The 64,529-nt window shown below is 45.9% G+C and overlaps 1 protein-coding gene across 1 annotated transcript; it reads left to right on the top strand.

The window, feature by feature from the left end:
• Positions 1-6,900: 6,900 nt before the first annotated feature.
• On the top strand, positions 6,901-41,801 carry LOC115318283 (chymotrypsin-C-like). The gene is made up of 6 exons (XM_040212050.2): positions 6,901-7,001; positions 19,939-20,068; positions 22,102-22,237; positions 25,555-25,668; positions 27,709-27,905; positions 41,580-41,801. The coding sequence occupies exons 1-6, from the start codon at positions 6,916-6,918 to the stop codon at positions 41,799-41,801; spliced, it is 885 nt and encodes a 294-aa protein (XP_040067984.2). The 5' UTR covers positions 6,901-6,915.
• The last annotated feature ends 22,728 nt before the right edge of the window (positions 41,802-64,529 follow it).

Genomic DNA, 64,529 nt, shown 5'->3' on the forward strand with positions numbered 1-64,529 from the left:
GCCTAGAAACTTCAGTTCACCGTAGGCAAACCGGCACCTCGTCGGGTTGAGGGTGAGTCCGGCGGTCCAGACTTCTTGAAGAACGGCTCGAAGGCGCCGGAAGTGCTCGTGGAAGTTAACCGAGAATACCACTACGTCGACGAGGTGATAGAGAGAACCCTCGCCTTTGAGGTCTGCCAGTACGGTGTTCCGGACGTTCCGGATATTGTCAACGTGTCCTACAACGGCACATTTCGTGAGGTGCTGTGCCTCCTGTCGGAGGTACGTCACGAGGACTACAGTGCGTTCATCTTGCAGCTCTGTTACGCCCCTTGCAACGCCTATTCCTCTGCCGAGAGGCAGTTGGATGTCTTCCAGCAGACGTTTTCCGCAGTCGACAGCATCGGTCACGACGGGTACAAGAACACTCGACCGCGGCACCCAGTTCACGTGGTCCGCAGTGACTCAGACGGCAGCTGGCGTGGTTTTGGATCCCCTTGAACGTAGGAATTGTTTTCGCAGCTTCAACTTGTTTCCTGCGAGGTAAATCACGGCACAATACTCACACAAGAAATCCACGACAAGAAATACGTCTCTCGCACCGTCCTGAAGAAGGACGAACTTGACTGGACAGGTTTTTATTAATTTTGACGCTAGCAGTGCACCTCCCAAAGGGAGTGATGAGGTGTCCTCCGCCGGTGCGTATTTGCCTGCCGTTCAACGGTATCGTGACTTTCTGAAGGCGGCGAGAGAGCTTCCCACTGAAAACTGTGTTACCTGCTCCGGTGTCCACGACTGCCGACGCGTCGTTGCCGTCGATAGCAACGGTAAGGCTGTTACGCACCGTTGCAGAATCGTCGTTTCGACGCTTGTCGACCCTAGATTAATGACCCTCCGACGTTCATTAATGATCTTACCGCCGGAGGTCTTTGGCAACCCCATCTCAAGGGGTTGCCGCGATTAACTTCCCCGGCGAGGCATAGTTGGCAGGCTTTCCCGGCAGGACCTAAGAAAAGGCGATGCAGGGCTTCGCGGTGAAGGCGAGCGATATATTCGGCGAGGAGACAGCTCAAGAGATGTCAAGCGGCGTAGGTAGTTGTCGATGTCCCGAGGTCTCTCCCCGTAGCGTGGTCGAAGGTCACTGTGCGCAAACCATCATAGACCCGGCTGGTGGTAGGGGCATATTCCGTAACGTCGTCGGCTTCCGCGCAATGGTAACAAAGCGGGCGTCGGTCGGCCGTTCGCCACACGTCGGCTTTTCTCGGCGAGGGTTGCTATGGGCGGACGCGCTGGACTTGTTTTTGGCGTCGAGGTTACTGCGGCGTTGGATTGTCCCGTCAAGATGGTATCTGGTTTTAACGGGGAGAAGGCGGCGGTCATCGGGTCACGGCGGCGTAGGTCGGCGTCGGCTTCCCTTGCCCCACCATGGTGACGGGAACCTCTGGTCGGAGCGACCGGTCAATTTCTTCGCGAAAAGCCTCAGCAACGGAGAGGGATGCCGGAGGACCGGCCGCAGGCAGCAACTTCCGAAGCTGCTTCCGGACGTCGGGGATAACCTCACGGATGCCCCGGGTACTGGCACCGATGTCGTCGCTAAGCAGCGTGGAGGAAATGACGCCTGCATGTCGTTGAGTAGTAGGAGGCGTGTGCTTGGAGGGCGCGCTTTGTGTTCATTGCCTCCGTGACAAAAGCTACGACTGTTGCAGGCGGGTTCGCGGACGAGGCCTCCAAAGATGTCGTCCCTCACCCCGCACATAAGGACGCGCAGATTCTTGTTGTCTGTGGCTTTTCGGTCGGCAAGTGCGCTCAGTCGCAGGCCATCTCGAACGAAGCTGGTGACGCTTTCGTTGGGGCCTTGTGTCCTCGTTCGAAGAAGGTCCTCGGCGCTCTCCATCGCTGCTGACTGACGAAAGCCCGTTTAAGCTCTCCTTTCACCTGGTACCATGAGGTAATCGAGGTTCCATGACTCCGAAACCAGTGTTGCACCGTGCCCTCTATGGTAAACCACACGTTCTGCAGGCACTGCTCCCATTATGCCGGCCACTCGCTCGTACTGGTTGATCCAGTCCTTGATGTCTTCGTAGAGGTTGAAGTGAAAGGGCGTCGGAGTACAAGGGGCTTTGGCGTACGAGGGGTGTCGGTGTACGAGGGGGGACGGGCAGGTAAACGACGCGTTAGGCAAAAACGGGAGTCTTCGTTTGCAGGCCCAGTGGGCTCATTGATGGTTTCGTCGACTTATTCTTCTGTAATAAGTTCACGAATTTGCTAGACGTCCAAATTCTGGGCGGGTTGACCTATGGTGTGGCTGCTTGCTCAGGACTTTGTAGTCTGCAAGGGCGGTCTTCCTGAGTCCGGGAGTCGGCTTGCGCAGCGAGACCTCAGAGGGGCGTCCTTCATGGGATTCGGTACCCCGCACCTCCACCAGAAATGTCACGATGTAATGCGAAGGATTAATAATTAATTATGTTCCTCGCGTCTTGTTTTTTTTTTTGACAAAACAAGTTTTTCATCAGCTGCAATTTTGTAGTGATCTATGCAGAATATCAATGACTAAGAATAGTACTCGCTACAGATTTCAAAGAGTTTCCAAAGTTCCATTTCTAAAAGTAGGAAAAAAGCGTTCTACTTTACAAATAACTCATAGACTGTAGTAGGATAGATAAATGGGCTAGTTGGCACATCACTGAATGGAAAGTGCCGAATAAAAAAGGACGAAGAAGGGGACAGAGACGAGGCGCACTTTCAACTGTAGGTTTATTAAAACAAACATTGACTGTTAATACCGTCTATCTGGGTGTTGGCTCAAAAAGAAAAACTCTTTATCTGTTAAGTGCAGTGACTGCGCACTAAAACACAGACCCTCCCCTTGCTCTCTTATACGGAATGCCTCATGCATTTCTCGCGCTCATTTGTTAGCGTATTTGCCCAGATTTGTTTTTTTCTTTTTCAATTTCGCGCCACATGGGCACCTATCACAAAGCACCGCAAGATTGCCCGACAGGGACTGTTTCACTGGCCAGGCATGTTCCGTGGCCCTCTCATTTCCACAACGCCCCGTTTGGCCCACATACGATTTCCCAGAACTGATTGGTATGTTATATACACCTGACGTTGCGCACTTCACGTATTGCTTAGCATGTTTCTTTTGACTCACTTTACCCTCTCCCTTTTCGTTATTTATTCTTGAACATAGATGAGACAGCTTGTATGGCGCTGAAAATACCACCGGTACTTCAAAATGAGCCGCCACTTTTTTAGATTGTGAGATAGATTGTGTATGCAAGGAATCACCGCCGGTCGTGTTAGTTGTCTGGAAGGAATATGATCGTCATCTTTTTTCTTCATCTTGCAAACAAGGTTATCCGCTAGTTCCCCTAGAAGCGATTGGGTACCCTCCGGGTTTTAGATGATTCACCAGCGTGAGGGATCTTTCATCCGCGACATGGTGGCATGATTTTGACAGCGAGGCTCTCAATAGGTACGATGCTGTCCCCTTTTAACTAGTATGGATTGCGCAGAATTCAAGGGCAGAACCGCAGTGTTCTTTAGTGTGGAGAGCCACAAAGTAAACTGCCCGTTTACAGCGATCGTAATTGAAAGAGATACGTGGCAAAAAGAAGTCGGGAGGCTTCCTTAGTAGGCGGTTGGCCGGCCATGAATTGAGTCAGCCATTCCTGGTGCGAAACTCGGAGGCTGTCAAAGAATCTTTGCCGAATTGCGACCAGTCCTACAGCGGAGGCTTTTGTATTGACGTGGAGGACCTTTTCTATTCCATTCCGCATGACATGCTTTCCCCAGCGGTAAAAAAGTGCATTGAAGGAAACGATGAATAAGCTTTAGGTATTCGAGCGGAGTAAGTGTGGCATCTTTTAGAGTTACTAGAATGCTACCTTAGCTCAACTTTTGTGTCCTTTGGCAATGGTGTTTACGTTCAAAAGCGAGGCATATATATCGGCTCTCGTGTTGCGCCAGTGGTCCGCGATATGTGTTTGGCTGAATCTTGAATGTGATGAGGGAATACGTAAGGATATCGAAAGATAGCGGGAATTCACAATATGTCGGTATGTGGATGATTTCTTGGTGCTTGCCCCGAAGTCCATTATTGTTAGCATGGACTTAATAAAAAATGTGCTGGATTGTCTTAACTCGAATTCACGTGGATTGACGTTCACCCATGAAACAATGACGAAGGGAAGGCTGCATTTTTTTTAGATTTGAGCCTCAACTTCGAAGGTGACCATGTTTGTTGGAAACATGAGCCACGAACTAACAAAGGAGTTCTGCCCTTCAATTTTGCGCAATCCAAACTCGTTAAAAGGGGAACAGCATCGTGCCTAATGCGAGCCTCGCTGGCAAAATCATGCCAACATGTTGCGGATGAAAGCTCCCTCACGCCGGTGAATCGTCTAAAATTCGGAGGGTACCCCGATCGCTTCTTGGAGGAAGTAGGGGATACCCTTGTGTCCAAGATGAAGAAAAAAGATGACGATAATATTCCTTCCAGACAATTAACAAGAACGGCGGTGATTCCTTGCATTCACAATCTATCTCACAATCTAAAAAACTGGAGGCTTATTTTGAACTACCAGTGGTGATTTCAGCGCCAGACAAGCTGTCTCATCTATGTTTAAAACTAAACAACGAAAAGGGAGAGGGTATAGTGCAGGGGTGGCCAGGCCGACCCGGCCTAAGAGCCGCAAGCGGAACCACGAAACTTCCAAGAGCCGTGGGGGGGGGGGGGGGGGGGCAAATTTAAATTTTGTTTAGAGTCTGACTGTACGTATGAGTGCACAAGGCTGTGCAAATGTACGTATGGAGGTACAAGGCTGCCAAACCGCGAGCCGTACTTTATTCTGCCTGAAATCCCTTCTTTTTTTTCCTGGGACGCAGAAAAAGGGGGGGGGGGGGGGGTCCATTTACGAGGGATCCGCGAGCCGCACTTGGACCAGCAGAGAGCTGCATGCGGCTCGCGAGCCGCGGTTTGGCCACCCCTGGTATAGTGTGTCAAAAGGTCAAAACAAATACGCTAAAAATACGTAAAGTGTGCAACGTCAGGGGTATATAACATACCAATGAGTTGCGGGAAATCGTATGTGGGCCAAACGGGGCGTTGCATAAATGAGAGGGCCAGGGAACATGCCTGGTCAGTCAAACAGTCCCTGTCGGGAAATCTTCCGGTGCTTTGTGATAGGTGCCCATGTGGCCCGGAATTGGGAAAAAAACAGTTCTGGGCAGATACGCTAACAAAACAGCGCGAGAAATACATGAGGCATTCCGCACAAAAAAGAAAGGGGAGAGTCTGCGTATTAGTGCGCCGTCACTGCACTTAACAGATAATGAGTTTTTCTTTTTGAGCCAACACCCAGATAGACGGTATTAATAGTCAATATTTGTGTCAAGAAGCCTTCAGTTGAGAGTGCGCTTCGTCTCTGTCCCCTTCTTTATCCTTGTTTATTCGACGCTTTCCATTCAGTCACTCATAGACTGGCTGTGAAACGCATAGTCTGAGGTAACTTGCCGCTGCAACAAAATATGGTGATACATTTTTGCAGAATCAGCTCCTCCTGCGGCTTGCTGCATATGCTCACATTATTCTTGGTTCACTAAATTCCGTCGAAGCGGCCGTTGCAATCGGTGCGTGTTTACAAATTTTCCCATTTACACAGGCAAGACATTAGACGTTGCCACGCGCGCAGTTGAGCGACGACGTGCGTGGCCACATGGTTACCCCGCTTAACTGTCGCGTGTAAATCTGGGTTTCATTCCAGGTAGCGGAATGTTCTTTTATTTATTCTTTCTACTTGTCGTTCTCGCATGTTCGAGAACTTTCTCGTCTCATCGTGTTACGAATGTTCTAAAGCGCCGAACGTTCTAGGCCGAATGTTCCAGAAACCCACGCCGATACAAAAGGTGCTCCGCGTGGCGAGCTAGGGTCTGTCTCGCCCAGTGTTCCATCCTGCTGTTACGCCGACTTCGACACCCGCGACGCTCTGTTGTTATCATCTACTCCCTTTTTGTTTTGGGCACAAGTTCGCCCCATTAAACGTTTATTTATTTCTGTTTATTAATTGTTTGTTTGGTTTTGTCACCACCCGTGACATTCTGGTGGAGGAGCTCGGTAGCAAGCGTCCCAGTTCCGGGTGTTGGCCTTGGGTGGCGGCAACTTAATCGGGTCTTGGTAGTGCCTTTGTTTGGTCGTCATGGGCTTGCTGCCGAACTTGCCCTGCGGGCCCTCGGAGGGGTACGCTGCAGGGAAGCCCGGTACCCCGCACCTCCTACAGAATAACACGGGTCGTGACCAAAAGAACAAAAAATAAACAGGAATTAATAAACGTTTAATGGGGTGAGCTTGGGGTGAACAATTGCGATCAAAAGTTTGTCTCTTCATTCAAATTGGTTTACAAAGACATTGTAGTTATATACTTCACTTAATAAAGTTAAAACAAAAGTGCAGGCGAGCTGTTTAAAAACTGACATTTTAATACAGGAGAGTGGGAAGAGTGTTGTCCCGTCCTGTTTTCCTGCTCTGGTTAAAAAAGGTGAACTTGCTTTCTATTCTGTTTATGTACTAAGGCTTTGGCTAATCATTGTAGTCACAGCGTACTGACTGCATCTCGTCTATGTTCTGACGCTACAATTCCAAGTAAGTAGTTCGTGCTACTAACTTTAGTTCTCCGTGAAGAGTCAAACACTCTCATCTAAAAACCACTCTGCTAACTCTCTGTTTTATATCGCGGATCTCAATTAAATGCATCGCTCGGCTATTTTCTTTCTATTAAGCATGACCTTTTACTAATTCCACGTAACCATTACCAATAAGACGTTTCTAATCTGTTTCGTTCAGAGAACTGTGGACTTGTTACAACAACGCCAGCCTCTGTGATAAGCGAACGCATTTTGAACGGCACAAACGCAACTCTTGGAGCTTGGCCATGGATGGTTGAAATTTTAGATGACAGACACCGTTGCGGTGGAGCCCTGATTACCTCCCGACATGTGCTAACGAGTGCTCACTGTCTAACGTAAGCAATTTTAGATCTATTATTCTGTAAGTTTCACACTGAATAAATCCCGAAGCAGCCTAAAACAGTCCCTTTAGGTATAAAAATAAGTTACATTTTCACAAAACTCGAGAAAAACAAATTGTCGGCGATCCTTTCCTTGAATGTGTTTTCACATTTTCCGGACTGTGGTGAGCACGCGGCTCATAGTTCACACCTCGTACTTAGTAGATGACGTCATTTGCGAGTATAAAGTATAAACTGCATGTAAGCCACTTGGCGAGCGACAAGGCAAGCGACGGAAACCCACTTCGCTGTTGCTCGGTCAGTCGACCGACGAGGCAAACCGCAAGGAAGCGACGGGAGCAAGTGACCAAGGCGATGAGCGACGTTTGCTAGAAATCCAAAAACCGAGCGACGCGACGAGCGACACGGAGAAATCCTTGCTGCTCGTCGCTGACATCGCTTAATCGTTTACATGCGATTCAAGCTTAAACGTCAGTTGTGAGTTAAGCGTCAGTTGTAAGTGCAGCACTTGTACTCTACGTATCTCGCTTGTCCTTAGCGTTCCAGTATATATTACCTCTATACTTACAGAAACAGTTCTCCTAACAGCAGGCCTTTAAAAATGCCTGCTTCATTAGCTTACAGATAAGATTGTATCGTACATAAATTGGTAACCAATTCTGTCATTCACAAAATGTATCATGTCTCGTCAGAAGGACCGATCTAGTAAAAACGAATCCTTGTATTGTACACCGATCCTGGAAATAGTCCGACCGCGTAAATCTTCAACATTTTGAATGTTTACAGTACGCGGACTATAGTTCGGGGTGCACGGTATATGACACGCGACGCGTTATTTAAAAAGTGAACGTCTAAATTTATTTGGAAATCCATTAACCTGTCGCTTCCGGGGTGATGAAAAAGAGTTTTTCTTAATTTCACTATGCTCCCCTGCAACATCACCATACACTACGGAGAGCATAAGCATATCGTAATAGACCCTTTTCGAAAGTCCGCGCTATCGCCTCTCCGCCATACCTCGCTCACATACTTTGAGCATGTATTGGACACAAAAACTGCGTCATCGTTCGGCGAGCACACGGATCCAATCACGCACTTCGTGTCCCAGCAATGGCGACCGCCAATGTTGCAGGCGGAACTTCTGAAAAGTGCCTATTGTGGGCGGACCGTTGTCGATGCACGTCGGAAGTCGTTCAGCTGACACGGAAGTAGAGCATAGGATGGTGTTGGGCAAACATGTATGGCTACGATTTCTGGTGGAAATGAATATCTGCTTCATTAATTCTTTCTTTTTCTGAATATTGTTTTGCTTCTGCAGCCATGGTAACCAAACCGGTTTTTCTGTCATTTGCTGACTCGGGGCGTGTGAGATATATAGGGTGTCCCAAGTCGAACAACCTATATCTAAGGGTTTCTGAAAGCTTTCGCAGAAGCACGCTATATATATATATATATATATATATACTCTATGTGAGGACATGCAGCACGGCGAACGCAGCGACACGATTGCGCAGAAAAGTTCTGCTTGCGCGCGTCCGAGTGACTTCAGCCAACAGCGGTTCCGCCGTCCATATGGCGCAACTAAGGAAGGAAGAAAGTGAGACAATTTGTCTCGTTCCCAATGCACCTGGGCACGCGCTCTTCCCGCACATAGTGTCTGCAATGATCTTGACGAACTCTGTCTCGAACGAGAGGTCAAGCAATGTCTAAGGAACACGCATAGCCCAAGTTGCAAGTTCTACGTGCCGTGGCGCACCCGGAAAACGACTTTAAGAACAAGTGTGCCTCCCACAAAGAACCATAGGAGACCAGGTTCGCGACGGGCTACCATTAGCTTTCATTAGCCGCATATCGAAGAGTTATCTGACGGCGCCGCACGCAACCAAGACGAGCAGAGGGCTTCATCTGGCAGCTTCGGCGCGCGCGGTGTCCACACCATATATAGGGCGTTCCAAGTCACCAGGCTTGATCTAAATTGAACCGTAAAAATCGACGCCTGCACGTAGCAATCTAAACTTTTCGTCAAAGGTGTATTTCACAGGTCGGTTTTTCCTTGTAAAATTACAAAGCATAGCTCTCTCTCTGTAAACAGTAGGGCCAAGAAACTCGCCAGGGTTAACGGCGGGCGGCGACGCAGACGACCAAGTGCGGAGGTGCATCTCGCTTGGCGCTCGTATCGATAGATGACGCTACCTCTTCATCGAGACCGCTCGCGACCACCGCGGTTTATTAAAATTAACCTAATCTTTTTGTATATATTTATTTGCAACCGCCATTGCAACCAGGATGAAGAACTAAGAAATCAACACAATTTCATAAAGTGAAGGGCGACATATCGTACGGGTATTGATCACACAACGCGCGAACAAACGTGATAGGTAAATAAAACTTGACAACCTACTTGCGATATAAACACCAAAGTCCAAATGCGGGCGACGCAGAGCCCAATCCCAAGAAAACCCTTTGGAATTAAAGTTGATACACTACGGCCCATGCCGCTGCTCCCGAGTCTCGAAATAGACGTCTGCCAGAGACTCCCGCAAACGACAGCCAAAAAGCTGGAGTAATTCACAGTCTGTAGGCAGCTGGCCCTGCGACCACCTCCAATCTTGGCCCTGCTCTCCGGGTCAGCCGGATTACCACTTCGTCGTCCTCGTCACACGTCGCTCCCTCAGGCCACGTTCATCGCTGCCTCATCTGCCTCGGGAGGACTGCCTTTTCCCCCTGTAACCAGGTGCCCGCGTGATAAACATCCGCTTGAACCCCAACTGCTGCTGCGAACCAGTAAAGGCCGCGTAACCAGTTAAGGCCGGAAAAACCAGCCCAGCGGCCCCGCAGTTAGGTCCGGTTCGTTTAAACGAGACGTCTTGCGCTTAACGTCGTATCGGCGCGGCAACGGAAAAGGATCTCGCGACCCTGGCTGATTTCCTCGAACACACATGATTCTTGGTTGAACTGTAATCGAATCACAACACATCGACGCGAAAAAAGGTTCACCACATTTCCTACGCACCCCTGGAGCCCGTTTTCCGCTGTGTCCACTTTTCCCTCCCAGTGGTCAAAACGGTCAAAACCGTTGGCGCGACAAAAGCAGACAGGATGAGGTGGGCGAGAGGCGGCGTCAAGGCTGAGCGGCTTTGGCTCAGCCCCTCCCCTTCTCAATGATCTGGCATGGCCGTCCACCAGGCGAAAATGAGCCGCCCCGCCCCCCCCCCCCCCCCCTGGCTGCCGCCATGTTGTAAAAATTTGACCACTAGACACGTGACCGCACCAAATCCCGAGGCTTTTACGCAAAACTGAGCTGAGATGTGTTTTTCGATCGCTGTAAAGAACATGATCAGCTTTTTTCAATACTGTTAGCCCCAGAGATCAGTGTCTAGCTTGGGGGAATTCCCTTGCTGCTACCCATCTTGGGGAATGACACAGCACACCGGTTCAACAACATGTAGACATCTGATGACTGTTTTCTCCGCGCTGCGTCCCCGCAAGCCCCCCCCCCCCCCCCCCCTCCGCAATACGCTGCCGCGGCCCCTTATCAGCGGCGGAACGCCGCTCGCGTGGCCAGTTCCCCTTGGCCCACTCGCGGGGCAAGTGACCACTGACGATTTTTCAAAGGGGCAACCTGGGCAGACGCTATGAATCCCCAGGTTGCCCACACAGCTCCCCCCTTCCAGAAACAAAATAAGGGACGTCTGAGAAGGTCTTGGGGGCCTTCCTTTTGGGTCCGCAAGGTGTCCGCTGATGGGCGAGCACGGGTTCGACATCAGTACTTCCGATCAGTACCAATGCGGCTGTGGAGGGTCTGGTGATGGGAGATGCGTTGCCGCCGCTACGTGTCTGGCACGAGGAACTAGAAATTAACGTAAATGGCCGCGCCCACGAACCACGCCTGCCCAACTGCGCATACTGGAGCACGGCTACTTTGTCTTCTCCCTCCAAAAAAACCGAAGAGGACATAAATATAAGGAACTTTCAGCTCGCGCTACTTTTCGTCGCCTTCACCTAACTCTCAAGTTGTATCGCGGCAGAGACGGTGTGGAATCTTCAGAGCGGTGGTGCGGATCGTCGCCATCTTGAACTTGCGACACATCTATCTCCTCGGGTTTGTAGAGAGGTTTCAAATACGCAACATGAATAGACCCGCACACTTTACCAGATTCGCAATGCACCAGTTCATAAGACAGGTTGAAGAGCTTCTTACTGACATGGTAAGGGCCCTCTCATGTCTTTGCTAAAGAGGCAGTGAAGCCTCTAGCAGTATCACTCAGCGGATGACTTCGCCTCAGTTCCAGATCTCCTAACTTGAACTGTAAATCTCTCCCACCCCCCTTGTTGTACTGGTTTGCCTGCTGCGTGGTAGGGCGCGGCATGCTTGCAGGATCTGTGCAAAAAGGCCGTTTTCCAGGGGAAACACGAGCTCTTTCCCAAAGTGAGAATTGAGCCGGAGTAAAACCCGTGGGCCGGTTAATTTTTGTGCCGCTAGCGAATACCATTTCTGCCAATTTTGCGTGCCAGTCTTTGTGTCACTTTGTATGCGCTACAAGTATCAGCTTCAGGTTAAGGTTGACACTTTTCATGATAATCGCGTGTGGATGGTACGGCGAAGTTCGTTTGTGCAGTATGCCTGGCGCCTTACACGCATCCCCGAACACCTTGCTAACAAAATAAGAAACGTTGTCTGTAATATGCGTTGCGGCAACGCCAAAGCGCGCGACCGTCTCGAGAAAACAGACCCAGATTTTTCTAGAGTCCAGTTTGCGCATAGGAAACATTTCAAAACACTTCGTGAAATGGTCGATCGCTACCAGCAAATATTGATTGCCGCGTGGACAACGAGGGAAGGAACGACAACGTCACAGGCAACACATCCACAGGGGTACTTGCTTTAACCGACTGTATTAAACCTGATGGTTGGCCACGTCGGGGTCTCGCTTTCTGACAAACCGTGCAGCTACGTGTGTACCCCATTACATCCTGCCTCTTGCCTAGCCACGTTGCAATTTGGGATATCTCTTTGTAAGTTTTGCTCTCACTGCTGTGGCCTGCCATTGCGGATCATGCATATATCTTATAAATGACTTACGCAGTTGACGTGGCATTACAGTCCGGAATGGCGTGCCGCTGGACCATCGTCCACCTGGGGATGTATCGCAGCAGGATGCCGTCGTTGCTCAGCAGATATGAGTCCAAGTCTCTGGGATTCTTAGCGTCGGCTACGTCTTCTTCTGCCAGCTGGTACATCACCTTCTGACATAGCCCATCAAACAGTTCGGCCGCCCGGAGCTCCTCACTACTCACCAGGGTACCCCACCGGGAATCTGGTGTGATGGGCGCCGCATTGCCTCGTGCCACCAAGTCGGAATCTACCTGCATATCCTACCCAAGAAGTGGAGCACAGTACAATGCATCTGCAAGGTGGTTAGCCACTCCACACTTGTGCTCGATTGTGCACTAGTAGCGCTGGAGCAAAAAAGCACTTCAAACGAATCGTCCTGCACGGTTTTGAAGCCCTTTGAGCCACGAGAGAGCCATGTGGTCAGTTTGAATGCAAAACGAAGCGCCGTCAAGGTACATGTCAAACTTCTTAGGCATGAAAATAATCTTCAGGCACTCTTTTTGAGTTGTTGAGTAGTTTCGCTTCGCTCCGTTAGCGTATGACTAGCGAAAGCTACGGGACGAAAAACGCTGTCATGTTCCTGCAGAAGAACTGCTCCTAGTCCGTAATCGCTTGCGTCGGTCTGCAAGATGAAGAGACGATTCAAGTCGGGCAGATTTAGACCAGCATTTTCAGTCTCAGCCCTTGAAAGGCACGCCAATTGGGTTTGCTTCTGTTGCCCCCAACACCACTTCGTTTTTTTTCTGCGAAGCAATGGACCTTTTCCAAAAAGCGTTCTGCGCACGCGCGAGCGCTCGATGCCAAGTGGCGGAAGTCGGCACGAAAAATCGAGGAAATTCGGAAGGAGGCTGTGTATCAGCGAGTAGAACACGTAATTGCAGTATATATACTTTTGTTACATAAAAAAAGAAAGTGGATGGATAGAAAAACACGACGTTCGGGTGGACGCCACGGGTGCCCCCCTTTAAAGTTGCGTTGGGCACGCGTCAAAGCTCAGAGAGCGAAGACACCGATACCGTAGCTCCCGTTATCGATGGGTAGCGCAGGTAGGTCACTTCCTCGAGTTTTAGTTCGTGCAGCCATCGCCTGGTGCCGTCGGTATGTGGAAAAGGTCCATTGGTTCAGAGGTTCCGTTATCTAAGCACATTGGGGAATGAAATCTCTATAAAACAGAATTATCCCGAGATACCTCTGTAGGCTTTTGACGTCATGAGGGGGTGGGTACTCCATTATTGCGCGCAACTTATCTTCATTCGGGCGCATCCTGCTGTCATATACAACAAAGCCAAGAATGTTGATTTCAGGCGAGGCCAATTGAACTTTATCTGGACGAATCGTAAGGCCGGCCTGATGCATTCGTTCGAGTGTGATGCGAAGGCGCACGAGATGCTCCTCGAATGATCTTGAAAGCATCACTACGTCATCCATGTACGCCATCGCAAACTCGTACTTCGAGTCACCGAGAACAACGTCCATTAAACAGAGGAAACATGAGCGATGGAAACGGCCGCCGCACGGCAGTATTATAGCAACCGATGCTTGCTTCCCTACGTCACTTCCGCGTGGCGCGGCGTCGCTCGGATCTGATAGATACAGATAAAGCCGCGCGGTGCACCTGTCGCGCCGCAGTAGTTGAGACGCGCAACACACTTGCGGCCAACTTCCCTCCACCCTACGAGGGAGGCGAAGGGGTGACTTCGCGTAGCGGCTGTATCGTTCCGCACTCTGTTCACAAGTCAGACCGACGCAGCCAGCTCCGATGATCAAAAAGCCTTTAGTCATTTTATTGTCACTGCTTATATAGCCGTTTACACACATATAAGAGAGGGGGCGGTGCTGACGGCATGGGGGCGGCACTGCCGGCATGACAGGACAGGGCAGCATGAGTTGGCACGATACATCTCCCTTTGTTTAGGGAAACAAGAAATCATAAAAACAAGAACACCCAGTTTTAACTAATTTGCTCAAAGTTTCTGTTGTACTCCAAACGTCTGGGAGCAACAGTTTCTCGCGTGGATCTCCTGGGCACTGGAGTTATGTTAGATGTTCCTGGCGACCTTGGATGAAGCTGTATTTCCGCTTTGGCGTCCCCCGAGTCATCATCATCGCTGTCACCTGATGACTCGTGGCTGGTTTTTTCCGACGTAGCCAGGAGATGTTGACGATTCCGCCTCAGAATCTTTCCATTTTCTGTTGCCACTTGGTACGACCTGGGCGCGACAGCTCCCATCACCCTAGCCTTTCGAGACCAGACCTGGCCTCTGACTCTTACGACCTGTCCCTGTTGGAGATGGTCAAGCCGTCGTCCTGCTGTTTCCGGCTGGCGATGCTTTTTGACGGGAGATCTCGGCTGTTGGCTGAAGTCCGGGAGCCGCGTACGCAGGCGCCTTCCCTGCAGCAGTTCTCCTGCAGCACGGCCATCTTCTAAGGGTGAGGAGCGGTAATTCAGTAAACCCAACCAAAAATCTTCGTGTGCATCCCTTGTTTTAGAGCGCAGCTCTTAGGGGCCCGTTCCCGGCTTGAGCGGCGTCGCCGTCGCCGTCGCCGTCGCCGTCGGCGTCGCCGTCGGCGTAACCAAGGTCATCCCAAGGTCACGTGACCCCTCCAGGTCACGTGACCCCTCCCAAGGTCATCTCAAGGTCACGTGACCCCACGTGACTCCCAAGGTCACGTGACCCCTCGAGGTCACGTGACCCCTCCCAAGGTCATCTCAAGGTCACGTGACCCCAAGACCCCACGTGACCCCTCTGAGGTCACGTGACCCCTCTGAGGTCACGTGACCCCCGAGATCACGTGGTCTCCTCCCCAAGGTCACGTGACCCCCAAGGTCACGTGACCCCTCCCAAGGTCATCTCAAGGTCACGTGACCCCAAGGTGACCCCCACGTGACCCCCAGGTCACGTGACCCCTCTGAGGTCACGTGACCCCTCTGAGGTCACGTGACCCCCCGAGGTCACGTGACCTCAGAGGAGTCACGTGACCTCGGGGTTTGGGGAGGGGGTCACGTGACCCCCCGAGGTCACGTGACCCCCCTCCCCAAAGTCACGTGACACCCCCCCCCCCCCCCCCCGAGGTCACGTGACCGCCCCCCCGGAGCATATTAAAGAATGAGGGGAGGAGGAGGGGTCTACCCTCCCCTCAGTACCCTTCACTCCTCCTCCTCAAGAGCTGCGCTCCAATTCGGCGTTACAGGGATTTGTAAACGGCTTTCATTTTTTTAAGAGCCTCTTAATGATTTGCACGCCCTTTTCTACGAGGCCATTAGAACGCGGAAACTCCGGGCTAGAAGTGATGTGCTTAAACTCGTACTGTTTGGCGAATGCCGCGAAGTCACGGGACGAGAATTGCGGCCCGTTGTCGGAGCAGACTTCTACTGGTATCCCATATCTTGCGAAAATGGCCCCCAGTTTGTCGATTACGTTTCTTGCAGACGTATCGGTCAGCTTTTCCACCTCTGGGAAATTTGAGTGCGAGTCAAATACGGCGAGATAAGTACTTCCGCATATTGAAAGAGATCCATTCCTACCCTGTACCAAGGTTGATCTGGGGTTTTTAGCATCAGAAGAGGTTCACTCGGCTGCCTGTATGCATACTTTTTGCAAATTCCGCATTTGCTTACGATAGCTTCAATGTCCGCATTTAAACCCGGCCAGAAAACCAAACGCCTTGCCCTAGCCTTGCATCTGTTGACACCGAAATGCCCTTCGTGAATACGCCGCAGTGTTTCCGGACGTAGTTTCTTCGGAACAACTACTTTGCATCCTTTCAGCAAAATTCTTTCTACAACAGAAAGCTCAGAAGTAAACGGTTTCAGTTCCCCTTCGATGTTTTTGTTAAGAGATATGTTTTCCACAACTGCTTGCAACTCAGGGTCGTTGTTTGTTTCCCGCGCAAAAAGCAGTTTTGTTTAATCACTCACTAGTGATGCCAGAATGCCGACCGCATGGACCTGCACGTCGGTGAAACCGGCCGTGTCCCCCGACGCAGCAGATGTCGCCCTTGAGAGCATGTCAGCCAGAACCAGGTCTTTACCTGGAATGAACTGTAGTACATAATCGTAGGTCAGAAGCCGAAGAAAAAAACGCTGTAGTCTTGGTGGCATTGAACCGATGTCCTTTGTTGAAATGGCAATCAATGGTTTGTGATCAGTTTCTATTAAAACCTGCCGTCCATAGACAAAGTGATGGAATTTTTCACAGCCATACGTAATTCCCATGGCCTCTTTTTCAATCTGTGAATAACGCTTTTCTGCGTCGGTCATTACCCTTGAAGCGTATGCGACCGGGCGCCAGTCACTGCCATGACGCGGCAGCAGCGCGGATCCCAGACCATCTCGTGAGGCATCTGATGTTATTTTTGTTTCCTTGGCAGGGTCGAAAATTGCCTGTAAGGGTTGGCTTCCGAGGGCTTCGCAGATTGTGTTCCATTCTTGCGCATGATTTTCCGTCCACTCGAACACAGTGTTTTTCCGAATGAGGTCTCGAAGAAGCTTTGTTCTCTCCCTCAACGCGGGCAAATATTTCCCAAAATAGTTCACGACACCGAGCACGCGTTGTACCGTGAGCTTATCGGCAGGTACTGGCATGTCGCGTAAACAGGTTACTAATGTGGGAATGGGACGGATTCCATTTTCGCTAATGACATCGCCCAAGAAAGTTATCTCTTGTACACCGAACTTGCACTTTTTCAAGTTGAATGTTAAGCCGGCACGTTGAGCTTCGTACAGCGTGGCTTTAAGGCGCTCATCATGTTCTCGTTTAGACAATCCCCATACCAAAATATCGTCTACGTAAACCCTTACACCTGGCAAGGTATCAAATATTTCGCTCAATGTTTTCTGAAAGACTTCCGATGCTGAGGAAATACCAAAGGGAAGACGAAGGAAACGGTAGCGACCGAACGGGGTGCCAAACGTGCATATCTTTGAAGTCGCTTCGTCTAACGGAATCTGGTGAAATCCCGAGTTGGCGTCCAGTCTACTAAAGAACACAGCTCCAGAAAGTTCGGCCTCGATCTCCTCGCGTTGCGGCATTTGGTAGTGTTCACGCTTCAGGGATGCGTTAACATTTCTCGGGTCCATGCATATCCTGAGGCTGCCGTCACTTTTCTTTACCAGAACAAGAGGGCTTACCCAGTCTGTGGGCTCATCCACTTTCCGGATGATGCCCGATGCCTCCATGCGCCGTAGTTCGTTCCGTAGAGGCTCCCGTAGCGTCAAGGGCACCCGACGAGCAGGCTGGACCACTGGGATCGCGTCGTCACGTAGCACCATCCGGTACTCTCGTTTCACACACCCCGTGCCTTGAAATAGTTGGCGGAATTCCTCTAGAATGGGCGCAACGTTCTCTTCCGTTACAGCGTCCACCGCTCGCGATACTAGTCCCAGACACTCGCTCGCTTGCAGCCCAAGAATGGCCTGGCTTCGTTTGACGACGAAGAAGTCGATTTGGCAGTGACGCTTGTTGATGATCACCTCCTTCGTTACGACACCGATGTGGTTAATGACATTTCCGCTGTATGAACAAAGAACGGCGTTGCTTGGCATTACGACGGGCTTTGTCCGGAATCTGTTATACACAGAGAGAGGGAGTAGATTGGCTTGTGACCCCGTGTCTACTTTCAGCGAAACTTGTTCGGACACTTGGGCCTTGACAATCCAATCCCGTTCTTTCTTGATGCCGCAAACGCTCACGTCCAAGATGTCGAAATCCTCGTCATCATGCTGCACCTCACCGACATCACGTTTCCTGCAACAGGCTGCGAAGTGGTTCCTTCCTTGACAGGCGCGGCAAATTTTTCCGAACGCGGGACATTTCCGCGGTTCATGTTTCCTGTTGAACTTGGGGCACTGATTGGTGGCTCTCAAACCCTCCGCATGGCGCCGGTAGCTTCTTGTGGTGGAGTCCACTGTTTGTTCGGGAGCGTGCCACGCTTCATTTTGTTTGTTGGCGACTTCTGCGGCCTTGCAAATTTGTTCTGCTTTTTGAAGCGTCAAATCTCTCTTCCGCAGCATTTTCTCGCGCAGCTTCTTGTTGCTGGTGCCAAATACCACTTGGTCACGAATCATGGAATCTGAGAATTCACTAAAGTTGCAATACCTTACTTGTTTTCTCAGGTCACGGATGAACTGCTCCACCGGCTCCGCTTCGCCCTGCATTCTTTTACGGAAGACGTATCTTTCATACACCTCATTTTGCTGGTCGGAACAGTAGTCCTCGAACTTCTTCACCACAGCCTCGTAGTTAGTCTTGCCTTCTTCCTCGGCAAACGTGAAGTTGTTGTACACTTCCAGGGCGTCGTCTCCATCGATGAGCAGCAGCGTTGCGGTCTTGGCAGCGTCCGTCCTTGTTTTTTCTGGCGCCGTGGCTTGAATATACAATTCAAACTTCTGCTTGAAGAGCGTCCAGTTTTTGGTAGCGCTTCCAGACAGGAGCAGAGGGTCGGGCGGTTTCAGCGGTTCCATGGCCGCCTGTCTAGATTGTGGCTGCGTGAGCCACTGCTGACACCATGTATCGTTCCGCACTCTGTTCACAAGTCAGACCGACGCAGCCAGCTCCGATGATCAAAAAGCCTTTGGTCATTTTATTGTCACTGCTTATATAGCCGTTTACACACAGATAAGAGAGGGGGTGGTGCTGACGGCATGGGGGCGGCACTGCCGGCATGACAGGACAGGGCAGCATGAGTTGGCACGATACAGCGGCCACCGGGGACCATGACCGCGGGTGCCAAGATGTGTTCCAATAAGAACGCGAAACCTAGAAACACGTCCGAATTGAGCGTTTTTTCAGAACGCCGTAAAATGCCGCACTTGTCTTATATTGTCCTAACAAGAGTTAATATAGTGGGTTTTGATGATGCTTAGCAAGTTTCTAATTGGAGACTGTGACAAGTATGTAGCGCCCCCTCCAGTCCACCCGTCTGTGGCCGCCAGGTTCGGCGGGCAACATAGGTCGCCGCGCCAGTAAACACCGTGGAGCGCACGCCGCCCCGATCAGACATCGTCCTCGTTCACGTTCTCGAAGAATCGTGACATATACATATCTCTATTGTCACTAATCAAAAGGCTCATTATTAAATTATACATGATTAGATGACTGACCGTTAGGATTATCCTCCTATTTTATGTTTCCTGGCCGTATAACTCACCTGCACAAACGTCGTAAGTTTACCTTTCACGGATTTTTTTTTAAACGTATCTGTAAAGCTTAAAATAAACACCCCGTATATCATTTTAGACAAAAACCCCAGACTGGGGGCAAAAAAGGACAACACAACGCAAAGTCCCAAACACAGCTGAAATTTATTGGACAGAGTATCGTGGTTTTATAGGGTACAGGTGCCCCAAAAACCGTAAGGAAGAAAAAGGGAGAGGAGGAACTTCTTTTTCCCAAACCCGCGAGAGAGGGAGGGTAAAGACCAATTGCACATGGGTACTGTTCTAACTCAAACAAAAGAAGGGAGGGTGAAGATCTCTTAACCGACTTCGGTGAGCCCTAACTTTTGCGCCCTAACTTTCTTACTATATATATATATTACACAGTAATGTGGCTACACACACCGACAGACAAATGTCTAAAAGTAGGACTGCACTTTCGGCGTCATCCCAGGTACGAAACAAGTATAACTATATGCAACGCGTAAGTCTTCGGCAGAGCACTTTGTAGTATTGTTCAAACCTTTGGGCTGAATCTCCGTTTAGCGAATAACATCAAACAGGAGGACGCACTAGGTCTCAGGTCGTGTTCATAAATCGTTCCTTCAAAATGCAAAGTAAGCACAAAAATAGTAATGCCACGTATAATCGAATTGCAGCCACGTACCCAAGAAATCATTTACAGTTTTGCTCGGGAGCTATTCAAGGAACGAAACAGAGAAAGAAGAAAGGAAGCGAAAAATTGAAACCATCTGTATGTACTCTCAATTTATAGACGGCAAACATGAGGTAAGTAACCGAATGAACTCTAAAAGAAATATTGTTACCTTACCAGGATGTTGTGAATAAAATTAGTATTAATCAAGCTTGATTAAATTAACTGTACTACTCAGGTAATATTTCTTTATAAAACTAAAAAATAACTTTAAAATAAATATCTAAATGATCTGCCCCTGCAGCATTTACTATATATTTGTCGCAATCTCGTTTTATTTTTTCCTTGTTAACACTGCCTACATAGTGCACTTTCTGGAAGGTCAATGTGCTCACAGTATATAATATTATGAAATGCTTTTGAGCTGTTACAGCTAAAGGGAAGACTAAAAATTCCGGTTTTCTAACAATTAAAAGATTCTCCCAAAGGGTAGAACAGTAGAGTTAAAACCTGTATGGACATTTGAATGCCTCATTTGGAGGAGTATTATATAAGCGAGTTCGGTTGCTTATAAAATGAAGCATTTCATATATGTGCTGCAACGGGCGACGTTGCCAGTTCTATGAGCAACCTGCATTAGCCAGGTGGCGCTGGAAGCAGGAAATAAAGTTTTGGGGGGTGTTCTGACACCGCAAAAACCCTCCTGGCTGCGCGCCTGCTGATGTCAGCAATCGCGTAACCCTGAACCATTTAAAATGTTCGTACATGTCCTTTTCTTATGCATTTTTTCCACCATGGTCTTAAGAAACCTTTAGTAATGTGATTAACGACCATTTCTGATATATAGAAGTTAAGTGAGTTTTGAAACGTATTTATTTAACGACCTAGGAAGTCGGCACCACATACGCCCTGGTGTTTGGTCAATGATACACAGAAGAAACAATTGATATCGAAAATATTGCAGAACCTTCACACTAGTTCAATGCAGTTTTTGTGCTACCTCATAGATGGCGCAGAGTACGAGGCAGAGTGTTATCTCGTCACAAGAGGGCCCAAGTCTGTACAACGCCCTTGGTTGCGAAAAACGCAAAGGTGTGAACCAGGCTTCTAACGAAACTTCAGTCAGGGCGCCGACCATCGCACTTACCACCAAAGTGTTACTGGGCCCGTTATACTTTGAGGATATCGCCCCTTCCAATTAAAGCCAGCAGCCTTCCGGTTTAATAAAAAGCTAATATTACTACCTAATTCGTTGTGTAAAAAGTGTAAAAAACGTTTTAATGACTAAAATATTATGATATTGGACCAAATGCACATGAGACTTACCTAATTACGTGAGTTGAGAACTTATTAGACTAACCTATCGAGTAATCCATCCATGCACTTAACAACAAAAGCGCACAAACAATTATTCTGTCAAACGAAGTTTGGTAAAGGGTTTGGCAAACCTTATCTAGGCTTGCCAAACTCAACATCAATAGATTCATTACTGGCAAGAATTCTTTTCTTCCGGAACAAAGGGTGTTCAACGCACCACGACTCCTTGTTGCCGAAAGCAAATAATGTATTTTGTTTCCGCAGCTTGCGAAATAAGAGACAATCTAACAATTAATATTATGAGTGTATGTACTAAAATGTATTGCCTTCATGATAAAAACCTGCAAACTACAATGTGTTATGACCGTTTTAATATTTTCTGTGAAACTTTATTTCGTACTTCACACTTCTCAATTACTCAAATACTGTTTGCTAGCCGTCAACTAGACGAAACTAAGTAGTACGAATTTTTTTTTATCCTCTACTTCCGCCATCATCCCAAGGGATTTGAATAAAGAGGTACCAAATAATAAATAAGATTAGGTTTGTTTCATAAATCGCATGCGGTTCTTTTATCTTTAGGGCTATATATGAATTTCGGAAAACGTCTGCATATTATTCCATTTATACATTCACGATATTTATGTTTTATCGTCTTCCAGTATACACCAATTAACGCTACTAATAATTTGAACATCACAGATCAGTTCATGCACAGGGTTAGCAATTTAATTTTACTTTTTTTTAAGTATCGTACGATACTAATCTGAAAGAGCATAATATTGTTTTCACTCAATTTAGAATTATATCAAACCGCTCTACCTTACCTTTTTTCTGTTTTTTTTTTTAGTATGACATTGCCATCATAACACTGGAAAAGCCAGTGAAATGTTTAAAAACCATTACATCTGTTTGTCTGCCCGACATCAATGACAATCCAGATTCTGACGTTCCCACGTATGTTGCTGGATGGGGATTCACTGAACGTAAGAGCAACTAATAAAGTTGTCATTAAAAACACCCAGGGCTAATATTATAAAAAACAGAAGTATATTTTAAACTGTTCTGTCTGTCAACATCGAATCAAGCTGCTTGCGTGTATTTATAATTAACGCAAGAAAAATTGCAAACAGTTGATGCCACCCTAGGTAATTGTACTGGGGTTGCCATTTTACTCTTGAAAAAAACATAAACCTTTATTTTTGGGACTTTTGTTGTTTTTAATCCTTATTAATGAACCCCTAAATTATGTATTTTCCTACTTCCGGCTATATAGTAATGACTGTGTGGCTTACTAAAATGTTGACGCTCATTCAGAATACATTATTATACAAGATAACCCTAATTGCATTTTCAGATGGCGTATAAACTGTAAAATAGCGGTGGACCTTTGAAAATGCCACCATGTGCGGTTTAGGAGATAGAACTTTCCACCTCTTTGCCTTTAAACTAAAAATATCGAACTTGTCGCACTAGGTGACCAAGTGTAGTCCTTTGGCGTATATTACACTGAAACTCCTTCTTAAGGAACGTACCTAGGAGTGACACAGTGCTCAGAAAAGCTCCACGATTTTTTTTTTTAATATACGGCTACTACGAGAGCATCAGCACCTTTTACTTAAGTCAGGCTATTTTTGTCAAAACTGCCTTTGGTTAATACTCTTGTACAACATACACTCAAACAAAACAAAAATTGATCAGTGTAAATTTGGTACTATACTCCGCCTCACCCTGCAGTGAACTAGGGCCCGAAGGCCGTCGGGCGAAGCACTACCTCAGAAAATCGCGCATCCGCATTGCAAAAGTGTGCGCGATAGAAATTCCGATGCGCAGAGTACAAAGAGCACTAATTTTACGCAAATGGTTCTCTGCTTTGACAGGGCGGAATTTTATATTGGTGAAGTAAAGGTACACGGTATTCAGTCTTATAAACATTCATGCCATATTTCGTAAACATGTGAACTGTTTGGGCAAGTTCGAGGGTGCGCAGGCGACACTGATATAAAGTCGATTAGCCAATCCAATCTTCCTGTTCGTACACGGAACCGTATCTCGCTTCCGCACGTTGTCGTACATACGCTCCCGTGTCGAAGACTCGTTCCGACTCATCTCCATTTCTTAATGGCCACTGGTTCTGATCCCGTCTTTTCTTCACCACATCGCACCCAGCATGGTCTTTAGTCCCACCAGTAGTCTTCAGTAGTAGTAAGCAGACGGAGCCGCCGCCAGGGCTCGATAATTAGACGATAAACTCGCCTCCGCTTTAGGCGCCTTGGCGCTCTGATGGGTCGACTTCGGAAATATATTACGTGGCTTTTAACAAGCTCGACGTTAGACCCGGCGGCATGTAGTACTGGGCTTTAGTCCATCGTAAGATGAGACGGAGTTTAGTCATACATTATTTCGCAAATGTCCGATCAAGATTGCAAAGTTAAAAATGTGAACGTTGTACATGATCAGTGATTCAAATAATCCTTCATTCCACCAATAATTCAAGAATGAAATGAGATGCACAGTAGCATAGCGTCAATAATTTGTAATAATGTGTTTGCTTTACCTGTTAAACAAACGCAAATACTAGTTGCTTTCCTATGTGCTGCAATATAACATACGGTTTGCCTTTCCCTAATACTCGAGTTTATTCATGCTTATGTGTTCGTGTGTTTGTGCCGAAGGCATTTTTTGCAAATTCTAATATATTTTAACGACTTTTGCGATGATGCCTTGCGGCGCTGCAGTATTCGCGATTCCAGAGAACTATAGGGGGCGCCTTGGTCAGGCAAAATGGCGGACGAAAGAAGGTCGTTTTCGTCGTTCGCAAAGTTCGTAGGAAACTACATTATAAAATAACTTCTTGGGAATGATACCAGACAATAGATTTAGTAAATATGACCTGTTCGCGTCAGCTGCCGTAGTGTGAAAAAACAAAATCAAAGATTTTGTTTTTTCACACTACGGCAGCTTTCACACTTTCACACAAAATCAAAGTTGAGGCAGCTGAATTCCTGTCAAAGTAATTTATGGTTTTATTATTCATATAAGCAGATAAATAAAAACACTGTATTTTATCAGAAAGCGCAAGGCAGTTATTTTGGGAGAATGATTTCGGCATGCGCGTGAAAGCGTAGAAGTTATCCCATTTTGTCAAATATATACAAAGCAAACGACACTTAATCTTAAGTTTTTCTTGCTCACTGGTAAAATTGGTATGACATTATGAAGCGCAGTTGTGATGGGAAGGCATTAAGTTAAAAACAAGTGAACTCTCGCTTGCTGCTCTCATTAAAATTTATTCGTGTCACTCCATACTGGGCAACGTCTCGATGCAAGAACCAAATTTGCAAAACTGTTCTAAAGAAATTAAAGCCGTTTACAGCTCCCTGTAACGCCGAATTAGAGCGCAGCTCTTGAGGAGGAGGAGGGAAGGGTACTGGGGGTGGGTCAGGTGACCTCGGGGGGGGGGGGGGGGGGGGAGTCACGTGACCCCGGGGGGTCACGTGACCTTGGGGTGTCGCGTGACGTCGGGGGGTCACGTGACGACGATGATGACGTCATCAGTGACGATGACGATGCGGATACCGGTGGCGTCATCAGTGATGATGGCGATGACAATGGGGATGCCGGTGACGTCATCAGTGACGTCACTGATGACGTCATCAGTGATGACGACGATGCGGATTTCGGTGACGTCATCAGTGACTATGACGTCATCGAGGGTTTGGGTCACGTGACCTCGAGAGGGGGTCACGTGACCTCAGGGGAGTCATGTGACTTTGGGGGTCACGTGACCTCCCTAGGTCACGTGACCCCCCAAAGGTCACGTGACCCCCGGGGGGCTCGCGGTGCATTATGGGACATTTCCCATAATACACCGCGCGGTTACGCCGACGGCGACGGCGACGGCGACGCCGCTCAAGTCGGAAACGGGCCCCTAAGAGCTGCGCTCTAAAAACTTCTGCATTGGTTCAAAAAACGCATAAATACATTGTCGTTATAATGTGTACTCTAAAGTCCTCACCGTGAGTATCATACCTCAAGATAGGAATTGTGATGTATGGTGCCAAACTGAAATAAAATCGTCTTCTCTCCGTATACGTCCACGGCACACTGTTTTGCCAGTGCCTTGATGAATTCTATAACATTATAGTTAATAATTATGCATATATATTACCTGGGGCTACACTCACAACAATTTGCTGTTATCACTTGACGATGTTCATGCACTCCAAAACGTTAGCACCTACAGAATACAGCTACCTTAATCAATCTCTCTTTTTTTTTTGCTTTCCACTCCTTTTTGCAGCGGTCATGTGGAATAACCTGTCTTTGTCTGAAGATGGAGACTGGTTTGATGTTGAAGAAGATTCGATCGCAGTAAACTCCAGCTCCGAAATAAAATCACAAGAAGAATCTGAAGGTGGGGTATACCTTTGCGCTGAGATGTGTTTAAAGGGGGGCACTAACAAGTAAAAATAAGATTTTAGTCCGAAACGATTGAAAACGATGGCTGGATATTATCTTCAAACTTCGAAACTTAGGAACTCCCCAGTATTTCTGAAGTAAAAATACAATTTTCCAGAGCCGAATTTGAAGTTCCCACGCGATCCGCGCTAGTGCATTGACGTCAAATATTGACTCGTCCTACAACTCGAGTTTCTGTCACGCCTGCGAACCATCCCGACCCGAAGTGTCGTGTTCACCCGTGTCATGCGATCAAACGCTCTTCTCCCTGCCCGCCGCCTGATGCTGTGAGCAGACGACGCTTCACTTTGAAGTTATTCCAGGGCTCTTCAGCGATCTCGAATTTTTAGAAACAGTGCGAGGCTGAAGAGAACGCGCCGTGGACTTTTGTCAGCGACCTGAGGGGCCACGTCGCGCCGTTTCTGCTTGAAAGGCTGCCCCGGCGGAGTCAGAACAGAAACTACGGTAAAAACATAACAAACCCAGTTTGTTTTTGTTTTTTTTCTTACCGCTTGGCGATTGCCTTTTCAAAGTCTAAAAGGTCATCGGGCACCTAAAAATGAGAACTTCGTCCGATTCGCCTCTCACCGATCATCCTCAGTGCTATATGTGCCGTGCGCCGCCAGCGCCGCCATGTTTTCCGAGGGAGGATAAAAAGCCAGGAGTCGGCGTCACTCCGGGCTCCAATTTTCGGTATTGCAAAACAAGGGCCGTATTACGTTCGCAATTGCTTTAGAAAACATGTTTTACGGATGTCGTTATTAAATATTATAAAAATGTCGTTACAAAGCTTCTAAATGTCATAATTTTTGGCATAACAAACAAGAAGCTAAGAGGAGCTGAAAAAAGAAAGAGAGAGGCGCCAAAAAAAAAAAAAAGCGCGCTTGTGGGAAGATGTTTTTTTTTTTGCGTTGTGGTATTTTTTTTTGTCTATCACTACAACTTTTATAGTTTCAAACAACAACAAAAAAATAAGACATTTTGGGTGTCAGGTCTTTTTAAGAATGTTGCTGCGGTATTAGCTTGCTATAAAAGCGCCTTACAGCTTAGGTTCCCGTATCCATTTGGATCAATGCTTCTGGGACATAAACACTTCAAATATCTTATACAATTATAATTTTATCTTGTCTAGCTCTTCCTCTCTTTCAATACTGGCATTTTTGGTATCAATACGAGTCTGATTCCGCGATACCCTTGGTGCTAACAAATAACTGTAGATATAGGGATACACTGCCTGAAGCAGTATAATGCTAACAATATAGCTCACTAGTACAACTTTAATTTGAAAACTCAAAAGCACGGCTAGAATGGTTAAACTCGCCTTCAACACGTTGCGAATAGTGTTCCAGCATTGGAACTCTCATAATCTCATCATTTAATATCCAGGGGTTTAAATCGGGGAACCCTATTTTCAGCGACGTCCAAGAAGTATGTTCTTGAACAAACCAAAAAAAAAATTTTTTTGATGATAATGTAATTAATGTAAAGGTGCAAGCGAGCTGGACAAGAATAACGATAATAATACCTTCTCTGATTCTCCAAACACAGCTACTGGTACACGACTGCAAACATTCCCTTTGTCCTTGTATCGAACCAGGCACGTCTCCATTTCCAGTGCAGCGCTCTACCAACCATGACAAGGTGAATTTTTTAGTCGCGGATTTGTCCCTTAGCTGTGTTTGGAGAGTTATGTATGCCCTTTGTCCTACTTGCTTTCTTCTCCAGGGACTTATTATCGCTAAAATTCTCTCATACCATAAATGTTAAACTATTTTAGCTGGAGAGAAAATACTGCTATACTGAGCTCAATTTCGCATTAAAAACGTCCTTGCACATTTTAATTTTTTACTGAAATTCTACTCAAATCACAAAGATCAATCTAGCAAGATTGAGCTTATTTAGACATTTTTTCACGGTTTCCAAATTCAGTTCGAATTACAAAGAATGTATTATGGTCAGCTTAATCATTCGGCCTCCATCTGATTTTATATTTCAGACACAACCGATTATTACGAACACTACTATGACCCTGAAGCGACACCAGGGTCCCTGGCCAAAAATATAATTCCTGATATGCTCCAACAAGCCCGAGTTCAGTTAATCCCAAATGACAAATGCGAAGGGATGTATAACGAGTCGTCACTTCATTCAAACATCCTTTGCGCTATGCACGACTTTGGATCTACATGCATGGTGAGGACAAACATTTTTTAGTAACATATGCACACGTAAGTTACAATAAGGGAAGTATGAAAAATAAAAAAAAACGATCTTCTTTCCGGACGCATTTAAAAACATTCCGATTCAAAAGTCTCTGCAGGCAATCTCAATATATTACTTAAGTGTTCGCATGCACTGAACGGCCCTAAAAAACATCTGGCAGCCCAAGGAGTGCAGGTTGTCCCGGTAATATTACTACTGGGAAAACTCCGAATGCAACATTTTCTAACGACAGCAACTAAATGGGCTCTGCAAGTATTTTTTACTGGTTTTTAATTTGCACCCAACCTGAGCGTACTGAACGTAGTAACTTAGTGAAACTTCTTTGCTCAAAATTCGCTTTATTTTAAAAGTTATAGGCAAAGTAAAATTACAAAAACAAGTAAAAAAATAACCTTCCTCATGACGTGCTTGGTTGCTTGAGTGGCCGTGAACTAAAGGAGGGATAGTGAGCTCAAATACCGTTGAAAATAATACCGGAAACTCCGGGGTAAAATGGGAGACGGGAGTGGAAAGCGATCCTGGCGGTATGGAGTGGACAACTCGCCACTCTCCCCGGAAATGAATCAAATGGGTCTGACTCACTAGAGAAATTGATAGCCTGTGAAATACTCCCATTTTTTGATGGAGCATAGGGAGCATAAACTCGTGATATTGGACCTTTTGGTATTTTGATGTCAAAATGCAGTGTGTTGTATAGACCAGTTAGGATTTGTATAGCGATTTTGTACAATCTAAATAATTATTAACCTTCTCTGAGCTTGTTGATTTATTTGTTTATTGCCTTCCGAAAAATGTCTTTTTAGATGCCCTTGGCTCCAAGTGACCATAATTGGCAATAGGCATCAATTTTTTATGAGACCGACTTGAAACGACTTCGAGTTACAAGAAGTAATTATTATTGTTGATAATTGTGATTATTTTGTTTGCTTACTCTTATAAACGGCTTCAAGTAGCTTTTGTTGGCTATTAGCATCTTTGACCAGATTGACCTTAAATGGCTGACAATGGCTATTGGTGAGACAACTGACAGTTATCTATTTCGGCGTTGGTGAATGCATGTGGTTTCAACTGGCTATTATTGGCTATCAGCCTCCACTTTTACATATATTTGATAGATATGGATGCAAATATTAATAATGAATAATGAAAACTGAGCTATTTTTGTTTATAAACTAGAATGACTTCAGGACTCAGGTGGCTATTGTTGGCTATTAGAAGATATTTCTGACCAGATTGGCTCAATGGCTACTAATGGCTGTTAGTCAGTATAATAGCAATTATCTGCTCTCTGAGTGTTTATTAATGAGAATAGCTTCAAGTAGCTATTATTTGCTATAAGCACCTATTTTCGAGTAGATTGGCTGCAAATAGCTACAAGCCGCTATTCGTAGATAACTATTGCTTGAGCTATTCTTATATTTAAGAAATGAAAAGGCTTCAAGTGGATAATGTTGGCTATTTGTATTTATTTTTCACCAGATTGAATTGAAATGGCTGCTGATGGATATTGATGAGATCATTAAACAATTATGTGCTATTTCAGTGCTTAAAAATGAGTATGGCTTCAAGCGGCAATTATTGGCTTATGCATCAAATTTTAGAAAAATTCGATTGAAATGGGCTACAAAGGGCTATTAGTGACTAATGTTGATATTTATGGGCGTTTTAGTGTTTACTAACTGGAATGACTTTAAGTGGCTATTGTTGGCTATTAGCGTCTATTTCTGACCAGATTGGCATCAAATGGCTAGCAATGGCTATTAGCGAGTATAATGGAAAATTATGTACTGTTTCAGTGTTTATGGATGAAAATGGCCACAAGTGGCTGTAACTGGCTATAATCATTCATTTTTATTACAATGGCAAGCTTTGGCTACAAATGGCTATTAGTGGCTAGTGTTGATAGTTATGAGCGATTATTGTGTTTACCAACTGGAATGGCTTTAAGTGGCTATTGTTGACTATTAGCATATATTTCTGACCAGATTGGCTTGAAATGGCTAGGAATGGCTATTAGTGAGTATAATTGACAATTATGTGCTATTTCAGTGTTTTTAGATGAAACTGGCTACAAGTGGCTATTACTGGCTATAAGCATTTAGATTGGCTTAAGATTGCTGGAAATGGATAGTAGTGACTAGTGTTGATATTTATTTATGAGCAGGCTTTATGTTTACTCACCGGAATGGCTTTTAGTGGCTATTGTTGGCTATTAGCATCTATTTCTGGCTAGATTCGCCTCAAATGGCTTTTAGTGGCTATCAGTGAGTATAATTGACAATTATGTGCTATTTCAGTGTTTTTGGATGAAATTGGCTACAAGTGGATATTACTGGCTATAAGCATTTAGCTTGGCTTAAAATTGCTACAACTGGCTAGTAGTGACTAGTGTAGATATATATAAGCAGGTTTTATGTTTACTAACTGGAATGGTTTTTCGTGGCTATTGTTGGCTACTAGATTCTATTTCTAACCAGATTCGCCTGAAATGGCTTGCAATGACTATTAGTGAGCATAATTAACAATTATGTGGTATTTCACTGTTTATGGGCGAAACTGGCTTGAAGTGGTTATTATTGACTTTAAGCATTTATTCTTTATTAAATTGGCTTGAAATAGCTACAAATAACTATTAGTGGCTACTCTCGATAGTTATGAGCAATTTTAGTGCTTACTAACCGGACTGGCTTTTAGTAGCTGTTGTTGGCTATTATCATTCATTGTTAACGGGGACGAAGAGAGCTTCGTGACGAAAAGAATGTTGGAGAGCGCGATCACGGGATGCATGGAGAGGATGCTGACCATGTTGCAGAGCCGCTGCTCGAGACTGGCACAAGGCACGTCGAACCCGTTCGACACCTGGCCGCACTACACCAGAGTCACGGGGAACATCACACGACCAGATACTGAGACTATGATCAGCGAAGATGGATCGGAGCCGTAGGAAGTACGTCATCTGGCAGTGGAACTGCCGCGGTTTCCGTAGGAAGTGGGGGAATCTGCAGCAGTACGTTAGGACCAAAGAAGAAGAGAGCACACCCGACGTTGTCGCCGTGCAGGAGACATGGGGCATGCCCAAGGTCTCCGGCTACAGGGCATACGGTAAGGATGCCAAGGAGAAAACGCGGGTCACGTCGTTAGTCAGAAGGGACCTACCCGTCATCGAGCACGACACCGGGATCTCGACGGTGGAACACGTGTTGATCAAGATCATATCCAACACGAAGAGGGACGGGCGCAGCGTCTTTGTGCTTAACGTCTACAGCAGCCCCGCCAAGCGTCACAGGTTCGCCGCACTTTTCCGGGCGACCCTGGAGATCGCAAAGCAACAGGCCCTCGTGGTGGTCGGCGACTTCAACGCGCCGCACCCGGACTGGGGTACCTGACGGAGACCGTGAAAGGCAGGAACCTCTGGCATGTCGCCCATGACGGAGGACTGACTCTGATTACTAACCCGGATCAACCCACTAGGAGGGGAGATGCAAGACACAGGGACACCACGCCGGACCTAGCATTCGTCCGGAACGTGAAAGGAGCGGAGTGGATCAACACCTGGGAAGATCTGGGCAGCGACCATTTCGTGGTGGCGGCGACGGTCACAGCCGGTCCGGGGAAACTGAAGGGCAGAAGGATTAGGATTACAGAGTGGGACGCCTTCAGAGGGTTTTTAGAGGAGTGTGAGGAAGATGACATTGAGAACATCGAGGAGTGGACGGAAAAACTGAGGGCCTGCGCCGAGCACGCGACCAAGACCGTGCCAGAGGAGGCGAACATGCTGACTGCAGACAGTAAGCTCCTGCACATGTGGGAGGCCAAGTCCAGCATGCAGAGGAGGTTGAGGATCCAGAGACATAACCGCAACCTTCGGCGTAAGATCGCCAAGTTAAGTAAGGAGATTGAATCACATGCCAGCAAGATCACGCGACAGCAGTGGCAAGATTCCTGCGACGGCTTCGACCACCAGCTTGGCGCTCCGAAGACCTGGAACATCCTTCGGCACCTGCTCGATCCAGACGGCACCAAGACGGCCCAGAAGAACAAGATGAGCGAGATCCTGCGTCGCCATGAGGGGAGCGAGAACGACCTCATGAAGGAGATCCGCAAGAGGTACCTAGGGGACAGCCCACCCCGAGATCCTACTGAGTACGACGGCGAGAGGAACGAGGCGTTGGACGTGCCCATCACCGAAGCGGAAGTGAGGGAGATCCTGCTCAGACTCAAGACCAAGTCTGCCCCGGGTCCCGACGGAGTGACGAACAAGATGGCATGCAATCTGGGGGACGCAGCCGTTACCCGCATAACGCGATACATGAACGCGTGCTGGGAGCGGGGCTTTATCCCCCAGCAGTGGAAGACCGCCAAGGTGGTAATGATCCCCAAGCCGGGCAAGAGGCCGCAGCTGGACTCCCTTAGACCCATTTCGTTGACTTCCTGCGCGGGCAAGCTCATGGAGCACGTCGTCCTCGGGAGGCTGAACAGATACATGGAGGAGAGAGAGCTCTTTCCGCACACCATGGTAGGCTTCAGGCCGCATCTGTCCACTCAGGACGTGATGCTCCGCCTTAAGCATCAGATAGTGCATGAAACGGGGAGCTCCCCCCTCGACACCAAAGCGATCCTGGGCCTGGACTTGACGAAGGCTTTCGATAACATTATACACGATGCAGTCCTCGACAACCTCAGGGCTTTGGCCGTGGGCAAGCGAACATATGAATACATCCAGAACTTCCTGAGCGGGAGGAAGGCGAGATTGGCGGTCGGCGGGGTCGAGTCCGAAGACATCTGCCTTGGGGGAAAAGGAACGCCACAGGGATCGGGGCTGTCCCCGTACCTCTTCAACGTGGCGATGATCTGCCTGCCCGCGAAACTTGAAAAGATAGCCGGACCGCAGCATAGCATCTACGCGGATGACATCACGCTGTGGGTGACTGGCGGCAGCGACGGTTTCATAGAGGAAGTACTGCAGGAGGCAATCCGGGTGGTAGAAGAGTACGTAGCTCCCAGGGGACTGGCGTGCTCTCCGCAGAAGTCCGAGCTTTTGCTGCTAAGACCCAAACGCAGCAGGAAGGAGAAATCGAACATCGAACTCTTCGTGCAAGGGCACCGCATCCCCCAGGTCGAGAGCATCAGGGTGCTAGGCCTGCGCATACAGGCAGATGGAAAGAACAGGGAGATGATACAGGCCCTAAAAGGGACGGCCTATCAGGTCGCCCGGCTCATCGCCAGGATCTCCAACAGGAACTGTGGGATGAAGGAAAGCAACCTCATGCGCCTAGTACAAGCTTTTGTGATGAGTCGGCTGGCGTATGTGGTTCCCTTCATGAGACTCGGAGTGGCCGAAAAGTCCAAGCTGGAATGTATAGTGCGGAAAGCATACAAGCGAGCCCAAGGGCTGCCGGACTCGACGTCAAACGAGAAGCTGGCGGCCCTCGGGGTACACAATACCATCGACGAGCTCATCGAGGCTCAAAGAACCGCCCAGTTGGAACGGCTCACGAGGAGAGCGACTGGCAGGCACATTCTCAAGAGCCTCGGCCTCCGGTATGAGACACAGAGAGGCGAGAAAGTGGACGTTCCCCTACACATCAGAGAGATGCTGCAGATTTCCCCCATCCCAAAGCACATGCATCCTGTACACGACGCCAAGAGAAGGGAGGCGAGGGCCAAAGCCTTGGGAAGGACGCTAAAACAAGAGGAGGGGGTCGCGTATGTCGACGCGGCCGAGTACAAGGGAAGAGGAGCCATGGCAGCGGTGGTGGTGAACGGTGACGGACACCTCGTCGCGAGCTGCAGCGTGAAGACCGACGACCCGGAGGCGGCGGAAGAGGTGGCGGTAGCGCTCGCGCTAAGCATGCCCGGCGTCAGGACAATCGTGTGCGACTCGCAGAGCGCGGTTCGCAACTTCGCCAAAGGGAGAGTGTCGCCGAAGACTCTGGGGGTCCTCAAGGGTGAGACGTGCTTCGGTGGGAGAGAAAGAATGAGACTCGTGTGGGCACCAGCACACGCGTCGCTTCCTGGCAACGAGGAGGCTCACGACGCGGCCCGAGGACTTACCGTCCGGGCCGGCACAACGTCTGGGGTCCCCGTCGCGTCGTCCGGGAGAGACAGGCTGGTTACATTTAGAGAAATTCTCGACCACTACACGAACGGGAGGAGGAGTTTTCCCCCCGCGCACCACTCGCTGAACAAGACAGTCCACGGTGTGGAGACGTCTGCAAACGAACACCTATCCGTGTCCGGCTTTACTAAATCGGTGGTACCCGGACAGGTACACGGGCGCGTGCAAACTCTGTGGGCAGAGGGCGAACTTGAAACACATGGTGTGGGAGTGTAGTAACATAAACAGGGGCGCTTGCGCGAATAAATTATTCACGCAGCTCAGAGATGAAGAGAGCTGGGAGACCACTCTGCTCAGCTCGAACCCTCGGGTCCAAGAAGGCTTAGTCCGACTGGCCGAAGACGCCGCCAGGGTCCAGGGGATCCTGGCCGTCGTCTGAGGGGGGGTGGGGGGAACATTAGTGGGCTCCTCACCGCTTCCTAATTCCTTTTTCGGGCACCAATAAAGTTGTACTGACTGTACTGACTGACTGACCAGATTGACTTCAATGGGCTAGTAATGGCTATAGCAAGTATAATTGGGGATATTCATGAATAACCATTCATAGCCATTCAATGAATATTCATGAAAAGCCATTCATACTCATTCAATGAATATTCATGAATAGCCATTTTTAGCCATTTGAAGCCAGTCTGGTAAAAATAGATGGTAATAGCCAATACTAGTCACGTTAAGCCATTTGTAGCCAATTTAAGCCACCCAAGTTAGGAACAGATGATTATAGCCAATAATAGCCAACCCAAGCCAACCAAGTCAAGAATAGATGCATATAGTCAATATTATTCAGTTGAAGTCATTCAAATCCATACACACTCCAATTGTATAAATTGCCAATAATAGTCGCTGATAGACATGCATAGCCATTTCAAGCCGATTTGGCCAAGAACTGCCCATATCCAATAATAGTAGACACTTGAATCCATTCATATTCAAAACATCATGAATACTATGCCACTAATTGTCACTAATATACATTCTGAAGCAATTTAAGGTTATATTGTTAAGATGATATGCTATTGCTAACAATAGCCACTTGAAGCCATTTTCATTCATAAGTATAGAATAGCAGAATATTGCAATCAATAAGAACTAATTGCCTTTTTTTTTTGCAATTCGAGCCAACTGGTCAGTAACAGACGCCTCTAACCAATAATAACAATTGGAAGCCAACTCAGCCTGCACAAAATCAAATAAGTCAAAATAGTGACTGATCGTCATTGATAGTCACTAGAAGTCATTTGGACCCCAAATCTGCCATATAATTTATAAACATGATAATATCGCCAATAATAGCCATACGAAGCCAAATCAGTCTGCACACAATCAGGTAGTCGAAATAGTGACTCATGGCCATTGATAGTCACTAGAAGTCATTTGGACCCCGAATCTGCCATATAAATAAAAAATATCATTGTATAGCCAATATTAGCCATTGGGAGCCAACTCAGCCCGCACACAATTAAATAACCCAAAATTGTGATTAATAGCCATTAATAGTCAGTATAAGTCATTTGAACTCCTAATCTGCCATATAATTTATAAATATAATTATATCGCCGATAATAGCCATATGAAGCCAACTCGGTCTTCACACAATCAAATAACTTGAAATAGGGACTGATAATTATGGAGAATCATTAGAAGTAATTTGGACCCTAAACCTGCCATGTAATTATAAATATGAATGTACAGCCAATAGTAGCCATTGGAAGCCAACTCAGTCTGCACACAGCAAATGAGTCGAAAGAGTGACTGATAGCGATTGATAGTCACGAAAGTCATTTGGACCCCAAATGTGCCATATAATTTATAAACATGATCACATAGCCAATATTAGCTATATGAAGCCAACTCAGTCTGCACACAATCAAATAACTCAAAATAGTGGCCAAAAGTCATTAAAAGTAACTAGAAGTCATTTGAACTACATATCTGCCATGTCAAATTTTGATCAAAAAGCGAAAATTAGCCATTGAAAGCCAACTCAGTCCGCGTGCAATCAAATAACTCAAAAATGTTACAAACAGTCATTGATTGTCATTAGAAGTAATTTGGAACCAAAATCCGCCATATAATTAGGAAATAAAAACAAACATCAAATAATAGTCATTCAAAAGCAATCTCAGACATAACATTACAAATATCACGAAATGGTCACTAATGGTCATTAAAGTCTATCACAACTTCACAAGTGGAACTACCTAATAAACAGCTGCTTGGTCTATATCCCCAGAAATAGCTTAGAATATTGACCGAGAGCCATTAATAGCCCTTGGAAGGCAATATTCTTTATACTTGTCCAAATAACTCAGAAGTATGTAAAATCCAATAGTCGTTGCAGTCATTAGAGGCAAACCAGGTCCCAAAAACGACAGGTAATACTGAACCGGACACTATTTCTACTTCCTTATAAATACTGGCTCTTCGTTAAACAGCCAGTGTAGCATTTACAGGCTGTAATTACTACGTCGTGTAGCATTTCCAGCCTCATTAAAGTGAATCTCAAATAATTTAAAATAATGACCCATGGAGCAATTGCATATTTGAATTGCTCTGCTTTATTTCTAACTGCAAAGACCCAGTCACTACAGCTAGTAACAGACATAGCCTTTCGAGTGGTCCATAAACTGTCAATTTACTAAAAAATCACTAATTGCCAGTAAGTCATTTGTACCAGGTGTAATACATAGGTCGATATAATCTAAATGCTTAGTGCTAATATGAAGCGCACCTCATTATTAGAAATACCGTGTATCAGCTCTTGCTCAATTGAAATCGGCACACCGATTTGCCATATACTGTATTTACAATTCCTGAGAGTGTGAAGAGAAAAAATAGTGCAGTGAATGACTGTTATCCTTTTAATTGCGAGCTCATAGTTTACCATCCCACACCGAGAGACGGCAGCACTTCTGTGTCTCCCGACAACCCCACGTATTTTGGCTCCAGTTTCCAGTATTGGTAGTCAATGGTATTCGGTGAGCTCATCGAGCGCTCCCGTCTGCCACGCTGCTTGTTGATGGCGCAAGAGGGCGCCACTAAAGCATGGTCCAGATAGGCTGCATGCAGCGGGCTGCCAGAGCGGCTCTCATTGCATTTGCTGCGCGATTAAACACTAACCCGGCATGACACTTCATTGGCCACAAACGACAGCAAACACGGGGTAAATATCGGTTCAGAATGGGAGCCACTTCGGGCTACCATACCGCGAAACGGCCAAACCGCAAGACAAAGCTTCTTGCCGAAGGCCTTCGGAACGCTCGGAGCCGGTCGGATCCTCCTGTCCATACGACCGCAGCGCCGCCGCGTACATCCGGGACCCTTCCCTTTCGTAGGCTGATCCCACTACTCCTTTCTCGTGTAGCCGCCTTTTCCACCGCTTAGTGGCGGGTATGCCGACGGTCATTTCTTGTCTTTGCACTTTATAAACTGCACTCGTTTCTTTTCTGATCTAAGATACTGAACAAAAACTACTTTTATAACTAATTGAAACGGTTCGCGCCACTTATATATTCTATTTCGACTAAAACGAAGCTTTTAGCAGTTGTGACCAGTAGTAAGCCCAGGACCAAAGACGTCACATTTTGCGTGCTTTCGGTACCGCGGGTCGCCTCCGTCGGTGGAGGAGGTTTCCGCGTCGTCCGGTTAAGATATGACGTACTGATATTTAGTTACTCTCTCCGTGCCCGCTGGCTTGCCCGAACCCCAAGAGACCTGGAAACCGCAAAAAAGGTACACGCTCAAATAGGATTGCAGGGCCCCTTTAAGAACGCTGTCAATTGTGCTTCTTGACAGAATGAGAGTAAGAGGGAGTGTCTTCAAACGCCCAACCGCCAGCAAGCGTGCTATGCCTTCCACCGTGCTTCGGCAGCGCACGCGCTTTTGAGCGCACGAGTTGCCAAAGTGTCGTCACAGGTCGGAAGCTCGTGCTGGAGGCGAGACAACTAAAACTACTTCCTGCAATCATCCTGCACCTGCATCCCTATATTTCATTTTAAATCGAAAGTCACGTGACTTGTCTGTTATTGTCTTTTCTTTTATTTATTTCGTCATGATAGACTGCCTGGATAGAACAGCACGGATAGAGAGTCACACTCACATTCACACAAGAAGGAAACAGACTCGGAGCGCCGGCTTACAACTCAGTCCTATATTTCTTCTTCCTCAAATCTTCAACTTCTTCACCTCCGCCGTTAATGAGAACAGTTTAAATTTTTACACACCAGAGACCAAATACCCAATAAGCAATAATAAATAACTAATAAATAAATAAATAAAAGAAAACAAAAGAAATGAAAATAAAACATATTAAAAAATTAAATTAAAACTTTAATCTAATTTTTTAATATTTTTTTTATTTTTATTTCTTTTGTTTTTTTTATTTATTTATTTATTAGTTATTTATCATTGCTTATTGGGTATTTGGTCTCTGGTGTGTAAAATTGTGTAATTTTAAAAATTACAAACTTTTCTCATCACTATTCGTGCTTTGATGATATCTCTGATAATCCAATTCTTTCTTTGATAAAGCTAAGGATGATACACTAACAGATTGTTTGTCCAACCTGGACAAACAATCTGTTAGTCCTCTCGATATTCAAGAACGTTTTGGATCCTTTGGACATAACCCATGAACTTCCGGTTGAAGAGTCCCCAAGGTCCTTAGACCTCAGACTGTTTTTTCTTTCACATCGTACTTGTTGGTCATACGCTCCGAGGGGGAAAAATCCACTCCTCCATTATCAATCGGCATACTCCAAATTAGCTAAGAGGGGTGGAGTCAACCTATGCCTTAAAAATGCCATCAAAAAGTCATGCCCGCATACTGTAAAAACCAGCTGTGACGCGCAGATAGCTAGGCTTCTATCGGGGGGGTACCCTAATCATGTATTAATATCTGTCGCAGAAAAACTCCTTCAGAAAACCAAAAATCCCAATTTAATCCAATGTAAGAAGAGGGACAGAAACCAAAGGCCAGCGGTTGTGCCTTATATTCACCATATTGATTAAAATAAGAACACCGACTTCACATAACAAGAAAAACAACTTCATTAAACGTTTCGCCTCCCATGCGGGAGGCATCATCAGTACATACACAGGAATGAGAGAGCATCGGTCAACGCAGTCCTATTTATCGGGAAGGTCCATGTAAGCTTCCGGGAGGGGGCCACGGTTCTTGTTGCACGCCGTCTTATCTCCGCGGATGAACCATGACTCAAGTAGTTTGCGTGGGCCCCACCTATCCTCCTTTGCCAAGGTCGTCGCGGCTGTGAAGTCAAAGGTGTGTCCTGTGGCCCACGCGTGGTCGACCAGCTCCGTCTTGAGACGGGTGGCGTTCGTGGAATACTCGACGTCACGTTGGTGTTCTTTCATCCTGGTTATCTTCTTGCGTCCGGTCTCTCCAATGTACGAAGAGCCGCAGTCCTGGCAGGGGATCTTGTACACAATGCCTTTCTCCGCATCCGCAGGGGTAGGGTCATTTGGCTTAGACACAATACTTGCTATAGTTCGGTACGGTTTATACACAGTTCGAATACCTACAGGTTTTAGGTCCCTTAACGTACGGAATGCACAAGAGATTTCGTTCTTTGTCGTCTGGATTGGAGTGCGTTTTTCGTTTCGTCTGGTTGATTACCTCATCTACAAAGCGCCCGGGGTAGTTTCGCTTTTGCAGAGACTCTTGTACACGTGCGAGCTCATTAGCGCAATATATCGCGTTAGAGGGCACAGTGTTTGACCTGTGAACAAAAGTTCGTACAACAGACTTCTTATGCTGTACAGGGTGGTGCGAAAGAAAATCTAGAAAATTACCACTGTCATATGGTTTACGATAAACCTTGGTTTCCATCCTGTTGTTCGGCTCGTCAGTTCTGATCACACACACATCTAAGAAGGACAACATGTTATTTTGTTCAGGCTCGTAGGTAAACGTAATCGCGGGGTGGACGCTGTTTAAGCATTGGTGAAAATCATCAACAAAATTCTTGTCTAGAATAACGAAAGTGTCATCAACATACCTACGATAAAACTTGACAGGAAATACAATCTCACCGAACACTTTCTCTTCGATATACTCCATTACAAGGTTAGCGGCATTGACAGAGACAGGGCTTCCCATTGGACAGCCATTCACTTGATGGTACACCTCTCCACGGAAGGCAAAGAAACATTGGTTCAGACAAAGACGCAAAAGCAAAATGATATCATCTACATGATATCATCTACGTGCGAGTAGAGAGCGTTCGGTCATCAAGTAAGCGCTGTCGGGCGACATCAACTGCAAGATCGTTGGAAACATTTGTGAAAAGGGAAAGAACGTACACATCGCGACACTGTTAGCGCGATCACGACGTCGGCGCATTTTCGCATTTTACTTTTAAATAGTATTATTGCGCACGAAATTTTATCGCTTGCATTATAGAACTAAATGAGCTCTTTCCGTAGCAATAATAACTTGGATGACATCCCTTGGTTTCAAAGAGAGAAACTGGAAAAACTGGCGATCGCTTGTTCGCGCTAACAGTGTCGCGCTCTGTACGTACTTTAGATGTTTAAAAAGTTACAAGGCACTGTTATCAAGCCCCTCGTAAAACTTGGGGCCGTCTGTTTGACTCTAGGGCTCAGTATGTTGAAACGAAGTTTTGGGGCGTATTATATGGGACAAAGAGTGTAACGATACACCATTCTACTCCCATTTTTTCTTGAGAGTACCAACAAACCCCAAATGTTCAGCATTCTACCTATACTTCGTTCACCCCTAAGATGGAAGTGCAATGGGAGCAACGCGCTCGCCGGGTCAATCAACCGCCTCCCTCTCACCAACTGACTCCGCTCTTTGCGCGCTAGTATGGGCGGGAGCGAGATTGTTTGCAAAAATATAGACATAGAACTTCTCCAACAAGCACGTTGATTGCCTTGCACTGTCACTTTATGAATGAACTCGGTATAGAAACAAGCTCCGAGAAATAGGAGCCCAGGTGTATTCACACTTTCTCTGCGTTCCCCAGTGGAGCTCTTCGATGCAGTGCTCTCTGAGGTGATCACGTAAGTTTGACAGGCAGTTTTATAACTGATTGTTATAACTTCTAAAACTTCCAGAGTAGCGGACAGAGAAGTGTTAGTCAAACAGGACACACAGCAATAAGCATATAAGTAGGCAGTTTGTTGTTTATATAATTTCGCCTATACTGCTTTGAGTAACATTCCGAATTGTAGACTAAACCCGTTCCACCACTCAAATATTTGTTAATGTCTAGTGGCTCCTGTTTTGAGCTACAACACACATTAAAAGTGCATGGCCGTGCAGACATGTTGCTTCCAAGTACCTTTCAATGAGAGTACGCTTATTAGTAAATACGAGCCACAGGTTTCTTTGATACGAAAATGGAAGGCGTCACACTAGCGCGATGGCTCCCCCAAACTGCGCTATATCTTAATTAGACGTGACCAATGTAAATTAGCATTCGCGTGGGTTCCTGCTATTTAATGCCTTTTTTTGTTCTATTCGCCTTTCGATTCTCAAACAGGGCGACAGTGGAGGCCCGTTGGTGTACAAGACAAAGGATGACCGCTGGATCTTGATGGGACTAATAACCGCTACCGAGATGCCATGCAACGTCACCCATCTCCCGATGTACTTCCTTAGAATTAAGCCCTTCATGGACAACTTTATCCTTCCGTGTGTTCAAGATCCTAGTAATTGCACATGCAAGCCAACAAATGATACAGAATCCTTCACTTATCATTAGTGTGTTTTAGGAAAATCTAAAAACTGGTCATATATGTATGTTATTAAAACGAATACTGAGATCATATATGCAACCTTCGGGCGAAATCACTTGTGTTGCATAGGCGTTTAGCGTTTTACAGAAAAAAAAAATGTGTCTGCTTTTTTTGCATCTAGTTACCGAGTGTGTCCGCGTTAAGACCACATATTAAGCGGACGCTCAATATACCAAATTCCTTAGAATAGCAACAGCAGAAACATGCTTCTTCTGCATAAGGTTCAAAGCAGCAAAGCTAGCTAATGCCGGACGTGCCGCAACGCTGACAGTAGGGAGTTTTCGTAGATCGTTTTCGCCGTCCCGCAGGGCACTCCGCAACCCGCTACGATAGCGGGAACTCCACAGTCAAAGCTATCGGCGCGCAGGCGCAGTAGCAACTTCTTCGTTGCGGAACGCTTAGCGGAGGGGGCAGCGCGGTCTACGAAAACTCCCTAGTGATGATGGTCGACCACGACGACGACGGAGTGGCGTGGAGTGCTGATTTCTCTGGTCTCTAATAAGGCGGCTTCTGTCATGCTGTTTCCGACTTCCTGCGACATGGTAGCCCTCTGGCTCCTGCTAAACTCCTGGCCGTCCCGAAACCTGGCCGGGACGGCGAGGGGTTAAGAATGTTCCTGAGACAATAATCCAGAGGCTTTTAAACTGGCCGTGGGACGCGCGATGTGTCCAAAAGTTTATGCTTTTCGCGTAATTTCAGCGAAAAATGATATGATACCGAAAGTCAACAATTTAACAACGGAACTACATACGGAACATTAGATATGGAAGATAAAGCAAAGAAGCTCCAAATTGTATTCTTTAAAAATTTTCATAGATACGTTACGTTTATAAATTATTTCTACGATGCAACGTTCAAGGTTCCAGTGGACAAGCCTAGGGACCTAAGGCGCAAAGAAAGGTTTATAATCCCCAGACTTTACACGCGATACGGAAAAAGATGCAGAGCTCACTTTATTCCCACCTTATTTAATGAGCTCACTGAGCCTTTAATGAAAATAAATTCGATAAAAGTACCAAAAAAAGAAATAAAAAACTGGTGCCTCTCATTACCTCCATAAACACTGCTTTACTCCCATCACTGTATACGTGCCTCTTTATGATTTCGATAGTTGTGTTCATTCTGTTTTGTGCCGAATTGCGGCTTTGTTTTCTATTAATGTTGGTATCAATGGCCACATTGCACTCGTTCGATTTTTTTTTTTTATCATGATGTATTTCGCTGGATTGTCTGGTCCTACGCACAAGCAGAATACTGCTTTTGTAGGCCAGCATTATTTGTATGTATTTGTAAAGGGAATAAAACACATTATTATTATTATTATTATAATTAATTGGTTACAGGTTATTAATTCGTAACAAGTATGGGTTACTTGTGGTAAATCCTTTCCCAATTTCCTTTACTTCTGAAGCCGCAGTTCGCTGCCTTGGTTGTTACGCAAATAAGCAAGTTACAGAAAGATTGGTAGTTTTTTCGGAGAACAGGCTAATTTTATATCCCGTAAAATGTTATTTCTTGACGCACTGGACCAATATTTAGGCTGACGACGCGTGCTAGTTGGTTCATGCTTAGTAGATTCGACACAGGGCATAACAAATGGAGAGAAAGTAGAAGGTGAGCACAGTTCAAGCGTTTATATTAAAGTGAAGTTTTTATTGATAATAAACACCGAAGTAAGCAACAGCATTCACCACCAGCATAGTCAATTCAGCACGTGTCCAGATATCATGTCTTCGCTATGTAGAGGGACCGATGTTTGGACTTCGCTGCCCAGACCCTTTCTTGATTGTGTAGGCCTCCAAACTTTCGCTAGCCGTCTGACAGGCTGGCATCCACGATTTGCACAATGAAGCGCCAAGTGCTTCTCAGCTGTCGACCGCAGAGACCAAGCATGCCCACCCAATATTTAATTTATACATCGGCCCGTTTGGCCGACGAATACCTCGCCGCACGTCAGCAGAATCCTTCCTATACACGACGCTCATCGTACATTCCACATATTTGTTCCTATATTTGACTGAGCAAATGCGCTTGGATACAATTTTGTTGGCAACCCTTAGGCACAGTTGCGCGAGTTTCTTAGGTAAACAAAACACCATAAGCGTGTCGTATATCTAGGCCACTCTTAGGTTGTGGGGTATTTGACGATGTTAGGGAATGAATATCGCTCTCTCATTCGGCATGTCTTCTTTTTCATTGTAGCCCACCCATCACCTTCTTAAGTAGCGACTCTGGAACAGGTAAAAACAACGATGTAGGGAATCCAGCCGCAACCAATAGCTCCAGCTGCTGGCCGAAACTGGCATGCATTACATGGTTGCCTGATTTCTCCAAAACCGCATGTAGGCAAGATGAAGCAATGCCTATTTTTACGAGTTTAGAATGCGAAGAGTCGAAAGGAAAGAGAACCTTGTTCGATCTTGGGTTTTACGACCAGCAGACACGACTACTTGGGCGCCATTTATCCCCGTCCGAGTGAAGCGCTCTGTACGCCGAACATAGTGTGGTCGCCGCGTCTGGCAGAGGATCATCACCTAAATGTATCTTACACCGTGCGTCCTGGTCACCATTTTTCGGTTGCTTCAAAAAGAGTAAGGAGTCGTAGAAACGCATTTATACAACATATTTGAGTACTGAAAAACCACTGCTAAAAATCCCCGACATATTTTGAAAGGCTACCACACCAAACGTGTCAATGCACTGAGTTGTAGCCTTTAAAAATAAATCGGGATTTCTAGAAGTGGCTCTTTAGAATTCCTTATTTTGCTATCGTTGGAAAATTTTATTCACCATGATGGTTAACATTATTTGCAAAAACAGGGCATATGTATCGGGTAGTGCATCGCGCCGGTCCTCAGCCATTTATTTTAGCACAACTTGATAGCACGCTTAACAGCCGGTTTCAAGGGTCTAAAGTAAAGGAAGTTTTAGATTCGTGTATGATTTCATAGTTATTACTACTTCCGATCCCAAAGCTTTTGAAGCAGAGACTGCAAAAACCATGACCACTTTTAAATAATGCCACTGCACGCTCAACACCACGCATGAGATGCCCGTAGACAACACATTTATGTTTTCTTTACCTCTGGTTTTTATTTCTCGACGATCACATCCGCGTGCGCATAAGCCGCTGCTTCCTCTTCATTCAGCCAACTCCAAGCTGATCAAAATAAGTATTGTAAGCCTCTGTGTTAACTATGCATTCAAGCATTCCACTGAGCATTTGACCTCTGCTGGTTTTGAGTAGCACGCAATGGGGTTCGCCGCAGCTGGGTACTCCAAGCACATTCTTGTTGCGGTTGCTGCAAGCCTTTTAGAAAATCACTGTATCAGAAGAAAACAGTGGAAGCCAGAAGGCAATACAGAAAAACAAAAACGTTGTTATATCGTATATTCACCAAGTGTCGCACAATTCGAAGAAAATCGCTTTACAGTCAAGTGTAAAGGTAGTGTTTTCCGCGCCCAATACGCTCATGAAATTTTGGAAACTAACAAACCTTGACGTGCCTGCCAAACACGGATGCGAAAAGAAGCACTGAACAAAAATTCTCGACTGTCATGCATTTCATGGTATATCGCAATCCGCTGTCTTGTGGCGTACAATACGTCGGGCTGACGGGGCGATGCCTAAATGATGGGCTTCGCAAGCACTCTAACAATGTGCAAAAACACAAGGATGGGTTTCTTGAGATGAACTGCAAGGCATGCGGTTAGGCTCCACTATTTGATGGATGCGTTAGAATTAAAAAAGGCGAGCCTACGATAACACGTGAAATCGTAGAAGGTGATCCCAATAATTACTTAGGCGACACGTGTATCGCTAAGCCTTCGATAGCTCTATCTGAAAAGGAACTTGCTTACCTGGGAGTAAGATAATGCTGTACCGTGAACATGCTCTGTGATGGTTGTTTGTTTTTTTTCGTGACAAAGTTTGGCTACAAATACCGCAACGCGTTTCAATAAAATCAGTTGGAAGTTGTGCCTCTTTTGGGTCCTGTCCTCCTTCGTCCCCGTCTTTTCTGCACACTCCGTGGACTCCCTCAGAGAGAGCCACTGAACCCACGAAGACATTCAGTCGTCTGCTAGCAAGGCAAAATCTTTTGTGAATGTTTATTGTGGGATTTTGTCATCGCTTTATGGCACAGAGACGATACAAAAAGTCTTCGTGATTAGACATTGAAAATATCAATGCGTATAAAAAATATCTGCTTTTTTATCGGACAATTCCTAACCGCACGTCGAGCCCCTCTGTATCTGTTGGTAACAACGGCCCTGGCAACGGTTTGTTTGGAGCGGAGCGTTATGTTGTGACGCCATCACTTATGGGGTCGATTAGGCCGATTTAGACCGAATTAGATTTCCTGTATCGGCTTTCTACGGGAGCCAGAGTGACGCGTCTGCTTTCCACGTGTCGCCGCGCCGCTATTCGCCGAGATCCGACCACGTGAGGAGCCGGATCAAATGCCGTGCAGGAAAGTAGACGTTGCACACGCCTCGGCGTATTTTTTTTATATTTTTTTTTTATTATTATTTTATATTTAAAATAATAAAAAAATTATATTCCCCTGCTTTTGAGCGTGCGCGTGCCTCGAACGCGCGGCGCCTCTATTCGCCAAATTCAGTCACGTGAGGAGCAGCATCAACAGGCCGTGCAGAAGACACGGCGCTCCGGGAATGAACGCGCAACTCTGACTCCCGTAGGGGTCCTATAGACCTATTCTTTTTAGTAGTCGCCTCACCGGCAGATAGGCGGCGCTGACGCACTCGGCGCCATTAGGTTGCTTCAATTTGGTTGCTTTCGGTTTCAACATGAACGCTGCTATGTTGCTGTTTTACGTTGCTTTTGCTCAATTTTGTGCTACGATATTTTGCTTGTTCTACACAACCAATCAAACAGTGGTATTAAGCCACATTGAGGATTACGAGGTGTAACCCTAAATTGCGGGCTTTTTTTACCAGCTCCATTAGTGCATCTGATTATGGGCAGTCGCGAAAAGCCTGGCTAATGTACAGGGCAGATTACCATCGTCTACGGACGTAGACGATGGACGATTGTTTACGGCCGTAGACGATCGTCCATCGAAGACGCCAGTCTCCAGAAAAACAAACTAATGAAGAGACTAACGCGTGAATGTAAAGAAGCGTATTGATAGCTTGATTAGCAGTGTACTGAATCGGCTACAACAGATGGACTCGCGAGTTAACTACTCACTGCTTGCTTTTCGTGGGCACCCAAACTTTAGTGAACTTCGCAGACTAAAAACGTATCGCGTAAGGATGCAGATAAGTGATATAAACAAGTAGTATTGTATCGGCCACTTTTTCTTTAATTCAGTACCCGAGGATGTTTTGACAGGGCGAGAAGGAAATTTCTTAAATTATCAACCCTGCTAAAGTGCTCATAAGCAGCATTTAGCGATATTGACCCTAGGAAATAAATTATTTTTGTATGAACCTTTGCTTACTCAAGAAATAATTAAAGCGACAGGAGCGTCAAATTAAGTCTGGCAATAGTCTTCCGTAAAATTGGACAAATAAAATTGAAAGGCGCGGGAGGAAAAATACCTCAGAACGTTTGGCTGAATTCTGGGGCTAGACACTCTTTCACTTACCTGTGACAAATATTATTTAGTTGTTTGAAGAAATTCGCTTTGTAAATTTCGGTGTCGACAGCCTCCAAATGTAAACCTTTATTCCCCATCGACAATCCTGGAAAATCCAATTGCCCATGACAATCCAATTGTCATGCAAACAACTCTGTTTTTTTTTTTGTTTTTTTTTGTTTTTTTTTTTGGGGGGGGGGTGGAGGGGGCGTCAAATATAGCGGACTTCAGATACTGCAGCAAAAGTTAAAACAACGTACGCAAAACAACAAAAAAAAAGTGTTGTTATTGCCCATGCGCCGAACCCAAACCGCGTTTCGGATTTGCAAATAGAAAAATACGTTATTTCTTTGCACACGCTACTCTAAAACTCAGTACTGTTAAGTGCCTGTGGCAGTTCCTTACCCAGGAAGACCCAACCATTGTGTTAAAATAAAGGAAGTGGATGGCAATGGTTATCTAAAAATAATCAATAAATTGCTTAAGTGGCTCTCGAAGTGAGAGCAAGCAATTTGTGCAATACCCTAAACTTCAGAGGTGAACCGACCAACTAAATGTTTACGTTGCGAAAAAAAAAAAAAAAGATTGAGAATCTTAAACACATATGTAGGCGTGATATTATGAACAAACAAATCGCCTGATGTTGACGTACTTCTAGCCTCAGGTAAAATACAAGCGAAGCGTTCGTTGTCTATCTCCTCCGATGGTTTTTTACGTAATCACAGGAAACTGTTTTCGATATAATATGAATACAAAGAATGATATTTTCAGGAAATACGGATAGTCTTTTTGCGCTGACTATTCTTGACGCCTCCCGATCCTACATGCGCGGTATAAATATAGGGAGTATTCACTGGCGGCCATAGCTGTGTGCGCGAATGCTGAGCGCGGGCAAATGGCGAGCTTCCACAGTTCTTTTGCAACGTGCATTCTGCACCATCAAGAGTGACGGTCTTCGCAGCCTATCGATGTGAGCTCTCTCTGAGCATGCGCTCTAAACAGCACCCACAAATATGGCGTCTAGTGAATACTCCCTATACGCGCTACTTACTGAGAATGTTCCGTGACTATTAGTAAACAAATCTCAGTTGTCATGAGGACCATTGAAACCTCGTGATGTCTTAGTCGTCGAGTAGACGTATCGGACTACCGTTTCCGAAGTAAAGCAAGAAAGCGCGGTGAAACGCGACGAAAAACACGAATACAACGCATCCGCTAAGGCGCGGAGGGTAGAGTGGAGCAGCAAGTTGACGTAACCTAATGGCTGCCGCGTCACGTGATCCCAAGATGGCAGCGCCCATGCGGAGGAGGATGAAAAGGTCTAAACAGCAACTCCAGACCGAATTTCACCGCCGCGCTCCCTAACGGCGCGCCGCCTGCTGCTGAGAAGAGCGCAGTGCGCAGGCTCGTTTTTTCTTATCTGTTGGTCTTCTCGTTTGTTCGCTCTGCTCGCTGACTGAATTCCGGCGATAGACGCCGCTTCCGCAGTCGTAGTTCCACAATCTTCGCTCATCGCTCTGGACAGCGGCCGAACGGCGGAGCTACCGTGCTGTGGTGCACGGGCAGTTCACGCGATTCTATTGCTCGACTCAGAAGCGTTCAAAACAATCGCACGCAACTCAGCATATGCGCCTCGGAGATTGCGGCGCGGGGGGCTGCAGATTTGCCTCTACAGGATTACAGTTACTCCGAGCCACAGGCATTCGCTTCTTTCGCACCCGACATCGTCATGCGGGAAGCCCGAGGACGTTTCCTCTTCCGCGGCCGTAGTTCTATAAAAAAGATGCAGCAAAATAAACCTTTAGACCGAATCATTTTTTTTATGGTTTTTATGCATGCGGTTTTCGTGGAGCAGAGGGAGGGCCGTCCGCTCTGCGCAGCCATCTTTCACGCCAACCTGGACGACCACTGGAAGGCGTGTGGGCTTGGATACGCCCGGTGCTGTGTAGGCTCTGACATTTCGTGAACTACGCCTTCTACAACTCGCCGATGGTTGACGCCTGATGCGTTGCCTTCGCTACACTAGACCCGCATACAACGAGTCATCCTCACCGAAGACTTCCGCGCGTCTTTAAGAGCCTAAATTTTTACTTGGAACTAATATCGTCGTCAAAGACGTCAGAAAGGTATGCACTCTAAGAAATATGGAGGGTCGGCTTTCCTGACTTTTTTGTTGCCACAAAGTCTGGAACGCACTCCAAAACTCCAAGGCAACAGAACGTGGCGTGGTGTTGTTTAGGAAGAAATGTGACGATTTATCGTCGAATTAGTTCCAAGATGATCATCCGTTTCAGCTTGAATGTGCTCGGCATAGTGTACATTACTTGAGTCAATCATGGCCACCTCTGATCTTGTTCTTAATTGCTCGATTGTTTTTTGAACCCAAGGTTTCCTATGTATTGTGCCCTTGAATTTGTTTTCAAGTCCTCGCTCATGTAATACGTTCGAAAGGATTTCTTCGAGCAACAATGAATGAAATGAAAGGAAAGGAAAGCGCTTGAAAGAGCCAATTGCTGCAATTTAGGCAGGCCGCTCGTCGATTGACGTAACTAATAATGCGTTTAGAACCACAAAAAAAAAACAGTCTGCGCTATGGCACTGAACAGGGTGAAACGTGAGTCATGCTCAGTGCCAAAGCGCAGACAGTTTCTTTTTTATGTTTAGACATATTACCAGTTCCGTCATTCACCAAGCCCCTTCCGGATTGCAGCGTTTGGGTAGTGCCAGTTGACTTGCGAAAGAGAAGACGCTAGAGATGTGTTAGATCGATGTACACTGCTTATGACAGTTGCCCATGACGTGAAAGGGAACGGCTTTCTCCGTCGAGCGCTCGACTGGTGGCATTACAGGCAACTAATTTAACCACGGGGGGAAACACGGAACGTCCCGCTCGAGGGGTGTCCTGCCTGCTCCATCGGGGTCGTCAAGCCCTGCTATCACACTCTTCCCAAATGTCATGAAGCCCTATCCATAGAACACAAAAACTAAAGCCGGATGGCTTGGTAATAACGTGATTACAAAGGAAAAAAGAAAGATTTTATTTCCCCGTGCTGTGTTTTAAAATATTTACCCAATTTCTTATCAAGCAGGCGTAGTGTTTGTCGACAACACCCAATCAAGCGGGCAGGAAACCCCTAGAGCAGGTTGTTCTATTTTTCCCCACGTGCCTAGATTAGTGGCCACTATCGCCACCAGAGAGCGCTCGCCGGAGAGAGCCGCGCGCTACCGCGTTATGAACAAGTGTGATTAGCACTCTACGTATATAGAGCAACGTTTTATGTAAAGAGGAGTAACCCGACCAAGGATTCGAAACAAATTATTAACTAGAATGCCACGTTAAGTCTATAAAGAGTATACACCTTTCCAAAAAAACGCTCCTAGGCCGCCGCTATGATGCTGATGCCGATGCGGCTGGTGCGACTCTCGCGCCCTCTATCAGATAGAAATTTTCTGCCAATGTCCAGGACGGTGAAGACCCGCTCAGCGCGGTTCTTTACCTACACTTTTGCGGTTTTGCATTCGACGTTTTCTCGCCCCTCTTGAATGTTTCCACTTAATTTTTTTTTATGCGTGCTGCGTACCCTTTCTGTGTTTTCTTCCATTGTGAGAAATAAGGCTGATAAGTGCCTGCCATTCAAGTTCTTGTGCTTTACAGTCACGGGAAAGGAAGGAGATGAAGGACGTCGAACGACCCTTGACGCGATTTTGCGAACATTGTTCTCCGCCCTCTTACAGATAATCCGCGTAGAATCCTCAGTCCTCTCCAAAAATAGTTGTCCGGGTTGGGGTGGGAAACGGGTCAGTTGCGTTTGTTTCTTTGCCTTGGTGCGGTTGTGAAAAAAGGAAGCTCTCCCGAAAACGTGCCCCAAAACGAAGTCATCTCGGATTCCATCCGATCGTCAAGATGTGAATGTCGTCAACTGTGACTGTGTTATTTGAGATCGTTCTCAAAGAAATGTTGTCGGAGAACGCTGCACCTTGTGTGGTACGTACGATATATTGTTCGAATGTTAACACTTCCTCAATTGTATGTCCGTGTCCTGTCCATCGGTAAACACGTTATTTGTGAGCGTGAAAAATGCATGCCTTTCGGCCCTCTTCTGTTGCAATTTATTTTGACAGCCAAGCGCTTTGTTGTTTCACATGCGGCAAATAACTAGAACTATACATTCCAGTCGGATTCGCTCTGTCGCGCGCGTACCCAAAAAAATAGTTTACAGTCTTTTAGTTTTTTTTTCTGCTTTTTTTTGTTTTTTCAAATGTGGTACAATGCTTTCTCAATATCCTCGGGAAAATACATGTACCATGAAACACAAAGTGTAGCGGGAAAAGACGAGAATTTGTCCGCCAGCAGCGTGTGAAACTGCGCCTACGCAGGCTGCGCCTATTGAAATCACAGTTCACTCGGTTAGGGTTAGGAGGAACGCCGGTGAGAGTCTAGCCTCAAACTCAGTGACTGGGCTCGAAAACGGTTTGTTGCCCCTGGGGTCGAGTGTTTTTTGGAGAGGTGTATACACCGTTTCATTAGGGTCATAGCAGAGAGGGTAAAAAGAGAAAAAAAAAAGGCCCTCCCCATCTCGGCCCGTGTGTCGTCTGCTCCGCCGACTGGGCAGTAGCTAGCATCCGGCTGGCGTACAAACTCTGTTTAAAATCGCGTCATTTTTGGAATTTCAAGCGCAGATGCGCAGATTTTGGTATGCCAGTTATTGTGTATTACTATGCTAGATAAAAAAGACTAACAGAGTCCAATTGCACTGTTATCTGCGTGCAAATAAAAAAAAAAATAGGGAAAACTGTGTCAGACTGGTCTCTCCGGTGAAAAGTGAATCCGGTGGCTGTACCTTTTTACTATACAAAGTTCGTTACTCGGGTAGGCCTTTAGCGACCATAAGTGGATGTCTGAAATAATAAATAAAAACGTGCTCTCCTGCCGCAATACACGCAGTAGTTGAGGGTAGTACTGCCGGCTGACTCAACTGCTATTTAAGTAACAGAAAAAAGATATGTCAGTTGATCATTTACCAAAGTAGAACATCAGAAAGCTCTAGGCTGATTTTGGAGTAGCCAAAGCTATTCTAAGAACGCGAACCACTTCACAACGGCAGCCACGAGCGAGAGTTCGATGTTCCGTACAGCCCACCGATACAGCCCAAAGATGGAGAATGGCAACCTCCCGTATTGTCGTCTGCTAGCGGAGTCGGGCGCGTGCCCTCTCCCTCGTTTTACCCCGCCGAACCCGCTGAATTTCCCGGATGTATGGAGAGGGCGCTGCTCTCGAACAAAATGGTGCCGCCCAGAGAGCGCTAAATGGAATGGCCTATATCTTTTCGGAACCCGACTGCCTCTCGGCTGCTAGATGTTACGTCATGCGGCCGGCGTATCGGCGTGCGGGTGCGCGTCTTCGTCGCCCTCGGGAGCACTTGCCGCTATCTTTGGAGCCTTGTGTAAGCACACGGGCTGCGGTTCCGTTCTTCTGGCTGCCACGCCGTTCTTCACGAGCAGTCGTATTACCGTGGAACCGGGCCGTGAGCGCACGATGTCGTCGCCCCTCTATGCAAGACATATATGCGGAACAACGAGATGGCTCTGCCCTCTTCCGCGCATAGCGCGCACGTCCTTCATGCACGCGCTAAATGGCTTGTTTGCGCTCGCCAAGAAGAAGGAGGGCTTTAAGAATGTTTATCCCGCGTAAAAGTACCGAGAGGGCTGCATTCCCCAGGCTTTTTTTCTATATAACCGCTGCGCGAAGTGCTCACGCATTTCTTCGAGAATCAGCGTAAGGTTAGCAGCAATTTTCGACGCGGGGAACGTTTGTCGCGAAGGTCGGCACACGAGACCCTTCTTGCCGAAGTGACGCAAGCGGACGCGACCGGTAGCAGATCTCAAATGTTAATCTGAACAAAAAAACCTGTTTTCCTCAAATGAGAGCCTTTTGTACGTAAAATGAAATTTGTTATTGTATCTTGGTGGCGTTGCAAGTGCGAGATGTTTGGGCTTCTGCGTAGCGACAGAGAGCCACTATTCTAAAACTCTCTTGCGTAGCGTGCGTTAACGCAAGCGCTAAACTTAGCACTAGCGTGCGCTCAAATTTCGTACGTTATTCTAAAACCCTCTTAGTGAGTTTTAGTATTGCGAATGCGAGTGAACGCAAGCCCTGTGCGTTTGCGTTAGAGTTGCGTGTTCCACACTGCGCGTGCGCGCAGCCCAAATCTTGGCCTTGGATTGGCGCACGGCGATTTCGCGCATGCGCAGCGTGCAGGGATGGGCAAAATACATGCAAATATGTATCGAAATACAAATACAAATTACTTGGTCAAAAATCTATTCAATTACAAATCTAATTACATATAAAAAAACATTTAGGTACAAGATACAAATACAACCAAATGTATTTGGTCTTCTCCAAATACTTTTCCAAATACATTCCTCAAAATTTGCATCAGCGACTTCAGGGCACCTGCATCGGGTTTCTGGGTATCTCATTTTAAGTTTGCATCGCACACTCGGGAGTTAGTGAGCGAGGCTCTAGTAACGTGACAGAAATATAATCGCAAAAAAAATGTAAACAGCTTGTACGTAATAAGCGAAAAAAGTACCGAGCTTTTTTTGTTTATTACGTTTTGGTATAAACCAACAAAGAACCGAGACGACCAAGACGCGCAGCACTAGCCAGAGAATTTTTTATTGTTGCAACTCGCACCAGTTACGAAAATCTGGACGACCCGCGCAATTAGAATGTTACAGGCAAAAATATGGATCGAAATCAGACTGGAAAGTATCACAAGTTGTCACAGGCACTTATTTAGCCAGTCTGCCTGTGACCGTCGATTTCGTTACTATTCTTGCCCTGGACTAGCACCGTAATCACAAAGTCCCTAAACGCTTGTACTTGATTGAGAGACACAGCATTCAATGCAGAACGTAGTTTTTTTCCTGCTCTCAACATGTCTTAGGATGAGCAAAATGAGACGTCACAATGAATTTTAGGGATGTATTTTCGCCCACAAAATTGTATTTAATTGCAATTGTATTTGAAATACCCACGTTTTAGTATTTAAATACAGACGTCAAATACATTACCCAATTTGTAATTAAATACAAATGCAAAATACACAAAGTATTTCAAATACGTATTTTAAATACTTGTATTTGAAATACTGCGCATCCCTAGTAGCGTGGAACACGCAGCGCTAAGACAAACGCTTAGCGCTTGCGTTTGCTCGTATACGCAATACGAAAACTCACTATTATCCGCCCAAGTGTAGCGCTAGCGGTCTTCACCAGATGCCAGAGTTTACTACTAACCATTAATTATCTCGTTAAAAAATTATGATTTCCCAAAGTTTTAATGAAAACATGGGCCCTGTTTTTGCACGTTTTCGGTAGCTGGCGCCATTGAGCTCCATGTATTCAAACACTCCGTCGGCCGCCATTCGTTCATTGAATATTTCAGAAAATTTCGTAACTTTTGATTAAAAGAACGACTAGTTCTCCAAACTTTTTCATCTTGTTTGAACCGGCGTTGCGTAGTTCATTTTTGTCGTGAAAAACACTTGACGTATTTTTTTTCCTTCTGGGGGACACCGTGTACATTCGTACAACGTCAAGGCGAAGCAGCACACAATGCATCATGTGTTACGGCAGCCTTTCTTATTTTGATGCAAAGTCACAAATGTGAATAATGCTCGGGTTAAGCGCGGTCAAAATCGACGCGTGTTTTCCTTATATGCGCCGAAACTCGTGAAAACTTCCCATGGCCGCCCCTGACGTCAACCCTCGATCCGTATTACACATTCTGGTCTTCGTGCCGTAAGCTCAATTTTAGGGAGCTTGAGTATTGCGCATTCGAGCAGACGCAAGCGCTGTGCGTTTGCGTAAGCGTTGCATGTTCCATACTGCGCAAGCGCCAGCGCCCAAACTGCGTTTTGGGTTGGATGCATGGCGACGAGGCGCAAGCGCAGCGTGGAGTATGCAACACGTACGCAACACAAGAAACGCTAACGAAACACATATGTGCTTTTGAGCACAATGCGTTCAGTAGCGGCAGGCAGCTGCCGAACGTTGCGAAGAGCGTTTGCGCTAAGCTTGCACACGCAGTTGCGTTGAAGCGCAGACGACCGCTGCCAAGAGTTAAGAAGAATCGGCTATTGCCGCTTGCGGCTCGTTAATAGATAGCGAGATCGACGGCAACATGGCGGCGCCCGGTGACAGCGTCGACGTGGCCTGTCTTTGGGGGTGATCCCGCTGGTTTCCGCGACTCTTGGCCAGCTTGAACCATCGCAGCCTCGGAGTAACCACCTCCCGCACTTACCCCGATCCCTAACGAGCAAAAGAAAGATCGGTTTTCGAACGGGGGAACCGCATGCACCTCGCTGACGAAGGCGGGCGAGCATGCGACCTTTCCTTTTTCTTCTCGGCTTCTGATTGGTCTCCGCAGCACTCCGTAACAACAGTCGCGTGGGATGTTGAGCACGGCTCTACTTTCTTCCGAGGCGTTACGGCGGGCTGTGGGACGGCGCGCGTCGTACCGCAAGCAATTCTGCTTCTGACTGCAAGGACGCTGTTCCACACTCAAACACGCCGCCCGCGGGCCCCATTCGGCCTGCAGGAAACCGGCTGCAAGTCCATGTTCTCATTTCTCGGACGCTAAGAAAGGCATACATCATAGTGATCTCATATCGCCAATTTTTTCCTATAAAAACGCAACTCTGTTTTTTTTTTTACTTATTTATATAGTTTATACTTATCTGTATTTATCTGGCCTGGGTTTCGCTTTACTGTTTGGTTCCCAGCTTTTTGTCACGTTAATCACTCATACAGCAGTTCCGCTCCGTAGGCTGCAAGCCCGAGCTCTGCGTTGAAGGATGCGTCTCGGCTCCGCGATCTGTTGATCAGCAGGAACAACTGCCAAAGATACTGCTATGCGGTGAGGATTCTCGCCTTAAAAGTACCGCCATTAAAATGTAAATATCTTATTGGACTGTTATAAAATCGTCAGGAAAGCAAGAACTATCGCATTAACACTTTTTTAGAGACATCTCGAGCTTGGTTAATCCCTGAGTGAATTGAGCAAGGAGAACGACAGTGTGCTTGCTCTCTTGTCCTATTAAAGATGCCAACTTCTTGGCGGGGTGGTGCCGTTTTAATTGTTGTTATAACATCGGGTCTTGGCCCAAACTTGTCCTATAAACAAATCAAAGCTAAAGATGTCACTGGCAAAAGTGAGAGTTTACAAAATGCATAGAGAACGATGTCCCTTCTCTTTAAATCTTTTTACAACCCAACGTACTGCATTATAATTCCGTACTACATTATAACTATTGCAATATCCAACCCAGAAACAGCATAAATCAAAATAGCAACCGTCACACGAAAACGGTCTACAGGTTCGCATAGATTCCCAGTCTGGCTCTAAAATAGGCCGGGATAATTGATGCTTGCGTTTAGCTATTTCAAATTTTCGTTAAATGTGTTTTCGGCGATGAATTTTACCCTGGGAAGTTTGAAGCTGCAGAATATTTCCTGTGAAAAATTAGACTAACGAACTTACAGGCCTAACAGGCCTAACTAAACGTCGTCGCATAGAACCGAACATACGACTGTTGTCCATGTGGCTCCATCTTTTGATAGTCGCAGCAAACGGACGACGCACTCATTCGAAAGTAGACGACGTGATCGTCTGCTTAAACATGCATCACATGAGCAGTGAAACTGGGTGCCGCGTTGCCCTAGCTGCTCGCCGCTAAACACCGCAGGCATTATTTGTATCGACCAGATCCGAGCGACGGGGCGCCACGAGGAAGTGACGCAAGGACGCCAGCACCGGTTGCTGTGATAATGCCGCGCGGCACCCGTTTTCATCGCTGGGAGATGACCGTCCGAAGTACCACCACCACTAACTTTCTAACCCATCAAGTCTTTTGGTCATTTTTTTTTTCACAGCAATGGAGCAACGCCTTAAAATGCCACAAGGCAAAATGTACCATTAGAATACGCCTCTGATAAAAATTAGAAATTGATACGTGCGAGTGACGATTCTAATTTCCGGCCAATTTTTTAAAACACAACATGTTTTTTAACGCTACACCCTCCCCCTTCCCAAATTGTGTCCGTCCGTCTTTCCGTGCATTTCACGCTATATTTAGCGGAGAAAGTGGAGTCACATTACCTACACAACTTGGGGGATTTGACGGCACGTGATTTAAACGTCATCTCAGTTTCCCCATCAAAATTATAAGAAAAATTCACGTCTCGTAGTCAAAACATGAATTCAGTTTCGCCGCTAAATTTAGCGGGAAACTGACGTCACGTGATCTATGCACTTATTCAATTACCGTCTAATTTAGCACGAAAATTCACGTCTTGGGACCTATACACCAATCCAGTTTCTCAGATAAATTTACCAGGGGAAATTGACGTCACGTGACCTATGCAACTATTCAGTTTCCCCGCTAAATTTAGCGGGAAAATATGCTTCACCTAACGCACCAATTCTCTAACTAATTCTCTTTAATACATTTACGCATTAGAATTTTGAAGTTGAAGGTCGCTGCCATTTTTTATATTATGTTTTGTCTGATTATTCGAGCAAATGAGATTGAGCGTAAACATTTTTACGTATTCTTTGTTATGATAAAATTGGTTACTGCGGTGCATTTATCCCGTCTAAGAAGTAAGTTTAGCGTTAACCCAGTAATGATAATTATGATACCAAGTAGATGAAAATAATTTCAGAAAGAGAATATCGCGTTTTCTTATTTTGTTTTAAACAGCTAGAATATGTCAAGATGTCTATATATGACTCTTTACGGTGATGATTTTTACCCAAGACTGAGGCAGATAGAGGAAGAATTGTTTACAGAGGAAGGAAATGTAACAGGGACAGACGTCTCTAACTCAGCTGATAATTTCATTTAACCACCCCCTTACATACCGAACCACAACTGCCACAAAACTCCCGAAAATCCTGTTTTTAGAAGTCGCGCGCCTAGCTTTCGCGTACATCACAAAACAAACTAAATAAAACAAGTTACAAAGCAAAATCGCCTTTTTGGTTTAGTCAAAAAACCTTCTAAACTGCTTGAGGTGACACAAACGAAAAAAATATATATATAATACTTTTGAGCCGCGACACACACACAGTGGTACCTTTGGTTAAGGTGGAAAGCACCTAAACTCTCAAAGGGTCACACTAAAAAAAACTGGAACCCCGACATACAACCAGGGTTGCACCCCTGAGGATGCGTGAAAGGTGCCACCTTGGCTGTATGTCACGGGGCAAAATATGTTTGAACGCCTTGATCCTTACAAGACAGCCTTGACTCACAGAGGAATGAACGCTCTTTTTTATTCTTATTTCTACGAAAAAGAAAGAAGAGTGTCAACTAGCTAAAAGACATTCAACCTAACAAAAAAAAGAAATCGATTGAACCCTAAGTTTAAAGCAGCATGTTTGACCCAACACCTCGCACCCCTACTTTTAGTTTACAGACAAGGGGCTAACCAACATATTTTCAACTAGGGGACAATTAATCATTTCACAACTGGAGTTGCAAAACTTTATTTGAAGGACTACTAAACCGCAAAAAGGCCTGACTGATACAATTTCCTATTTTTGTTATCCGGATTGTCTCTCTTACAAGCCTATTCATGCTATCTACTTTTTCGTGTACTACTTCTGTTCCCGACCAGTGTGCAGTAGAATTATTGCTTTCGTCAACATACCTCGCTAATTTCGCATTTGCGGCATTATATTCACATTGTTTTGTTTTTTGTTATACTGTCATAGATACACCTTGAAGTTTACCCTTCTTACTTAAAACCAGAAGCCAAGGGTATCTCATGAAGCACTCTGTTTTCGCAGGGGACTGATTCCTCAAGGTGCGCTTTTTTTGCACCCTTTCGAACGTGTCTAAAATAGGGGAATCAACTTAATATAAACTGAAAACGGTGTCTACTAAGAAATGTTTTGCAATTGCTTCAATTGCCTTCGGATTATATCACATTTTACGGTAATACGGGATTACAGCAAACTTGTTTTTGTTTTTAAATTTCAGTTTTCTTTTATTTTGGTCTACAATTTGTAGACATAATTGTCGTTTGATGAACTGATCTTCATAACCGGAATTTTTCAATCTTTTTCACTTTCTTTCCAGCGATTCATTCATCTCTTCGTTCATTTATATCACATTAAGAACCGTTTAAGGGCATTACGTAAGGAGGTGTGTAATCAAGGATTATAAAAATGCCAGATACAAATATCTACCCTCAGGTAATACTCAAAGAATTTATACAAAATTGGAATGTTATTAAAAAACGAAGCAAATAACAAGAAAGATGTAGCTTTATTGGAGAAAAAATTAACCAGGCTCCACGATTTTCACAATGTAGGATGTCAGTCTGTTCCAGTCGCTGATGGCTCGAGGAATAAATGATCGATTAAAAGCGTTAGTAGAACCAGAAAGGCGTTTGATGGTGCAGGCGTTGTTGAGGCGAGATGTTCGCTCGGGCGCTATTTAAAATGTGCTCTTTAAGGGGGAAATGTGTTAGTATGTTTTAATAATCAGGCAGGGCTGAAAGATTTTCCTGTGAAGCCGCAAACAGTACATGGTTAGTTGACTTTTCGGCGCTGATACAATGAAAGCATGGTCATTAGTGCACAACATGAAACGAGCACCTCTGCTTTGAACAACTTACAGGTTCTTGATGAGTTGTGGTTGATGGGTGTTACAGATGGTTGCAGCGTATTCTAATTTTTGTCTGACATAGGTGCCATATGCCACCTTGCGGACAAAAGGTAGAGCGCATCTTAAATTACGACTGTATAGTCCGAGTGTTCTAAATGAGTCGACAGTAAAGGCTCCGATCTGGTGATTTCAGGAAAGGTTTGATGTTAGTCTTACTCCAAGATATGTATACACATTAACTATTTAAATCAAATTAGACTCCAGAAAGTATCAAAAGTACAGGGTGAACTTTTTCCTGGTGAAGTGAATTAGTGTGCATTTAGATTTGCTTCATGACGTAATCCACACTTTGTACCATTTGTAATTTTAGGTAGGTCTTCCTGAAGCTGCTTATTATTTTGCTCACAGGTTACGTTATTATAAATAATACAGTCGACGGCAAAAAAACGCGTGTTTTGGGGGAAACTCCACTGGGAAGGTAATTTATAAATATTAAAGAAGTAGAGGCCTCAGGACAAACCCCTGGGTAACGCCAGAAGATACATATATTACGGAAGATTCATGATCAATAATGGACGTCAGCTGTACAATAAAAAAGGTTCTAGTTCATGCAAACTTTAGTTGATCAAGACGAGAACATGATAGCTTAGAAAAGAGGAGTTGATGAGGGACACGGTCGAACGCTTTAGAAAAAAAAAATACTGCGACAGTTTGGACTGTGTTTTACGGAATGCCCCATTTGAAAGCCGTGTTGCTGATTAAAGAAAAAGGAATTTAAGAATAGCTCCCCTATGATATGGAGTAAACGATATATATGCTCACGTAGTTTGCAACTGGAATAACTTTGCCAAACTTCAAGTCAGAAGGAACGCAATCTGCGTATAGGGATTGGTTAAATATGAGTTGATAATGCTCACTTGAAACAACACAAGTATTTCTCTTAGAGTTTATGTTGTCACTCCTATCGGACAGCGTAATGTTTAGTCTATCAGTCAATGTTTCTTAATACCGGCAGAGCTAACGTTGATAGGAGGATGTGCTCATAGAGATCTTCGGGGAGAGAGGGGACAGAGTCTAAGCACTCGTTAGTAGACACTACCTAAATGTACAATTGGGCGAGTTGGTAAGAGCTCATTGTAACTTGCAGCGCGACTGGGACAAGGACATACAGAGGAGAAATCACAGGACAAGCGTTGAACTAGCAACTGATTCTATTGAAACAAAAAAAACGCCCGTGAGGCTGTTGCTCGTGCAGGCATGCCCCTCCGTGCCCCTGACTCTTCATCTTTCACTCCACACGAATCCGGCCGAGTTATCAAGGATCCAAAAGGCTGATCTCGCAGCTCGTCAAAGTCACTGTCGGCTGGCTCACACGCGAGGAACCGGTTTGTGTTATGTCTACATGATCTCTGGGGGTGTTTGTCCTTGTGTCAGAACGTCACTGTCGTGTTGGTCAAAAAGGGTTGCCATCCGCAATCCCGACAATGTATCCCGAGATGTGTGTGAGCGGTTCCTTTCGAAGAACGGTGGTGTTCTCGAAATATTTAAAACAATTTTTTGAAGCTTTATCTAAAATTTAAAAAAAGAACGTTTTTCCGTCCTCCAAAATGTATAAGCAGTTCGCGACAAAAAAAAAAAAGAATATTACATGAGCTTTCTAATCCCTAATTTAACGTTGAAGAAGTCGCATTTTTGAATCTTGACAATCGGCATTTGCGTCTTCACTGCACTAAGCACCAAGAAGGTGGTGTCCGCAACACTATTGAGGAACAGAGTGCCGATACTCTAAGCGTAGCTCATTCAGTGGATCTAGGCGTATCCACCGGGAACTGAAGCTCAGGTGCCGCTGATTTATTCAACGTTTCTAGGTTGTTTTATATACCTTTGCATAGAGAGCAACTCACTATGTTATCAACATATATTATAACAATGCATGTAAATGATGATTCCTGCAGCCTATCAGACACAACACAATCTAAAGAGTTCTGGTAAGTTTCAAATAACGCCAGTGCAACAGACGGCCCCATGCACGGTCCCTATTTGTGTATATACTTTTCACCTTCATATTCTACAACACTTTAGGCAACATTAAAAAATAGCGAGACTAGGAAAATACCTGATTGTGATTGAGGTGTAACCTAATTAAACTCTAGTATACGTCCTTCAGCCTCTCCAATAGATGACTCATTTTCAATGAGCAGTAGATATCTATAATGTCGATCGAACAACTTGTACACTTTCGTTTATGCTGATTGTTAGTAGTTCTATCAACTTGTTTGATTTCCTTAGTGACATAGATTGATCGAGATGAACAGATCCTAAACCTTTTTAAAGAAACACGAAAGCGCTTTCCTACCACGTTCCTGTTTTAATAACAACCACCCGTAGTGGCATCTCTGGTTTATGATCTTTAAGAAAAAAACTTCACACTAAAAGCCTCACAGGTGCTTTGCTACACCTTTGAAATCGTCTTCTTTTAGGATTCCACTTAAACTCTTCTTTATTTTCCCTATGTTGCCGTCTTCATAAAACAAAGACTTCATGGCTCCCTCTTTTCTCGACTGAAATGACCCTGGAAAAAGGGCAAATCTACCGAACTTATCAGTTTGGAACAGTTGAAATTACCTATGAAAAAACAGTGAGTGCGCAGGCGAGCTGGTGGATGTTGATCATGATGTAGAAAACCCGAGACTCTGGTATAAGAAGGGAAACGTTTCCCTGCCCTTACCACAGTCTCAGGTTTTCTACATCATGATCGAAATTACCTAGTGTTTAAATCCTTTTTGACTGTATTAACCTCGCGGTAATTTCATTTCTCACTTGGTATGCATTCCCCATTACGTTTTTTTTTGTTTTTTTTTATTTTACCGAGAGCAACATCTACAAGAGCTGCTTACTTCTTGGGATGGACCGTCCTCACAACTGCCTGTGTAGATAAGAAATATCCAACCTTGATGGTACATTTGATCACTACTTTGTCCTTTTTTCAACACTCTCAATAGGAAAGAGCTTTTTCTTAAATATTAGTTTGGTTGAATGTATTTTAGACCGCAGCTCTTAGGGGCCCGTTTCCGGCTTCAGCGGCGTCGCCGTCGCTGTCGTCGGCGTAACCGCGAGGCCACGCGACCCCCTCCCCCCCCCCCCCCCCGAGGTGACGAGGTCACGTGACCCCCCTTCAAGGTCACATGACCCCCCCCCCCCCTCCTCAGTACCCTTCCCTACTCCTCCGCGTTACAGGGAGTTGTAAACAGCTTTCACTTTGTGTTAGTCTAATCTCTTCATTCTTTTTAGTAGAAGCAAAAAGTTAGCCAAGGATGCAACCTTGGCCGGAAGCTTTTTGTCTAAACCAAAGGCATCACTGTGCGGGTGTCATGGTGAAATGTAATTGTACATACTCTTTTGTATTTTGTGTGCCTTATGAACGTAAAAAAACTCCATCGTCATGTTTATCAACTTTACTTTCACTTATCATTATGCTGGATGAAACGCGTCTCCGACAGTGTGTTTACTGCTTTCTCAAAGGTGTACCACTCTAAAAAATATCCCGTGTATCTACCTTCCTGCACAACAGTCTGAGAGCCAAACACCGCAATTTACAGAGGTAGCTCAGGGAATGACTATACCAAAGCATATGTTTAGACAAAGAAAAGAAAAAACGCAGTCTGAGTTGTGACATTGAGCAATGCAAAATGTCAGGCATGCATTGCTTAACGTCACATCTCGGACGGCGTTTTTTGGTCTAAACTTACGTTTCGGCATCGTTATTCGCTGAGCTGCCTTCATAAGTTGCAGTGATTGGCTCTCCGAGTCTCGTGTGGGAAAGTAGATACACGGGCTTTTTTTTAGAGTGCAAGGTCCCTCGATTTTCGCCTGATGACGTCGCACAAGCAACATGTTGTTGCCGGCCTTGATCCTGGCTGTGGCACACCCGACAGAGGAGGATCCGGCGGATGACTATTCTGCCACTGGTCACTCTCTAGCTTGACAGTTCACGGAAGGATCGGCAACCGGGAATCGTGACCCCGCGACAACAGCGGAACTCGCCTTCACTCGTACTTTTTTACGAACCTTCTACGACCAGCCGCCAGGATTGCGACATCCGAGAACATGACACTCAGGCTCCTGTGGCGCAATTTCTTGCCACTTCCGGACCATTTTTGATGAATGGGTGACATAGGACACTAAACACACCAATCCAAAATGCGCTACAGTTGCCGCACTTCTCATAACGTTATGGGATTGTAAAGATACCGCAAGTTTCACGAGCTTCACAACCAGACACAAACGATTATACGCATGGTCATTCGCGATGCACGACATTGTTAAGTTAGAACACGCCATCAGCCTTTCTTTCAAGTGTTTGGTTTAAAGGGTTTATCTGGCGTCGAATTGGGCAGCTTAGATT

Source organism: Ixodes scapularis, unplaced genomic scaffold (assembly GCF_016920785.2).
Source record: "Ixodes scapularis isolate PalLabHiFi unplaced genomic scaffold, ASM1692078v2 PGA_scaffold1__304_contigs__length_218370807, whole genome shotgun sequence".
In the NCBI taxonomy this organism is placed as follows: domain Eukaryota; kingdom Metazoa; phylum Arthropoda; class Arachnida; order Ixodida; family Ixodidae; genus Ixodes; species Ixodes scapularis.

What these genes read in the sequence shown, in the direction of transcription:
- LOC115318283 (XM_040212050.2), top strand. Translation starts at nt 6,916, where the DNA reads ATGGTTGAAATTTTAGATGACAGACACCGTTGCGGTGGAGCCCTGATT. An exon ending in ATCACAAGAAGAATCTGAAG is followed by an intron (nt 25,669 to 27,708) that starts GTGGGGTATACC and finishes TTTATATTTCAG; the next exon opens with ACACAACCGATTATTACGAA. An exon ending in ACTTTGGATCTACATGCATG is followed by an intron (nt 27,906 to 41,579) that starts GTGAGGACAAAC and finishes ATTCTCAAACAG; the next exon opens with GGCGACAGTGGAGGCCCGTT.